General features: G+C 44.2%; 1 protein-coding gene and 1 pseudogene across 1 annotated transcript; both read right to left on the reverse strand.

Annotated features, from left to right (window-relative positions):
- Nucleotides 1-30,806: 30,806 nt before the first annotated feature.
- On the reverse strand, nt 30,807-38,291 carry LOC125535528 (annotated as a pseudogene).
- A 3,854-nt stretch (nt 38,292-42,145) lies between these two features.
- Nucleotides 42,146-44,557, reverse strand: LOC125536540 (L-type lectin-domain containing receptor kinase SIT2-like). The gene has a single exon (XM_048699772.1). The coding sequence runs from the start codon at nt 44,322-44,324 to the stop codon at nt 42,291-42,293; it is 2,034 nt and encodes a 677-aa protein (XP_048555729.1). The 5' UTR covers nt 44,325-44,557; the 3' UTR covers nt 42,146-42,290.
- Between the last annotated feature and the right edge of the window lie 27,532 nt (nt 44,558-72,089).

Consider the following 72,089-nt stretch of genomic DNA (forward strand, 5'->3'; position numbering starts at 1 on the left):
AGCACCGCTTGTTGGGTTTCGTAGTAATTTCAAAAAATTTCCTACGCACATGCAAGATCATGGTGATGCATAGCAACGAGAGGGGGAGAGTGTGATCTACGTACCCTTGTAGATCGACAACGGAAGCTGTAGGATCTAGAAGTAGATGTGTCTAGAGGGGGGGGGGATTAGACACTTAGTGCTAAAGTTGCAATTTTTAGGCCTTTTTGGTTTGAGTGGAGTTTAGGCACAATTTCAACATACACAATACATATCAAGCAAGCATGCAAAGAGTATATGAGCAGCGGAATGTAAAGCATGCAACTTGCAAGAATGTAAGGGAAGAATTCAAACGCAATTGGAGACACGGATGTTTTTCCCGTGGTTCGGATAGGTGGTGCTATCCTACATCCACGTTGATGGAGACTTCAACCCACGAAGGGTAACGGTTGCGCGAGTCCACAGAGGGCTCCACCCACACAAGGGTAACGGTTGCGCGAGTCCACGAGGGCTCCACCACGAAGGGTCCACGAAGAAGCAACCCACCCACAAGGGTCCACGAAGAAGCAACCTTGTCTATCCCACCATGGCCATCGCCCACGAAGGACTTGCCTCACTAGCGGTAGATCTTCACGAAGTAGGCGATCTCCTTGCCCTTACAAACTCCTTGGTTCAACTCCACAATCTTGTCGGAGGCTCCCAAGTGACACCTAGCCAATCTAGGAGACACCACTCTCCAAGAAGTAACAAATGGTGTGTAGGTAATGAACTCCTTGCTCTTGTGCTTCAAATGATAGTCTCCCCAACACTCAACTCTCTCTCATAGGATTTGGATTTGGTGGAAAGAAGATTTGAGTGGAAAGCAACTTGGGGAAGGCTAGAGATCAAGATTCATATGGTAAGAATGGAATATCTTGGTCTCAACACATGAGTAGGTGGTTCTCTCTCAGAACATATGAGTTGGAATTGTGTATGTGTTCTGATGGCTCTCTCCATGAATGAAGAGGAGGTGGAGGGGTATATATAGCCTCCACACAAAATCCAACCGTTACACACAGTTTTCCAATCTCGGTGGGACCGAATCAACAAACTCGGTCGGACCGAAAAAGGTAAACCTAGTGACCGTTAGAGATTTTCGGTGGGACTGACATGCAACTCGGTAGGACCGATATGGTTAGGGTTTGGGCATAACGTAATCTCGGTGAGACCGATTACACAAACTCGGTGAGACCGAGTTTGGTAATAAGCTAACCAGAGAGTTGGTCAGGTAAACTCGGTGGGACCGATTTGCTCTTTCGGTGAGACCGAAAAGTTACAAAAAGGAAACAAGAGTTTACACTGCAATCTCGGTGGGACCGATTCGCTCTTTCGGTGAGACCGAAAAGTTACGAAAGGGAAACAGAGAGTTTGCAATCCCATCTCGGTGAGACCGAGATCCCTATCGGTAGAACCGAATTGCTAGGGTTTGGCAGTGGCTTATGACAAGTGAAACTCGGTGGCGCCGGATAGAAAGAATCGGTAGGACCGAGTTTGGCTTAGGGTTTAGGTCATATGTGGAAGTGGGAAAGTAGCTGAGGATTTTGGAGCATATCATTAAGCACATGAAGCAAGAGGCTCATTAAGCAACACCTCATCCCTCCTTGATAGTATTGGCTTTTCCTATGGACTCAATGTGATCTTAAAATGTAAAATGAAGAGTCTTGAGCTTTAAGCTTTAGCCAATCCTTTGTCCTTAGCATCTTGGAGAATTCCCACAACCTTTAGTCCATGCCACTCCATTGTTGAACTTATCTGAAACATACTAGATAGAAACGTTAGTCCAACAAGAGATATGTTGTCATCAATTACCAAAACCACCTAGGGAGCACTTGTGCTTTCAATCTCCCCCTTTTTGGTAATTGATGGCAACATACATCAAAGCTTTAGATAAAGATATAAAGAACAGCAAGTAAAGCTTTGGAAGGACATGTAACAAGCATAGGCTCCCCCTACATGTATGCACTCATGTAAATATGAAATATAGAGGCATGTGAGAGCATAACCATGACAGAGTAGGCAATGTGTTACATGTATCTTGGCCATATGCATCAGAGCAAAAGATTATCAAGGAAAATACCTTCATGCTCATGAGTCCTTCTTGCAAACAGTATGTACATAAGCAAGAACTCCTCATACTCATGATTTTGATGCATATACTTACCTTGTGGTCTTGAGTTGGCTTAGGATGGAATGAACCTGCACAAACAAAGTTAGATAACACAGGTACATCCACTAGCCAGAGCAAACAAAATAAATCACAAGAATACCAAGACTGGGATGACATGTAGAGAGTGTGTACAAGGTACCACATTGGATTCAACATGTCCCCAAGAATAAAGATATGCAATGAATTTGACTGATTTCTTTCCCTTAGGTGTCTTGCTCCCCCAGAATCTTACATGGGATATTGGGAGAAGATAAGGAACAGCAAATCAGAGCTGAAAGATACAAATGAACATGTCTTTCCCCCTAAAAAGACATGTGACATCTCTCCTCTTGAACATCAAGCATCAAACATCTGGGACATCTGGGATCCTTGAGTATTCTCTCCCCCTGGAATCTCTCTCTCCCCCTTAATACTTTCTCTCTTGTAGGTTTGGTCCTTGAGACTTTTTCTCTCCCTTGATGTGATCTCTCTCTCCCCCTTTGACATCAATTTCCAAGAAGGGCTTTCTGGAATCCGTCGTATAGGTTTGGTCCTTGAGACTCAGCACAAAGCAATGGATAAAACTGTGATGCTTGTAGAGGACAAGATTCATTGAGTAGAGCTGGATCAGAAGAAATATAGAACAAGTGGCAAACTGTTTTTCCTGTTGCGAAGTCGGTGGCACCGAGTGGTATGTTTCGGTGGCACCGAAAAGATTCGGTTGGACCGAAAATTACAAGTCGGTGAAACCGAGTTCACACAGAGAAAAACACTTGTCACCTCAGCTCACTAGACATGTAGGATCTCACAAAGATTTGCAATGAATTTCCTGAAGGATTTGTAAGGAATTAAGTCCAGAAAATGCAGAACAAAAAACAAAGAGAAAAGAGAAGAAATTGAAGGATCTAGATGAAGTTTTTTTTTGTTTTTGAAAAAGGAGAGAGAAAATAAACATGCATGAGACAAATGCAAAAACACAAAGAAAGAACACAAGAGAGCTTCATCTAGAGTTGGGCGGTGACATAGTTACCTATGTTAGAGTATATTGACTTAGGAGTCAAGTGAGAACACTTGATCATAGGTCATACTCATCGTTTAAGCTCAAAATGGGGTTACCATTTTTCGTTTAAGCATCTTGATGTATTCACATCTTGTTGAGTTGCTTTGACTCATGTCTTGGAGTAAAGCTTCTCTAAGATGGAATAACATACCTTGGGTGGTGGTGTGGTTCTTGCTCATGTAGTTGAACTTGTGTGGGTGCTCAAGGTTGATGTAGCTCATCAAGAGTTGGGAGCACCACTTGGAGTTTGAGTTCATCTACCTACATGGGTTAGTTCTTGCAAGGAAGAGCACTTGTGTATCCAAAAATGACAATCATGAAGCTCAACATAGAATTTGTCAAAGGATATGTTTGAATGGTTTTGTGCTTCCTTGTCTTCAACCACCATTGTGTAGAGTCTTGGTGATGTAGAGATTGCTCAAGATGTGAGTGAGTCGCAATCTCATGGAATTAGATTCAACCAAGCACCTACATGGGTTAGACAACATGCAAGGTACAAATATATCCAAGACATAAGATAGTCATCATAAGAGATATATCATGGATTAGTCATAAGCTCATGTCTTGCATGTATCCAATGGAGTTTCTACTCCAAGTTCGAAGCATCAATGATGTTCAATTCACCTCTCAACCTGCAAAATACTTTCTCATCAAGAGGTTTAGTAAATATATCCGCTAATTGCTTATCGGTGCGAACGTGCTTAAGATTAATGTCACCCTTAGCAACATGATCTCGAATGAAATGATGACGAACTTCAATATGCTTAGTTCGAGAATGTTGTACAGGATTATGACCAATTTTGATAGCACTTTCATTGTCACAAAGCAGTGGAACATGTTTCACATAAATCCCATAATCTTTAAGAGTTTGGGTCATCCAAAGTAATTGAGCACAACATGAACCAGCGGCAATGTATTCCGCTTCGGCGGTGGATAAGGATACCGAGTTTTGTTTCTTGGAAGACCAAGACACAAGAGATCTACCAAGAAATTGACAAGTACCCGAAGTGGACTTTCTATCAACCTTGTCTCCGGCATAATCCGAGTCGGAATAGCCAACAAGATCAAAAGAAGACCTCTTAGGATACCAAATGCCAAAATTTGGTGTATGGATTAAATATCTCACTATCCTTTTCACAGCCTTAAGATGACATTCTTTAGGAGCAGCTTGATATCGTGCACACATGCACACACTTAGCATAATATCGGGACGTGAAGCACATAGGTATAACAATGAACCAATCATAGAGCGATAAACCTTTTGATCAACCGGTTCACCATCTTTGGTCAAATCATTATGTCCACTAGTAGGCATGGGTGTAGACATACCTTTGCATTCTTGCATATTGAACTTCTTGAATAAGTCCTTGATGTACTTCATTTGAGAGACAAATGTACCTTCCTTAGTTTGCTTGATTTGCAAACCGAGAAAGAATTTGAGTTCACTCATCATAGACATCTCAAACTTCTCTGAAATTAGCTTTCCAAACTTTTCACTAAAGAGAGGGTTAGTTGAACCAAATATGATATCATCAACATAAATTTGGCATACAAATAGTTCTCCATTAACCCTTTTAGTAAAAAGAGTAGAATCAATTTTACCAATTTCAAAACCACTTGTAGTAAGGAACTTGGTCAAGCATTTATACCATGCTCTAGGAGCTTGTTTAAGACCATAAAGAGCTTTGTGAAGTTTGTAAACATGATTTGGTTTCTTAGGATTGATAAAGCCGGGAGGTTGTTTGACATAAACTTCCTCCTCTATTTCACCATTTAGAAAAGCACTTTTAATGTCCATTTGGTACAAGGTGATATTATGGTGATTAGCATAGGCAAGTAAGATGCGAATGGACTCAAGTCTAGCAACGGGAGCATACGTCTCACCATAGTCCATACCTTCGACTTGTGTGTACCTTGGGCGACGAGACGTGCTTTGTTGCGAACCACTTGTCCATCTTCATCTTGCTTGTTGCGAAACACCCATTTGGTACCAATGATGTTGTGGTTGTTGTCGGGCTTCTCAACCAATGTCCAAACTTGGTTTCTCTCAAAATTATGTAGCTCTTCATGCATAGCGTTTATCCAATCCGGATCTTCCAATGCTTCTTCAACCTTCATAGGTTCAATGCTAGAGATGAATGAATAGTTTTCACAAAAGTTAGCTAAACGAGTTTTTGAGCGAGTGATTCTCCCGGTTTGTATATCATTGAGGATTTGCTCGACGGGATGATCTTTGGCAATTCTTGCTCGAACTCGTGAGAGCTTTTGCTTGGGTCTTCGTTGAACATCTTCTTCATCTTGTTCTTCTTCTTGGCCTTCTTCATTGTTGACGTCGTCGTTCTCTTGTCGTGGTGGAGAAAGAGGTTGTTGATGTTCGTCTTGATGCATTTCCTTGTCTTCTTCATCTTGGTGTGTCCCACTTGTGGATGCTTCCGTGTCGATTCTTGGTTCACCTTGTCGTGAAGTAGAAGCTTCCACTTGGACGGATGAAGTACTCTCCTTCACCTCCGTTGGACGAATTTTGCCAATGGACAAGTCTTGGATTGCTTCTGAAGGGTCTTTGTCTCCTACATCAATTGGAAATTGCTCTACTTGCGAGCCATTAGATTCATCAAACTTACATCTACCGTCTCTTCAACCTTTCGGGTGAAATTGTTGTAGACACGGTAAGTGTGAGAGTTTGAGCCATAACCAAGTAGAAAACCTTCATGAGATTTAGGAGCAAACTTTGAACGACGATGCTTATCAAGAATGTAGCACTTTGAGCCGAATACTCGAAAGTATCCAACTTGGGGTTTGTTACCGGTGAGAAGCTCGTATGCCGTCTTGCCGAGTAGCTTGTGAAGATATAAGCGATTTGTTGCGTGACAAGCTGTCTCAACCGCTTCTGCCCAAAAGTGCTTCGGCGTCTTGTATTCATCAAGCATCATTCTTGCCATTTCGATGAGCGTCCGGTTCTTCCTCTCAACAACTCCATTTTGTTGAGGTGTGTACGTAGCCGAGAACTCGTGTGAAATCCCTTCTTCGTCAAGAAAGGTGTCCACATTTGCGTTCTTGAACTCCGTTCCGTTGTCACTCCGAACCTTCTTGATCTTCACGTCAAACTGATTTTGGGCCTTCCTAGCGAAGTTTCTGAAGATCTTCTGGACCTGCGACTTGTCATTAAGAAAGAACACCCACGTAAATCTTGAAAAATCATCAACTATAACTAGACCAAAAGAATTTCCACCGAGACTCTTGTAGGCGTTGGGACCAAAAAGATCCATATGAAGTAGCTCGAGTGGCCTCTTGTGGTCATGATGTTCTTCACGGGATGCCTTCCTCCAACCTGTTTACCTGCTTGACAAGCACTGCAAAGTCTATCCTTATCAAATATGACATCGTTAACTCCAAGGATATGATTTCCTTTAATAAGCTTGTCAAGGTTTCTCATGCCAACGTGACCTAGTCGTCTATGCCACAACCAACCTTTTGAGGATAAAGCAAGTTTTAGGTTGTGCCTTTTTAGAGAAATCGACAATGTAAAGATCACCTCTACGCATACCCGTAAAGACCATTTTATGATTGTCTCGACGAAATACTTGGCAATCTACCTCAGTAAATAGGACATTCAAACCGAAATCAGCAAGTCTAGATACTGAAAGTAAGTTGTAGCCGAGAGATTCAACGAGCATGACATTTTGAATGGAACTATCATGTGAGATGGCCACCTTACCAAGGCCAACCACTTTACCCTTTGAATTATCACCAAAGGTGACATATTTTCGAGGGCCGTCATTTTCAGCAAGCTCACGAAACATCTCTTCATCTCCGGTCATATGATCAGTACATCCACTATCAAGAACCCATTCCTTTCCTCCTGATTCATATCCCCGAAGATTTGCCATAAGACCAAAATGTCTCATTGCATCATCAAGATCGAAGTCACTATCATCATCATATCATCATCATCATAGTATCCATGTTCATCATGATCTTGTGACTCATCATTTCCTAGAGAGGGTAATTCATTAGATAAATGATCATCAAAGTGGTCACTTTTATGAATTCTTATAGCTTCGAATATGATATCACTAATGATTCCAACATCTCCTTTAGCATGCTTAAGATTGGTAAGTTCAAATAGACAATTACCAAAACTAGGATCACTAGAGTTCATCACTCAAGGCAATAGATTTATGGAGAATTTCATCCAAAGTTTTCAAGGAATGATCGAAATCGTTCCTCAAGAAATTTCCATATAGTATAGGCACAATTAAGAGTAGGCAAACTAGCAATCAAATTTTTGGGCAATCCTCTAATGATGAGCTCAATAGTTCTAAGATTGCGAATCATGTCAATATCTTCATCTAGGGTAGGATGCAAAGGATCAATATGAGGTGCACAAGGGCTAGCAATATACTTGTTCAAATGATATTGATTGAAAATTACAAGCATCTCATTTTTCCACTCATGAAAATACTCTCCATCAAGAATAGGCACTCTATGTCTAAGACTCCCTAAGGTAGACACATCCATCTTCCTCCAATGGTGATTAAACCAAGGCAATGGAGACCAAAGCTCTGATACCACTTGTAGGATCTAGAAGTAGATGTGTCTAGAGGGGGGGGGTGATTAGACACTTAGTGCTAAAGTTGCAATTTTTAGGCCTTTTTGGTTTGAGTGGAGTTTTAGGCACAATTTCAACATACACAAATACATATCAAGCAAGCATGCAAAGAGTATATGAGCAGCGGAATGTAAAGCATGCAACTTGCAAGAATAGGGAAGGGTTTGGAGAATTCAAACGCAATTGGAGACACGGATGTTTTTCCCGTGGTTCGGATAGGTGGTGCTATCCTACATCCACGTTGATGGAGACTTCAACCCACGAAGGGTAACGGTTGCGCGAGTCCACACAGGGCTCCACCCAAGGGTAACGGTTGCGCGAGTCCACACAGGGCTCCACCCACGAAGGGTCCACGAAGAAGCAACCACCCACAAAGGGTCCACGAAGAAGCAACCTTGTCTATCCCACCATGGCCATCGCCCACGAAGGACTTGCCTCACTAGCCGTAGATCTTCACGAAGTAGCGATCTCCTTGCCCTTACAAACTCCTTGGTTCAACTCCACAACTCGGAGGCTCCCAAGTGACACCTAGCCAATCTAGGAGACACCACTCTCCAAGAAGTAACAAATGGTGTGTATGAAACTCCTTGCTCTTGTGCTTCAAATGATAGTCTCCCCAACACTCAACTCTCTCTCATAGGATTTGGATTATGTGGAAAGAAGATTTGAGTGGAAAGCAACTTGGGAAGGCTAGAGATCAAGATTCATATGGTAGGAATGGAATGTCTTGATCTCAACACATGAGTAGGTGGTTCTCTCTCAGAACATATGAGTTGGAATTGTGTATGTGTTCTGATGGCTCTCTCCACGAATGAAGAGGAGGTGGAGGGGTATATATAGCCTCCACACAAAATCCAACCGTTACACACAGTTTTCCAATCTCGGTGGGACCGAATCAACAAACTCGGTCGGACCGAAAAGGTAAACCTAGTGACCGTTAGAGATTTTCGGTGGGACTGACATGCAACTCGGTAGGACCGATATGGTTAGGGTTTGGGCATAACGTAATCTCGGTGAGACCGATTACACAAACTCGGTGAGACCGAGTTTGGTAATAAGCTAACCAGAGAGTTGGTCAGGTAAACTCGGTGGGACCGATTTGCTCTTTCGGTGAGACCGAAAAGTTACAAAAAGGAAACAAAGAGTTTACACTGCCAATCTCGGTGGGACCGATTCGCTCTTTCGGTGAGACCGAAAAGTTACGAAAGGGAAACAGAGAGTTTGCAATCCCATCTCGGTGAGACCGAGATCCCTATCGATAGAACCGAATTGCTAGGGTTTGGCAGTGGCTTATGACAAGTGAAACTCGGTGGCGCCGGATAGAAAGAATCGGTAGGACCGAGTTTGGCTTAGGGTTTAGGTCATATGTGGATATGGGAAAGTAGTTGAGGGTTTTGGAGCATATCACTAAGCACATGAAGCAAGAGGCTCATTAAGCAACACCTCATCCCTCCTTAATAGTATTGGCTTTTCCTATGGACTCAATGTGATCTTGGATCACTAAAAATAAAATGAAGAGTCTTGAGCTTTGAAGCTTTAGCCAATCCTTTGTCCTTAGCATCTTGAAGGAGTTCCCACAACCTTTAGTCCATGCCACTCCATTGTTGAACTTATCTGAAACATACTAGATAGAAACATTAGTCCAACAAGAGATATGTTGTCATCAATTACCAAAACCACCTAGGGAGCACTTGTGCTTTCAGAAGCGTAACTTGGTTGATGTAGTCGTACGTCTTCACGGCCCGACCGATCAAGCACCGAAACTACGACCTCCGAGTTCTAGCACACGTTCAGCTCGACGACGATCCCCGGACTCCGATCCAGCAAAGTGTCGGGGAAGAGTTCCGTCAGCACGACGGCGTGGTGACGATCTTGATGTATCTACCGTCGCAGGGCTTCGCCTAAGCACCGCTACAATATTATCGAGGACTATGGTGGAAGGGGGCACCGCACACGGCTAAGAATATGATCACGTGGATCAACTTGTGTGTCTAGGGGTGCCCCTGCCTCCGTATATAAAGGCTCAAAGGGGGGTGGGCCGGCCAAGAGGAGGCGCCAGGAGGAGTCCTACTCCCTGGGAGTAGGACTCCCCCCTTTCCTAGTTGGAATAGGATTCGGAGAGGGGGAAAAGGAGAGAGGAGGAAGGGGGGCCGGCCCCCTCTCCTTGTCCTAATTCGGACCAGGGGAGGGGGGAGGCGCGGCCCACTTGGGCTGCCACCTTCCTTCTCTTCCACTAAGCCCACTAAGGCCCATATAGCTCCCGGGGGGTTCCGGTAACCTCCCGGTACTCCGGTAAAATCCCGATTTCACCCGGAACACTTCCGATATCCAAACATAGGCTTCCAATATATCAATCTTTATGTCTCGACCATTTCGAGACTCCTCGTCATGTCCGTGATCACATCCGGGACTCCGAACAACCTTCGGTACATCAAAACGCATAAACTCATAATATAACTGTCATCGAAACCTTAAGCGTGCGGACCCTACGGGTTCGAGAACAATGTAGACATGACCGAGACACGTCTCCGGTCAATAACCAATAGCGGGACCTGGATGCCCATATTGGTTCCTACATATTCTACGAAGATCTTTTATCGGTCAGACCGCATAACAACATACGTTGTTCCCTTTGTCATCGGTATGTTACTTGCCCGAGATTCGATCGTCGGTATCCTATACCTAGTTCAATCTCGTTACCGACAAGTCTCTTTACTCGTTCTGTAATACATCATCCCGCAACTAACTCATTAGTTGCAATGCTTGCAAGGCTTAAGTGATGTGCATTACCGAGAGGGCCCAGAGATACCTCTCCGACAATCGGAGTGACAAATCCTAATCTCGAAATATGCCAACCCAACATGTACCTTTGGAGACACCTGTAGAGCTCCTTTATAATCACCCAGTTACGTTGTGACGTTTGGTAGCACACAAAGTGTTCCTCCGGCAAACGGGAGTTGCATAATCTCATAGTCATAGGAACATGTATAAGTCATGAAGAAAGCAATAGCAACATACTAAACGATCGGGTGCTAAGCTAATGGAAATGGGTCATGTCAATCAGATCATTCATCTAATGATGTGATCCCATTAATCAAATAACAACTCTTTGTCCATGGTTAGGAAACATAACCATCTTTGATTAATGAGCTAGTCAAGTAGAGGCATACTAGTGACACTCTGTTTGTCTATGTATTCACACATGTATTATGTTTCCGGTTAATACAATTCTAGCATGAATAATAAACATTTATCATGAAATAAGGAAATAAATAATAACTTTATTATTGCCTCTAGGGCATATTTCCTTCAGTCTCCCACTTGCACTAGAGTCAATAATCTAGGTCACATCACCATGTGATTAACATCGATAGTTCACATCATCATGTGACTAACATCCATAGTTCACATCGCCATGTGACCAACACCCAAAGGGTTTACTAGATTCAGTAATCTAGTTCACATCGCTATGTGATTAACACCCAAAGAATGATCATGTTTTGCTTGTGAGAGAAATTTAGTCAACGGGTCTGCCACATTCAGATCCGTATGTATTTTGCAAATTTCTATGTCAACAATGCTCTGCACAGAGCTACTATAGCTAATTGCTCCCACTTTCAATATGTATCCAGATTGAGACTTAGAGTCATCTGGATCAGTGTCAAAACTTGCATTGACGTAACCCTTTACGATGAACCCTTTTTGTCATGTCCATAATCGAGAAACATACCCTTATTCCACTAAGGATAATTTTGACCGCTGTCCAGTGATCTACTCCTAGATCACTATTGTACTCCCTTGCCAAAATCAGTGTAGGGTATACAATAGATCTGGTACACAGCATGGCATACTTTATAGAACCTATGGCCAAGGCATAGGGAATGACTTTCATTCTCTTTCTATCTTCTGCCGTGGTCGGGCTTTGAGTCTTACTCAACTTCACACCTTGTAACACAGGCAAGAACTCTTTCTTTGACTGCTCCATTTTGAACTACTTCAAAATCTTGTCAAGGTTTGTACTTATTGAAAAAACTTATCAAGCGTCTTGATCTATCTCTATAGATCTTGATGCTCAATATGCAAGCAGCTTCACCGAGGTCTTTCTTTGAAAAACTCCTTTCAAACACTCCTTTATGCTTTGCAGAATAATTCTACATTATCTCTGATCAACAATATGTCATTCACATATACTTATCAGAAATGCTGTAGTGCTCCCACTCACTTTCTAGTAAATACAGGCTTCACCACAAGTCTGCATAAAACTATATGCTTTGATCAACTTATCAAAGCGTATATTCCAACTCCGAGATGCTTGCACCAGTCCATAGATGGATCGCTGGAGCTTGCATATTTTGTTTAGCACCTTTAGGATTGAAAAAACCTTCTGGTTGCATCATATACAACTCTTCTTTAAATCCATTAAGGAATGTAGTTTTTGTTTATCCATTTGCCAGATTTCATAAAAATGCAGCAATTGCTAACATGATTTGGACAGACTTAAGCATAGATACGAGTGAGAAACTCTCATCGTAGTCAACACCTTGAACTTGTCGAAAACTTTTGCGACAATTCTAGCTTTGTAGATAGTAACACTATTATCAGCGTCCGTCTTCCTCTTGAAGATCCATTTATTTTCTATGGCTTGCCGATCATCGGGCAAATCCATCAAAGTCCATACCTTGTTCTCATACATGGATCATATCTCAGATTTCATGGCCTCAAACCATTTCGCGGAATCTGGGCTCATCATCGCTTCCTCATAGTTCGGAAGTTCGTCATGGTCTAGTAACATGACTTCCAGAACAGGATTATCGTACCACTCTGGTGTGGATCTCACTCTGGTTTACCTACGAGATTCAGAGTGACTTGATCTGAAGTTACATGATCATCATCATTAGCTTCCTCACTAATTGGTGTAGTAGTCACAAGAACAGATTTCTGTGATGTACTACTTTCCAATAAGGGAGCAGGTACAGTTACCTCATCAAGTTCTACTTTCCTCCCACTCACTTCTTTCAAGAGAAACTCCTTCTCTAGAAAGGATCCATTCTTAGCAACGAATGTCTTGCCTTCGGATCTGTGATAGAAGGTGTACCCAACAGTCTCCTTTGGGTATCCTATGAAGACATATTTCTCCGATTTGGGTTTGAGCTTATCAGGATGAAACTTTTTCATATAAGCATCACAATCCAAACTTTAAGAAACGACAACTTTGGTTTCTTGCCAAACCACAGTTCAGATTGTGTCGTCTCAACAGACTTAGATGGTGCCCTTTTAAACGTGAATGCAGCTGTCTTTAATGCATAACCCCAAAACGATAGTGGTAAATCAGTAAGAGACATCATAGATCGCACCATATCTAGTAAAGTACGATTACGACGTTCGGACACACCATTACGCTGTGGTGTTCTGGGTGGCGTGAGTTGCGAAACTATTCCGCATTGTTTCAAATGTACACCAAACTCGTAACTCAAATATTCTTCTCCACGATCAGATCGTAGAAACTTTATTTTCTTGTTACGATGATTTTCAACTTCACTCTTAAATTCTTTGAACTTTTCAAACATTTCAGACTTATGTTTCATCAAGTAGATATACCCATATCTGCTCAAATCATCTGTGAAGGTCAGAAAATAACGATACCCGCCGTGAGCCTCAACACTCATCGGATCACATACATCAGTATGTATTATTTCCAATAAGTCAGTTGCTCGCTCCATTGTTCCGGAGAACGGAGTTTTAGTCATCTTGCCCATAAGGCATGGTTCGCAAGCATCAAGTGATTCATAATCAAGTGATTCCAAAATCCCATCAGCATAGAGTTTCTTCATGCGCTTTACACCAATATGACCTAAACGGCAGTGCCACAAATAAGTTGCACTATCATTATTAACTTTGCATCTTTTGGTTTCAATATTATGATTATGTGCACTACGATCGAGATCCAACGAACTATTTTCATTGGGTGTGTAACCATATAAGGTTTTATTCATGTAAACAGAACAACAATTATTCTCTACTTAAATGAATAACCGTATTGCAATAAACATGATCAAATCATATTCATGCTCAACGCAAACACCAAATAACACTTATTTAGGTTCAACACTAACCCCGAAAGTATAGGGAGTGTGCGATGATGATCATATCAATCTTGGAACTACTTCCAACACACATCGTCACTTCACCCTTAACTAGTTTCTGTTCATTCCGCAACTCCCGTTTCGAGTTACTACTCTTAGCAACTGTACCAGTATCAAATACCGAGGGGTTGCTACAAACACTAGTAAAATACCCATTAATAATCTGTATATCAAATATACCTTTGTTCACTTTGCCATCCTTCTTATCCGCCAAATACTTGGGGCAGTTTCGCTTCCAGTGACCAGTCCCTTTGCAGTAGAAGCACTTAGTCTCAGGCTTAGGACCAGACTTGGGCTTCTTCACTTGAGCAGCAACTTTCTTGCCGTTCTTCTTGAAGTCCCCCTTCTTCCCTTTGCCCTTCTATTGAAACTAGTGGTCTTGTCTATCATCAACACTTGATGCTCTTTCTTGATTTCTACCTTCATCTATTTCATCATCATGAAAAGCTCGGGAGTCGTTTTCGTCATCCCTTGCATACTATAGTTCATCACGAAGTTCTACTAACTTGGTGATGGTGACTAGAGAATTCTGTCAATCACTATCTTATCTGGAAGATTAACTCCCACTTGATTCAAGCGATTGTAGTACCCAGACAATCTGAGCACATGCTCACTAGTTGAGCGATTCTCCTCCATCTTTTAGCTATAGAACTTGTTGGAGACTTCATATCTCTCAACTCGGGTATTTGCTTGAAATATTAACTTCAACTCCTGGAACATCTCATATGGTCCATGACGTTCAAAACGTCTTTTGAGGTCCCGATTCTAAGCCGTTAAGCATGGTGCACTAAACTATTAAGTAGTCATCATATTGAGCTAGCCAAACGTTCATAACGTCTGCATCTGCTCCTGCAATAGGTCTGTCACCTAACGGTGCATCAAGGACATAATTCTTCTGTGCAACAATGAGGATAAACCTCAGATCACGGATCCAATCCGCATCATTGCTACTAACATCTTTCAACACAATTTTCTCTAGGAACATATCAAAATAAACATAGGGAAGCAACAATGCGAGCTATTGATCTACAACATTATTTGCAAAATACTACCAGGACTAAGTTCATGATAAATTTAAGTTCAATTAATCATATTACTTAAGAACTCCCACTTAGATAGACATCCCTCTAATCCTCTAAGTGATCACGTGATCCAAATCAACTAAACCATGTCCGATCATCACGTGAGATGGAGTAGTTTCATTGGTGAACATCACTATGTTGATCATATCTACTATATGATTCACACTCGACCTTTCGGTCTCCGTGTTCTGAGGCCATATCTGCACATGCTTGGCTCGTCAAGTATAACCTGAGTATTCTGCGTGTGCAACTGTTTTGCACCTGTATTTGAACGTAGAGCCTATCACACCCGATCATCACGTGGTGTCTCAGCACGAAGAACTTTCGCAACGGTGCATACTCAGGGAGAGCACTTCTTGATAATTAGTGAGAGATCATCTTATAATGCTACCGTCAATCAAGGCAAGATAAGATGCATAAAAGATAAACATCACATGCAATCAATATAAGTGATATGATATGGTCATCATCATCTTGTGCTTGTGATCTCCATCTTCGAAGCACCGTCGTGATCACCATCGTCACCGGCATGACACCTTGATCTCCATCGTAGCATCGTTGTCGTCTCGCCAATCTTATGCTTCCACGACTATCGCTACCGCTTAGTGATAAAGTAAAGCATTACAACGCGATTGCATTGTATACAATAAAGCGACAACCATATGGCTCCTGCCAGTTGCCGATAACTCGGTTACAAAACATGATCATCTCATACAATAAAATTTAGCATCATGTCTTGACCATATCACATCACAACATGCCCTGCAAAAACAAGTTAGACGTCCTCTACTTTGTTGTTGCATGTTTTACGTGGCTGCTACGGGCTTAAGCAAGAACCAATCTTACCTACGCATCAAAACCACAACGATAGTTTGTCAAGTTGGTGCTGTTTTAACCTTCGCAAGGACCAGGCGTAGCCACACTCGGTTCAACTAAAGTTGGAGAAACCGTCACCCGCTAGCCACCTTTGTGCAAAGCACGTCGGGAGAACCGGTCTCGCGTAAGCGTACGCGTAATGTCGGTCCGGGCCGCTTCGTCCAACAATACCGCCGAACCAAAGTATGACATGCTGGTAAGCAGTATGACTTATATCGCCCACAACTCACTTGTGTTCTACTCGTGCATATAACATCAACACATAAATCCTAGGCTCGGATGCCACTGTTGGGTTTCGTAGTAATTTCAAAAAATTTCCTACGCACACGCAAGATCATGGTGATGCATAGCAACGAGAGGGGGAGAGTGTGATCTACGTACCCTTGTAGATCGACAACGGAAGCGTTAACTTGGTTGATGTAGTCGTACGTCTCCACGGTCCGACCGATCAAGCACCGAAACTACGGCACCTCCGAGTTCTAGCACACGTTCAGCTCGACGATGATCCCCGGACTCCGATCCAGCAAAGTGTCGGGGAAGAGTTCCGTCAGCACGACGGCGTGGTGACGATCTTGATGTTCTACCGTCGCAGGGCTTCGCCTAAGCACTGCTACAATATTATCGAGGACTATGGTGGAAGGGGGCACCGCACACGGCTAAGAATATGATCACGTGGATCAACTTGTGTCTGTAGGGGTGCCCCTTGCCTCCGTATATAAAGGCTCAAAGGGGGGGGGCTGGCCGGCCAAGAGGAGGCGCGCCAGGAGGAGTCCTACTCCCTCCGGGAGTAGGACTCCCCCCTTTCCTAGTTGGAATAGGATTCGCGGAGGGGGGAAAAGAGGAGAGAGAGGAGGAAGGGGGGCCGGCCCCCTCTCCTTGTCCTATTCGGACCAAGGGGGGGGGAGGGGCGCGCGGCCCATCTATGGTCACCTCTCCTCTCTTCCACTAAGGCCCACTAAGGCCCATATACCTCCCGGGGGGTTCCGGTAACCTCCCGGTACTCCGGTAAAATCCCGATTTCACCCGGAACACTTCCGATATCCAAACATAGGCTTCCAATATATCAATCTTTATGTCTCAACCATTTCGAGACTCCTCGTCATGTACGTGATCACATCCGGGACTCCAAACAACCTTCGGTACATCAAAACGCATAAACTCATAATATAACTGTCATCGAAACCTTAAGCGTGCGGACCCTACGGGTTCGAGAACAATGTAGACATGACCGAGACACATCTCCGGTCAATAACCAATAGCGGGACCTGGATGCCCATATTGGTTCCTACATATTCTACGAAGATGTTTTATCGGTCAGACCGCATAACAACATAGGTTGTTCCCTTTGTCATCGGTATGTTACTTGCCCGAGATTCGATCGTCGGTATCCTATACCTAGTTCAATCTCGTTACCGGCAAGTCTCTTTACTCGTTCTGTAATACATCATTCCGCAACTAAATCATTAGTTGCAATGCTTGCAAGGCTTAAGTGATGTGCATTACCGAGAGGGCCCAGAGATACCTCTCCGACAATCGGAGTGACAAATCCTAATCTCGAAATACGCCAACCCAACATGTACCTTTGGAGACACTTGTAGAGCTCCTTTATAATCACCCAGTTACGTTGTGATATTTGGTAGCACACAAAGTGTTCCTCCGGCAAACGGGAGTTGCATAATCTCATAGTCATAGGAACATGTATAAGTCATGAAGAAAGCAATAGCAACATACTAAACGATCGGGTGCTAAGCTAATGGAATGGGTCATGTCAATCAGATCATTCATCTAATGATGTGATCCCATTAATCAAATAACAACTCTTTGTCTATGGTTAGGAAACATAACCATCTTGGATTAATGAGCTAGTCAAGTAGAGGCATACTAGTGACACTCTGTTTGTCTATGTATTCACACATGTATTATGTTTCCGGTTAATACAATTCTAGCATGAATAATAAACATTTATCATGAAATAAGGAAATAAATAATAACTTTATTATTGCCTCGAGGGCATATTTCCTTCACCGCTGGGTGCCAGGCCTGCTGCTGGAGCAATACCAGATGTTATGAACGTATGGCAGAGCAAAGCTGATGACTACCCGATAGTTCAGTGTGCCATGCTTTACGGCTTAGAATCGGGACTTCAACAACGTTTTGAACGTCATGGAGCATATGAGATGTTCCAGGAGTTGAAGTTAATATTCCAAGCAAATGCCCGGATTGAGAGATATGAAGTCTCCAATAAGTTCTATAGCTGCAAGATGGAGGAGAACAGTTCTGTCAGTGAGCATATACTCAAAATGTCTGGGTATAATAATCACTTGATTCAATTGGGAGTTAATCTTCCAGATGATTGCGTCATTGACCGAATTCTCCAAACACTGCCACCAAGCTACAAGAGCTTTGTGATGAACTATAATATGCAAGGGATGAATAAGACTATTCCCGAGCTCTTCGCAATGCTGAAAGCTGCGGAGGTAGAAATCAAGAAGGAGCATCAAGTGTTGATGGTCAATAAGACCACTAGTTTCAAGAAAAAGGGCAAAGGAAAGAAAAAGGGGAACTTCAAAAAGAACAGCAAGCAAGTTGCTACTCAAGAGAAGAAACCCAAACCTGGACCTAAGCCTTAAACTGAGTGCTTCTACTGCAAGCAGACTGGTCACTGGAAGCGGAACTGCCCCAAGTATTTGGCGGATAAGAAGGATGGCAAGGTGAACAAAGGTATATGTGATATACATGTTATTGATGTGTTCCTTACTAATGCTCGCAGTAGCACCTGGGTATTTGATACTGGTTCTGTTGCTAACATTTGCAACTCGAAACAGGGACTACGGATTAAGCGAAGATTGGTTAAGGACGAGGTGATGATGCGCGTGGGAAATGGTTCCAAAGTCGATGTGATCGCGGTCGGCACGCTACCTCTACATCTACCTTCGGGATTAGTATTAGACCTAAATAATTGTTATTTGGTGGCAGCGTTAAGCATGAACATTATATCTGGATCTTGTTTGATGCGAGACGGTTATTCATTTAAATCAGAGAATAATGGTTGTTCTATTTATATGAGTAATATCTTTTATGGTCATGCACCCTTAAAGAGTGGTCTATTCTTATTAAATCTCGATAGTAGTGACACACATATTCATAATGTTGAAGCCAAAAGATGCAGAGTTGATAATGATAGTGTAACTTATTTGTGGCACTGCCGTTTGGGTCATATCGGTGTAAAGCGCATGAAGAAACTCCATACTGATGGACTTTTGGAACCACTTGATTATGAATCACTTGGTACTTGCGAACCGTGCCTTATGGGTAAGATGACGAAAACACCGTTCTCCGGTACTATGGAGAGAGCAACAGATTTGTTGGAAATCATACATACAGATGTATGTGGCCTGATGAATGTTGAGGCTCGTGGCGGATATCGTTATTTTCTCACCTTCACAGATGACTTAAGCAGATATGGGTATATCTACTTCATGAAACATAAGTCTGAAATGTTTGAAAAGTTCAAAGAATTTCAGAGTGAAGTTGAAAATCATCGTAACAAGAAAATAAAATACCTACGATCTGATCATGGAGGAGAATATTTGAGTTACGAGTTACATTTGAAACAATGCGGAATAGTTTCGCAACTCACGCCACCCGGAACACCACAGCGTAATCGTGTGTCCGAACGTCGTAATCGTACTTTACTAGATATGGTGCAATCTATGATGTCTCTTACTGATTTACCGCTATCGTTTTGGGGATATGCTCTAGAGACGGCCGCATTCATGTTAATAGGGCACCATCAAAATCTGTTGAGACGATGCCTTATGAACTATGGTTTGGCAAGAAACCAAAGTTGTCGTTTCTGAAAGTTTGGGGCTGCGATGCTTATGTGAAAAATCTTCAACCTGATAAGCTCGAACACAAATCGGAGAAATGTGTCTTCATAGGATATCCAAAGGAAACTATTGGATACACCTTCTATCACAGATCCGAAGGCAAGACTTTTGTTGCTAAATTCGGAAACTTTCTAGAGAAGGAGTTTCTCTCGAAAGAAGTGAGCGGGAGGAAAGTAGAACTTGATGAGGTAACTGTACCTGCTCCCTTATTGGAAAGTAGTACATCACAGAAACCAGTTTCTGTGACACCTACACCAATTAGTGAGGAAGCTAATGATGATGATCATGAAACTTGAGAACAAGATACTACTGAACCTCGTAGGTCAACCAGAGTAAGATCCGCACTAGAGTGGTACGGTAACCCTGTTCTGGAAGTCATGCTACTAGTTCATGATGAACCTACGAACTATGAAGAAGCGATGGTGAGCCCAGATTCCGCAAAATGGCTTGAAGCCATGAAATCTAAGATGGGATCCATGTATGAGAACAAAGTATGGACTTTGGTTGACTTGCCCAATGATCGGCAAGCAATTGAGAATAAATGGATCTTCAAGAAGAAGACTGACACTGACGGTAATATTACTGTCTACAAAGCTCGACTTGTCACAAAAGGTTTTCGACAAGTTCAAGGGATTGACTACGATGAGACCTTCTCACCCATAGCGATGCTTAAGTCTGTCTGAATCATGTTAGCAATTGCCGCATTTTATAATTATGAAATTTGGCAGATGGATGTCAAAACTGCATTCCTGAATGGATTTCTGGAAGAAGAGTTGTATATGATGCAACCGGAAGGTTTTGTCGATCCAAAGGGAGCTAACAAAGTATGCAAGCTCCAGCGATCCATTTATGGACTGGTGCAAGCTTCTCGAAGTTGGAATAAACGCTTTGATAGTGTGATCAAAGCATTTGGTTTTTTACAGACTTTTGGAGAAGCCTGTATTTACAAGAAAGTGAGTGGGAGCTCTGTAGCATTTCTGATATTATATGTAGATGACATATTACTAATCGAAAATGATATAGAATTTCTGAATAGCATAAAGGGATAATTGAATAAGAGTTTTTCAATGAAAGACCTCGGTGAAGCTGCTTACATATTGGGCATTAAGATCTATAGAGATAGATCAAGACGCTTAACTGGACTTTCACAAAGCACATACCTTGACAAAATTTTGAAGAAGTTCAAAATGGATCAAGCAAAGAAAGGATTCTTGCCTGTGTTACAAGGTGTGAAATTGAGTAAGACTCAATGCCCGACCAATGCAGAAGATAGAGAGAAAATGAAAGATGTTCCCTATGCTTCAGCCATAGGCTCTATCATGTATGCAATGCTGTGTACCAGACCTGATGTGTGTCTTTCTATAAGTCTAGCAGGGAGGTACCAAAGTAATCCAGGAGTGGATCACTGGACAGTGGTCAAGAACATCCTGAAATACCTGAAAAGGACTAAGGATATGTTTCTCATATATGGAGGTGACAAAGAGCTCATAGTAAATGGTTACGTTGATGCAAGCTTTGACACTGATCCGGGCGATTCTAAATCGCAAACCGGATACGTGTTTACATTAAACAGTGGAGCTGTTAGTTGGTGCAGTTCTAAACAAAGCGTTGTGGCAGGATCTACATGTGAAGCAGAGTACATAGCTGCTTCGGAAGCAGCAAACGAAGGAGTCTGGATGAAGGAGTTCATATCCGATCTAGGTGTCATACCTAGTGCATCGGGTCCAATGAAAATCTTTTGTGACAATACGGGTGCAATTGCCCTCGCAAAGGAATCCAGATTTCACAAGAGAACCAATCACATCAAGAGACGCTTCAATTCCATCCGGGATCTAGTCCAGGTGGGAGACTTAGAGATTTGCAAGATACATATGGATCTGAATGTTGCAGACCCGTTGACTAAGCCTCTTCCACGAGCAAAACATGATCAACACCAAAGCTCCATGGGTGTTAGAATCATTACCGTGTAATCTAGATTATTGACTCTAGTGCAAGTGGGATACTGAAGGAAATATGCCCTAGCGGCAATAATAATGTTATTATTTTATTTCCTTATATCATGATAAATGTTTATTATTCATGCTAGAATTGTATTATCCGGAAACGTAATACTTGTGTGAATACATAGACAAACCAAACGTCACTAGTATGCCTCTACTTGACTAGCTCATTAATCAAAGATGGTTATGTTTCCTAACCATAGACATGTGTTGTCATTTGATTAACGGGATCACATTATTAGGAGAATGATGTGATTGACATGACCCATTTCCATTAGCTTAGCACCCGATTGTTTAGTATCTTGCTATTGCTTTCTTCATGACTTATACATGTTCCTATGACTATGAGATTATGCAACTCCCGTTTGCCGGAGGAACACTTTGTGTGCTACCAAACGTCACAACGTAACTAGGTGATTATAAAGGAGCTCTACAGGTGTCTCCAAAGGTAAATGTTGGGTTGGCGTATTTCGAGATTAGGATTTGTCACTCCGATTGTCGGAGAGGTATCTCTGGGCCCTCTTGGTAATGCACATCACATAAGCCTTGCAAGCATTGCAAATAATGAGTTAGTTGCGAGATGATGTATTACGAAACGAGTAAAGAGACTTGCCGGTAATGAGATTGAACTAGGTATTGAGATACCGACGATCGAATCTCAGGCAAGTAACATATCGATGACAAAGTGAACAATGTATGTTGTTATGCGGCCTGACCGATAAAGATCTTCGTAGAATATGTAGGAGCCAATATGAGCATCCAGGTTCCGCTATTGGTTATTGACTGGAGACATGTCTCGGTCATGTCTACATTGTTCTCGAACCCGTAGGGTCCGCACGCTTAAGGTTTCGATGACAGTTATATTATGAGTTTATGAGTTTTGATGTACCGAAGTTCGTTAGGAGTCCCGAATGTGATCATGGACATAACGAGGAGTCTCGAAATGGTCGAGACATAAAGATTGATATATTGGACAGCTATATTCGGACACCGGAAGTGTTCCGGGTGATTTTGGAGAAAACCGGAGTACCGGAGGGTTACCGGAACCCCCCGGGAGAAGTAATGGGCCATATGGGCCTTAGTGGAGAAAGAGAAGGGCAACCAGGGTGGGCCGCGCGCCTCCTCCCCCCTGGTCCGAATTGGACTAGGAGAGGGGGGGCGGCGCCCCCCTTTCCTTCTCCTTCCCCACTTCCTTCCCCCTCCTAGTAGGAGTCCTACTCCTACTACTCCTACTAGGAGGAGGACTCCTCCTTGGCGCGCCTATAGGGCCGGCCGGCCTCCTCCCCTTGCTCCTTTATATACGGGGGCAGGGGGCACCCCTAGACACACAAGTTGATCCACGTGATCGTTTTCTTAGCCGTGTGCGGTGCTCCCTTCCACCATAATCCTCGATAATATTGTAGCGGTGCTTAGGCGAAGCCCTGCGACGGTAGAACATCAAGATCGTCACCACGCCGTCGTGCTGATGGAACTCTTCCCCGACACTTTGCTGGATCGGAGTCCAGGGATCTTCATCGAGCTGAACGTGTGCTAAAACTCAGAGGTGCCGTAGTTTCGGTGCTTGATCGGTCGGGCCGTGAAGACGTACAACTACATCAACCGCGTTGTGCTAACGCTTCCGCTGTCGGTCTACAAGGGTACGTAGATCACACTCTCCCCTCTCGTTGCTATGCATCACCATGATCTTGCGTGTGCGTAGGATTTTTTTTGAAATTACTACGTTCCCCAACACTATCGTCCTCGGGAATATCAAGAATAACAAAGTCCGTTAAAATAGTAACATTTGCAACCACAACAGGCACATCCTCACAAATACCGACAGGTATAGCAGTTGATTTATCAACCATTTGCAAAGATATTTCAGTAGGTGTCAACTTATTCAAATCAAGTCTACGATATAAAGAGAGAGGCATAACACTAACACCAGCTCCAAGATCACATAAAGCAGTTTTAACATAGTTTCTTTTAATGGAACATGGTATAGTGGGTACTCCTGGATCTCCAAGTTTCTTTGGTATTCCACCCTTAAAAGTATAATTAGCAGGCACGGTGAAAATTTCAGCTTCCGGTATCTTTCTTTTATTTGTAACAATATCTTTCATATACTTAGCATAAGGATTCATTTTGAGCATATCAGTTAATCTCATACGCAAAAAGATAGGTCTAATCATTTCAGCAAAGCGCTCAAAATCCTCATCATCCTTTTTCTTGGATGGTCTGGGAGGAAAAGGCATGGGTTTCTGAACCCATGGCTCTCTTTCCTTACCGTGTTTCCTAGCAACAAAGTATTTCTTATCATAACGTTGATTCTTTGATTGTGGGTTATCAATATCAACAGCAGGTTCAATTTCTATATCATTATCATTACTAGGTTGAGCATCATCATGAACATTATCATTAACATTATCACTAGTTTCAGGTTCATTACCAGATTGTGTTTCAGCATTAGAGATAGAAATATCATTTGGATTCTCATGTGTTTCAGTAATAGGTTCACTAGAAGCATGCAAAGTCCTATCGTTTTTCTTTTTCTTCCTTCTAGAAGGACTAGGTGCATCTATATTATTTCTCTGAGAATCTTGCTCAATTCTCTTAGGATGGCCTTCAGGATACAAAGGTTCCCGAGTCATTCTATCAGTTCTAGTAGCTACTCTAACAACATAATTATTATTCTTACTATTCAATTCATTGAGCAAATCATTTTGAGCCTTAAGCACTTGTTCTACTTGAGTGGTAACCATAGAAGCATGTTTACTAATAAGTTCAAGTTCACCGTTGACATTAGCCATATAATCAGCCAAGTGTTCAAGCATATTTGAATTGTATTTTGATTGTCTACCAAAAAAACATTAAAATCTTCTTGCTTAACCATAAATTTATCAAACTCAGCTAAGCATGGGCTAGCAAACTTAGTAAATGGGATTTCAGCTTTATCATATCTATAGAGAGAATTTACCTTTACTACCTGTGTCGGGTTATCAAGACCACGAGTTTCTTCAATAGGTAATGGATTAATATCATATGTTTCTTCAACAGGCGGTAAATTAAGACCATGTATTTCTTCAATAGGAGGTAAATTCTTAACATCTTCAGCTTTAATACCTTTTTCTTTCATAGATTTGTTTGCCTCTTGCATATCTTCAGGACTGAGAAATAGAATACCCCTCTTCTTCAGAGTTGGTTTGGGAATAGGCTCAGGAATTGGCTCCGGAGGTATCCAATTATTTTCATTTGTCAACATATTATTCAATAGAATTTCAGCTTCATCCGGTGTTCTTTCCCTGAAAACAGAACCAACACAACTATCCACGTAATCTCTGGAGGCATCGGTTAGTCCATTATAAAAGATATCAAGTATTTCATTTTTCTTAAGAGGATGATCAGGCAAAGCATTAAGTAATTGGAGAAGCCCCCCAAGCTTGTGGGAGACTCTCTTCTTCAATTTGCGCAAAATTATATATATCCCTTAAAGCAGCTTGTTTCTTATGAGCAGGGAAATATTTAGCAGAGAAGTAATAAATCATATCCTGGGGACTACGCACACAACCAGGATCAAGAGAATTAAACCATATCTTAGCATCACCCTTTAATGAGAACAGAAATATTTTAAGGATAGAAAAGTAGCGAGTTATCTCATCATTAGTGAACAGGGTGGCAATATCATTTAATTTAGTAAGATGTGCCACAACAGTTTCAGATTCATAGCCATGAAAAGGATCAGATTCAACCAAAGTAATTATATCAGGATCAACAGAGAATTCATAATCCTTATCGGTAACACAGATAGGTGAAGTAGCAAAAGCAGGGCCAGGTTTCATTCTAGCATTTAGAGATTGCTGATTCCATTTAGCTAATAACCTCTTGAGTTCGTATCTATCTTTGCAAGCTAAGATAGCTAAAGAAGCTTTTTTATCAAAAACATAACCCTTAGGAATAACAGGCAAGTCTTCATCGTCACTTTCATCAGTATTATCAGATTCAATATTTGCAATCTCTCTAGCCCTAGCAAGTTGTTCATCAATAAATTCACCAAGTGGCACAGTAGTACCAAGCATAGAAGTAGTTTCATCATAAGTATCATGCATAGCAGATGTGGAATCATCAATATTATGCGACATATCAGAACGAATAGCAGAAGCAGGTTTAGGTGTCGCAAGCTTACTCATAACAGAAGGTGAATCAAGTGTAGAGCTAGATGGCAGTTCCTTACTTCCCCTCGTAGTTGAGGGATAGATCTTGGTTTTTGGATCTCTCAAGTTCTTCATAATGATAAGAAGATATAAATCCCAAGTGACTCAAAGAATAGAGCTATGCTCCCTGGCAATGGCGCCAGAAAATAGTCTTGATAACCCACAAGTATAGGGGATCGCAACAGTTTTCGAGGGTAGAGTATTCAACCCAAATTTATTGATTCGACACAAGGGGAGCCAAAGAATATTCTCAAGTATTAGCAACTGAGTTGTCTATTCAACCACACCTGGAAACTTAGTATCTGTAGCGAAGTGTTTAGTAGCAAAATAATATGTCAGTAGTGGTAACGGTAGCAAAAGGTAACAGTAGCAAAAGTAATGTTTTTGGTATTTTGTAGTGATGATAGCAATAGCAACGGAAAAGTAAATAAGCGAAGAACAATATATGGAAAGCTCGTAGGCAATGGATCGGTGATGGAGAATTATGCCGGATGTGGTTTATCATGTAACAGTCATAACCTTGGGTGACAAAGAACTAGCTCCAATTCATCAATGTAATGTAGTCATGTATTCCGAATATAGTCATACATGCTTATGGAAAAGAACTTGCATGACATCTTTTGTCCTACCCTCCCGTGGCAGCGGGGTCCTATTGGAAACTAAGGGATATTAAGGCCTCCTTTTAATAGAGTACCGGACCAACGCATTAACACATAGTGAATACACGAACTCCTTAAACTACGATCATCACCGGTAAGTATCCCGATTATTTTCACTTCGGGGTTAACGGATCATAACACATAATAGGTGACTATAGACTTGCAAGATAGGATTAAGAACTCTCATATATTGATGAAAACATAATAAGTTCAGATCTCAAATCATGGCACTCGGGCCCTAGTGACAAGCATTAAGCATAGCAAAGTCATAGCAACATCAATCTCAGAACATAGTGGATACTAGGGATCAAACCATAACAAAACTAACTCGATTACATGATAAATCTCATCCAACTCATCACCGTCCAGCAAGCCTACGATGGAATTACTCACGCACGGCGGAGAGCATCATGAAATTGGTGATGGAGGATGGTTGATGATGACGATGGCGACGGATTCCCCTCTCAGGAGCCCCGAACGGACTCGAGATCAGCCCTCTCAAGAGGTTTTAGGGCTTGGCGGCGGCTCCGTATCGTAAAACGCGATGAATTCTTCTATCTGATTTTTTTCTCCCCGAAACACAATATATAGAGTTGGAGTTGGAGTCGGAGGAGCTCTAGGGGGCCCACGAGGTAGGGGGCGCGCCCCCACCCTCGTGGACAGGTGGTGGGCCCCCTGGCCTTCATCTTTTGCAGGTATTTTTTATATTTTCCAAAAACCGTGAAGTTTCAGGTCATTCCGAGAACTTTTGTTTCTGCACATAAATAACACCATGGTAATTCTGCTGAAAACAGCGTCAGTCCTGGTTAGTTCCATTCAAATCATGCAAGTTAGAGTCCAAAACAAGGGCAAACGTGTTTGGAAAAGTAGATACGACAGAGACGTATCATCCCTCCACCGTCGCAAAACGCCGGGCCTGCTAGTAAAGTTAGACATACCAAAGGCGTTCGACACCGTCTCCTGGGAATACCTATTGGAGCTGCTCCAACAGCTAGGGTTTAGTGCGCGCTGGCGGGACTGGGTGGCTCGTCTACTCGTCTCGTCTTCTTCTGCGGTCTCCCTCAACGGTTCGGTCGGCCCTAGCATCCTCCACCGCCGTGGGTTGCGTCAAGGAGACCCGCTCTCCCCCTTCCTATTCATTTTGGCCATCGACCCACTGCACCACCTCATCGCGGAGGCAGTCGATCAGCAGATGCTACATCACCTCCCAGGCAGCGACCTGGCGCTTCGTGTAAGCCTCTACGCCGACGACGCAGTTATCTTCATAAACCTTAGACATGAAGAGGTAGACTCTCTGCTGCACATCCTTAGTGACTTTGGCAAGGCAACCGGGCTCTGTATCAACCCAGCCAAATCCACGGTCTCGCTGATCCGTTGCGAGAACATCAACGTCGAGGAGGTGCTCCATGGTTTTGTAGGCTCCATCGCCCCTTCCCCATAAATATCTTGGGCTGCCGGTCTCTACGGACCGCCTTGGCTTGGTCCACCTCCAGTTTATCATCGACAGAATCAAGGCAAGGCTTGCGGGCTGGAAGGGCAAACTGCTTCCGATGGCCGACCGCCGCGTCCTCGTCCGATGTGTGCTGAGTGCCATGCCAACCTTCGCCCTCACCGCCCTCCGTGTCCCAAGGAAAATTCTCAAGGAGATCGATAAGTGCAGGCGACGTTTCCTCTGGTGCCAGGACGACGAGATTTCGGGGCCAGCTGCAAGGTTAACTGGCGTGTGGTCTGCGCCCCGACGGAGCAAGGAGGCTTGGGCATCCCTGACTTGCAGTGTTTTGGTAGAGTGCCACGGCTGCGCTGGCTCTGGATGGCCTGGCACCACCCGGAGCGGCCTTGGGTGGGCACTGAGCTTCCCTGCGACGATGCGGACAAGGCCCTCTTCGCGGCCTCCACCAGTGTTGCGATCGGCGACGGGGCTCGGGCCTCCTTCTGGCTCTCTTCATGGATCGGCCAAGGCTGCCTCTCGCAGCAATTCCCAAGGCTATTCAGCTACTCGTGGCGCAAGAACAGATCAGTGCGGGAAGCCCTCAGAGACGACACGTGGATCAGCGACCTTGACCACGACAACAACCGCCATCTTCTGCCGAACGTCCTCACCCTTCATCGCTTGCTTCAGGACACGGACGCGCAGCTGCAGCCAGGAATGCCGGATGACCTGACGTGGAGCAGAGCGAGCTCAGGAAAGTACACAGCGAAGTCAGCCTACCTGGCGCAGTTCCATGGAAGAATGGCGACCCACTTCGACTGCCTGGTTTGGAAGGCCTGGGCGCCGGGCAAAATCAAAATCTTTGCCTGGTTGCTACTCCAGGATCGGCTCTGGTGCAATGAGAGACTCTGGCGGCGGGGCTGGACCAACGCTTACTTCTGCCAGCTCTGCGTCAGAAACCTCGAGTCCTCGCGCCACCTCTTCTCGGGATGCCAGGAAGCCGGACGGATTTGGGCCGAGCTGGGGCTGTGGCACGGCTTCTCGGCTCTCACCCCGGCCGAGAGCTGGCACCAGGGCTATTGGGGAACGTAGTAATTTCAAAATTTTTCCTATGCACACGCAAGATCATGGTGATGCATAGCAACAAGAGGGGAGAGTGTTGTCCACATACCCTCGTAGACCGAAAGCGGAAGCGTTAGCACAACGCGGTTGATGTAGTCGTACGTCTTCACGATCCGACCGATCCAAGTACCGAACGCACGACACCTCCGAGTTCAGCACACGTTCAGCTCGACGACGTCCCGTGAACTCCGATCCAGCAGAGCTTCACGGGAGAGTTCCGTCAGCACGACGGTGTGGTGACGGTGATGATGTTGCTACCGACGCAGGGCTTCGCCTAAGCACCGCTACGATATGACCAAGGTGGAATATGGTGGAGGGGGGCATCGCACACGGCTGGGAGAGATCAACTGATCAACTTGTGAGTCTAGAGGTGCCCCCGACCCCTGTATATAAAGGAGCAAGGGGGGAGGCCGGCCGGCCCTCTATGGGCGCGCCAGGAGGAGGAGTCCTCCTCCTAGTAGGAGTAGGACTCCCCTTTCCTACTCCTACTAGGAGGAGGAAAGGAAGGAGGAGAAGGAGAAGGAAGGAGAAGGAGGAAGAAGAGGAAAGGGGGCCGGCCCCCTAGTCCAATTCGGTTTGGGCTAGGGGGGCCACGCGCCCTGCCTCCTCTCTTCCACCACTTGGCCCATGAAGCCCATTACTTCTTCCTCGTATTCCCGTAACTCCCCGGTACTCCCGAAAATACCCGAATCACTCGAAACCTTTCTGATGTCCGAATATAGTCGTCCAATATATCGATCTTTATGTCTTGACCATTTCAAGACTCCTCGTCATGTCCCCGATCTCATCTGGGACTCCGAACTACCTTCGGTACATCAAATCACATAAACTCATAATACAATCGTCACCGAAACTTTAAGCGTGCGGACCCTACGGGTTCGAGAACTATGTAGACATGACCGAGACATGTCTCCGATCAATAACCAATAGCGGAACCTGGATGCTCATATTGGCTCCCACATATTCTACGAAGATCTTTATCGGTCAGACCACATAACAACATACGTTGTTCCCTTTGTCATCGGTATGTTACTTGCCCGAGATTCGATCGTCGGTATCTCAATACCTAGTTCAATCTCGTTACCGGCAAGTCTCTTTACTCGTTCCGTAATACATCATCCCACAACTAACTTATTAGTTGCAATGCTTGCAAGGCTTAAGTGATGTGCATTACCGAGAGGGCCCAGAGATACCTCTCCGACAATCGGAGTGACAAATCCTAATCTCGAAATACGCCAACCCAACAAGTACCTTTGGAGACACCTGTAGAGCACCTTTATAATCACCCAATTACGTTGTGACGTTTGGTAGCACACAAAGTGTTCCTCCGGTAAACGGGAGTTGCATAATCTCATAGTCATGGGAACATGTATAAGTTATGAAGAAAGCAATAGCAACAAACTAAACGATCAAGTGCTAAGCTAATGGAATGGGTCAAGTCAATTACATCATTCTCCTAATGATGTGATCCCGTTAATCAAATGACAACTCATGTCTATGGCTAGGAAACATAACCATCTTTGATCAACGAGCTAGTCAAGTAGAGGCATACTAGTGACACTCTGTTTGTCTATGTATTCACACATGTATCATGTTTCCGGTTAATACAATTCTAGCATGAAGAATAAACATTTATCATGATATAAGGAAATAAATAATAACTTTATTATTGCCTCTAGGGCATATTTCCTTCAAGGGCAGCTCCACCGCGATCATACTAGGCATCCTGGAGCAGACCCAACACCAATGGCGAAAGGGCATACGGATGCTGTGCTGGCTTGCTTGCTGGGAGATATGGCAGGAGAGAAACAACTGCACCTTCAGGCAGCACCTGCCGTGCGCGGCAAGAATCATCAAGCGCATAATAGACAACATCGAGCTATGGAGAACCACATGAGCTGCATGCTTAGAGAGCCCCTTCGGGGACCCCCCTTGAGAGATAAACCCCCCTTGCTCCTAGGGTTTTGGCCGTCTGTGGCATTCCCTGAAACTTTGATCCTAGGATCCTCACCACCATTGTTGTTTTTCCACTGCTTTCTGCTATGATCAATGAAAACGCCAGCAATTGCTGGATCTTTCAAAAAAAACATTTCACTATAATAACTTGGATTCATGGATTACAAAAAAGAGCTCCTCCGACTGAGGTACCTTTCAGACGACAAGCGGTGCAAAGAAAAAGAGAGATATGAGAGCACAAGATAATTAAATCCCTCGAAAAGAGAGCGAGAGGAAATATAAATAGCTGTAATTGTGAGCAACGCTTCATCTCCCATCGAATAGAACTGTCACCAAGGACTCACCAGATCGGCTGCAAATGCCCGCCGCCGATGGAAGGCACGGCGTGATGTATGAATCGAACCCTTCGCTCTGCATCAAGGCCATCTCGTTGTAGCTCATGTAGGTTGGAGTCAAATGAGGGACGGCTTGATCACCGTCTAGATATTGCATGACCTTTCGCATGCTAGGCCTTGTGTTGGGCGATGGGTGCGCGCACAACAAACCTAGTTTGAGTATGATACTGACCTCTTCCATGTTGAATTTCCCCTCGAGCCGAGAATCCACCGTATCGATGATTGAGCCATTGCGGTGGTGCTCAAGCACCCAGTCGACCAACACCATCGGGTTGTTATGCTCGTCACTCCCGATTGGCCTGCGTCCACAGACGACCTCTAGGAGAAACACACCAAATGCAAATACATCGGTTGAGGGTGTTGCCTTCCCCGTGCGCATAAGTTCTGGCGCTAGGTATCCCATGGTACCAACGACATGTGTTGTTTGAGCATTTGTACCATGGTCGTATAGCCTTGCCAGACCAAAGTCACCGAGCCGCCCGTTCATCTCCCTATCCAGTAGCACATTGCTTGCTTTTATATCTCGGTGGATGACGACTTGCTCCCAATCCTCGTGTAAATACAATAAACTTGATGCGATACCTTTGACAATCAAGTACCTTTGAGGCCAACATAGAGCTGGCCCATTCTTATTGTGCAAATACTTGTCAAGGCTGCCATTTGCCATGTAGTCATACACCAAAAGAAGTTCACCGTTGCGCCGGCAATAGCCTAACAGCTGCGTGAGATTTCGATGCCGGAGACGACCAACGCTCACCGCTTCGGCAATGAACTCCCGTATTCCTTGCCTTGAGTCATGTGACACTCTTGACGGCGATCTCCAAATTAGATACAGGAAGTACCCCTTTGTATACTTTCCCAAACCCTCCAACGCCGAGTACATTTCTGTTCTTGAACCCATCGGTGGCATGGAACAAGTCCTTGTATGCGAATCGGTGTGGGCCGAAATCTTCCTCCCAATCTTCGCGCACCTCTGCAAACCGATGCCGCCGGCGCCACACGATGAACGTGACGGCCAACACCGCGGCGATGAGCAACATGATGGCTAATGGTAGAGTGATGTACAAGATCTTGGACCGAGGTCTGGGACCCACATGCGGCAGGCTGGGCAGCTTAGAGAAGTCGAGCGGCGGAGCAGGTCCGTCGAAGCTGAAGCTCCATCCAAGGACGTAGTGGTGCGTGGACACCACGCCCGACGATGATGAGAAGCCAGCATACATCGTGTCCGCCATGATAGTGGAGAGGTCAATGGCTTCAGAGAGCAAGGGATTCTTGGGCTTGGGAGCTTGTACGGGAGCTAATGTCACATTGAGCCGCCGGCCCTCGCCGTCGTAGTCCACCCACACCTGCATTGGCCTGCGGCTATTCAGCATCAGGGCTCGGAAGGCCATGTCGCGGGGTAGTAGCCGGCGGGCTTGGCCTGCTGCGAGATGAGGCTGTTGACGTTGATGCCGACGTGGTTGCTGTTGATGTCGCTCAGCCCGGGGTTCCGGATGGTGTCGAGCTCGACGGCCAAGATGTGGCCGCTCGCGGTGCCGTTGGTCGCGTTGAGGAGGCCTAGGTACTGTCCGCCGTTGGCCGATGAGAGGTCCGAGGTCGGCGCGACCACGAAGGCGAGGCCCTGATCGCTCAGGCCATCGACGACGGACACGATGGCGAACACGAAGGACGCGGAGAAGGAGCGCGCCACGGCCGTGGAGCTCGCCGTCGTGTTGAGGAAGCGGAGCGGGGCTGGGTGGAAGGCGTGGCCTTTTTCCTGGGAAGTGAAGTTGGTGAGGGCGAGGAGGCCGTTGGGAATGACGACGGCGAGACCGTCCAGGGTAAGGTTCGCCGCCGCGAAGCCCTGGTAGGCGAACTGGCCGGCGTCGGCCGACGAGGCCAACAACAGTCCGTTCAGGCTCAACAACAAGATCAGAGGAAGAGTTGGCATGGTTTCTCGCCTCTGGTTTTCTTTTGAGCAAACTGAGGTCTACGTACTCAATTGGTAAAGTTTTTAACCACGATCGGTACATTTTCTGACGGCGTGGAGAATTTTGTTGTGGGTGAGATCGCAGGATTGAGGCGCACCGCACACTAGGCTAGGATAAGTCAGAGAGAGAAGGACGTGTCTGGTAGTCGTAGAGGAGGACTGAGGCGCGCCGCACACTGGGCTGGAAGTCAGTGAGAAGGACGTTGGAAGTCGGCGTCCTAGTTGCAGCGAGTACTACTACTACCAGCAGTCTGGTTTCCATCTAACAGAAGGTAATACAAGTGGAACACAAGTCTGCTACTTTTATGGATAGAATGGACCGGAGACAATTCTCACCCTACCACTGACAACTCTCACCTTCTAGTATTAAGTATGAGTAAACCTTGAGCTTTTTTACGGTGCATCATACTACTGCCAGAAGTGGGTAGTATTGGGTCTAATCCAACCATTAATTTAGGCGGTATTTAAACGTTTCAGGCCGGTTAAGTAAGGGTACTTTTGACCCTAATTTTTCACGGGCAAGCGATGGGTAACTGGGTTCATGGCCTGATAAGCGCCCGTACTGGACATCAGCGTCGCCGCATTGGAGCAGTCAGACCAAAGGACGAGTTGAGCAATGCAGGGTGGCCGCAGCCCCTCCTCGCACGCCACCATCTCCGCCTCAAGGTGGGCCGTGCAGTGCTGCATGCCTGCAGCCATCGGGACGCAACGAAGAGGGCCTTTCTTCATGGTGCCGGAGAATCATGTCCGTGCCGGTCGATTTGTCGGCGGAGTGGCTACCAAAGCTCATGGAGGCCACCGAGATACGTATTACAGTGCGGTGTGTCCAACAACTCGGCTTTTCATTCGCATCTACTTCTTGACTCGTTTACCACGAGGCTGTGCCTTGGCCTTGGCACCATGGATTACAAGTTGGGCACACCGGGATGGGCTCCGGCGAGCCGGTGCAGCCGAGGTCTGGAGGTGGACGTCGCCAGCACGGCAGCTCGAACGTGCTGAGAATACTGCCATCGCAGCAGCATGAAGGATAATGTCAACGTCCGAGGCGTTAGTACATGGTGACGATTGTGTCTAGGAGTGAAGCATCTGCGTCGATGCAGAGACTAGAAAGTTGAAGTGGAGCTAGCATCTGCGTTGAATGCACATACACTGGATCTGTTTTTGCCCCTAACTGCCAAATTGGTATGTCACTGTTCCGATTTTGCCCCTTTAACAGAAAATACTACACGGTTTTAGCAGAAAGTACTATACAGTTTGAGAAGTAGTATGTGTTAATCTGGTCCGTTGGATGGATAAAATGGTTGGCTTATATTAATTTGATGTACTGTAAAAGGTCTCTAAATCTTCTGAAAACTCCAAGTGGTAGCGTGAGAGTTGCCACTCCAATGATAGAAGACAAGAACTCTCACCGCAAAGGACCATGATCTGCGGCGCCACGACGGTGGAGTTCGTCACCGTGGATGGGCCGGAGTGGTTTGGGGAGAAAGACATTGCCTTAGCGGAGTAGTATCCTCTGAAACTGCAAGCGGTCGTAGGTGTGAGCTGGGCAAGACGCAAGAGCGTGTCACGCGGGGTGATAGCGTTTGTCACTGCACATGGTACAAAACTACTCCGTAGAAAAAAAGTATGGCTGAGTGAGACCTCTTTTACTTTTCTATGGAAAAATATGGACTTCCCGGGCTCTTTTCACTATGATTTGAGAAGAAGATTCGCAGCTGTGACTTCTAACAGTCATACGGAGTACACATTTCTGCTCCTTGAAGCCATTTTACGACGACTAGTAGTTGTCTCATGTGTCTGATTCCTGGTTCCGATTTTCTCTGATCTTCACTCATTATCTAAGATTTACTTTCTGGGTATTCTAGTTCTGCACCAATTCGTCCACCGTGAGCTTGGTCAAAGCCCTATTTCAGCAAAACCATCAACGTCCTATGACCCAGATATCTTGTTTTATACTGGAGGGTTTAGCTCGGGCCCGGTGACAAATTTAGGGGACTGAAACTGACTATTTTCTTGGTTCAAAAGTCCAGGGATTATAATTTTTTATGGGACGAAAAGGCCATGGATTTCCATTAAAGAAACTGCCACAGTTTACAAACCAAGAGCAGCAGAAACTCAAAAGGATACCTAACGGATAGGAGGAAGAAAACTAGAGCCTGCAACAATCAGGCAAAGCTTTTTCTGAACCAACTGCACGCAGACAGCTCAAACCAGCGTGACACTTGCACAAGATCACCGCAAAATCCAAACCATCAACAAAAGCAAGTTTCCTAAACAAAACAACACCACTTTAGATCAGCATTGGTGTGTTTATATAATCCTGAAATTCAGTCATAAGAAAGATAAATCACAAGAGCAGACATTTCTAGTAAAATGAGTACAACATAGATACATCGGAACTTCCATAGTCAATTACACAATTCCACTTTTTTTTACTCAGTGCAAGAACCTCATCACCTTCCTCCCGAGAGATCAGAAATGGCACCTACGCTCGTCGAGAACTGTATGGCATCACGTTCTGGTTGAACTCCCCATTGTACATCCGCTCCAGCATGCTGAAGCTTAGGTACGACGGTGACAGGTCCGGGAGGAGCTTGTCACCGTCAAGGTACTGCATGACTTGCCGCATGGTTGGCCTCGCAGTGGGCAACGGGTGTGAGCAGAGCAGTGCTAGTTTCAGCACCAGTGAGACCTTGTCCGGATTAAACCCATCCAGAATTCTTGTATCTGCCACATCAACAATCAGACCATTGCGCCATTGCTCGATTACCCAATCTACGAGCACGATGCGGCTGTTTCGCTCGTTTTGCTGAATTGGCCTCCGTGCACAGATGATTTCCAGAAGGAATGCACCGAAAGCGAACACATCGGTAGACGGGGTTGCCTTACCAGTATGTCCTAACTCGGGGGCTAGGTAGCCCATGGTGCCAACCACATGTGTTGTATGGGCGTCCGCTCCATGATCGTACAACCTTGCAAGGCCGAAATCCCCTAACCGCCCATTCATCTCGCTGTCTAGGAGAACATTGCTCGCTTTCACATCTCGGTGGATGACAACTTGCTCCCAATCCTCATGGAGATACAGTAACCCAGAAGCCACACCTCTGATTATGTGAAACCTTTGACGCCAATCCAGTGTACCTGAAGATCCATCATACAAGTATTTATCAAGGCTTCCGTTTGGCATGTAATCGTAAACCAGGAGAAGCTCCGCCTTGCGCCGGCAGTAACCAAGCAGCGGCACGAGGTTGCGGTGCCGTAGTCGCCCGATGCTTGCAACCTCGGCGACGAACTCCTTCATCCCCTGCCTTGACTCATGGGAGACCCTCTTTACGGCGATCTCCTTGTCAGGCTTGCGGAGTCTACCCCTGTACACACTTCCGAAGCCTCCTACTCCGAGCAGGTTCTTAATGCTGAACCCCTTGGTCGCATGAAACAATTCTTTGTAAGAGAATCGTTGGGGGCCGAACGCGTCCTCCCAGTCCTCACGCAGTTCGGAATACTTGAGACGCCGTCGTACCAAGATGCACACTCCGATGCCTACAGCAAAAACCAGCGTCACCGACGCTATAGGCAGCACAATCTGCAGGATCCTCGAGCGTGGCTTGGTCCAGGCGCGTGGCAAGGCCGGCAGCGCCGAGATGTCCAGCGCCGGGGCTGGCACGTCCAGCGCGAAGCTCCAGCCGAGGACGAAGTGGCGTGTGGACATGACGCCCGTCGCCGACGAGAATCCAACATACGCCGTGCTCTGCACCACACCCGAGAGGTCGACGGTGGTCCGCAGGAGCGGCCTCTTGGGCCTGGCCACGCCCAGGGGAGCCATGGTCACCGTGATCTCCGTGGCCACGCCATCGTAGTCCACCCACACTTGCATTGCCTTCCGGCTGATCAGGCTTAGGTTCTGGAACCGACCTGTGCTATCATCGTAGTATCCGGCGTCGGCGGAATCGATGGATATCAGACTATTGATGTCGACACCGACATGGTTGCTGTTAATGTCACGGAAATCGGCGTTGAGGAGCGTGTCGAGCTCCACGGCGAAGATGCGGGCGCTCCGGTTGCCATTGGTGCCGTTGAGGAGGCCCAAGAACTGGCCTGGAAGCGCAGTGGAGAGCACCTCCCTGGACGCTGAGGCGAAGAAGGTCAGTCCATGGCTGCTCAGGTAGGCGTACGGGCCAAAGATGGCGAAGACGAAAGTGGTCGAGAAGGACCGCACGACGCCGGTGCCGTTCGCCTCGGTGTGGAACGACAGCGGGGACGGGTGGAAGGCCTGGCCTTTCGTCTGAAGGGTGCCATCGGTCAGCATGAGGAGGCCGTTCGGCATGACGGTGGCCCCGCCATTGAGCGTCAGGTTCGCACCCACGAAGCCGTTGTAGGTGAACTGCCGACCGTCATCGCCGCTGCTGCTTCCACCACCGGTGGCGGGGTGGCAGCGATCGGCGGCCACCAGGAGCAGGAGCAGAGTGACCAAGTGGTGAAGCTGGACAAACATAGCTCTCCTACCACTTTGCAGGACGAGCCAGTGGGCTGTGGTGCAGGAAACAGTGAAACACACTCTCTTTGGTTATAGGTTCCCAAAATTTCTACTACTATCCGTATAATATACGACAAGTAATACGGATCGGAGGAAGTACTTGCATACAGCGAATTCTCAGCTTTTGTGTAAGATTGACGAGGTAAAGAGAACTTTTTTTTCAGCGTTTTGCGGTGTGGAAAATTATGAGAGCCTTGTGGCTCGTGGCGCGCGTTTGACCAAACTACCTACTGGAAATGAAATGCATTAATGGGGTCTACAAGTGTGATGTCTACAAATCTACAATGATGGTCTGGCAACACATTTCGACTATACTAGTCATCAACCCGTTACCCGTGCATTTGCACGGGCTAGAAATTTCCCAAGGAAAATCCAAGATTGGACTACACATTCATGACAAATTGTGATCTCCAAACACAAAGTACTAAATCAAATCACCAAATAACCTTATGTAGTTTCATAATTTTCACTTTTATAGGCAAGACGCGAGTCTCTGTATTTGCCCTTATTTATTTAAAAAGATAAAATTATACTTCAGATACTTACTTGTTTCACATAAGGCATTAGTGATATTTTAAGTAAAGAAAACTGGAGTACAAACAACTGAATTCTGTAGAGATGTAAAACCGTAACAAATGTTTGCGTTTTTTTAGCTCCAACATCTATTCATGAAATGATAGTTTTATTTGTACATGGACAACATATACCACCGTGTCAATGTTTAGTTGAACATGTAATTTTGTGTAGTAGATGCGGAATACATATTTGTAAGTCAGATGTGCAGTAAGGAAATGGTACTTAAGTGAAACTGTAACTACAGTCAGATGTGCAGTATTTTTGTGTTTGTTTAGTTAACATTCTTTCCTCGTCTTTATGACTGTTTTGGTTTTGAAGTCCAGCACTTCTTTCCTTCCTATATCTTTGCATACAGTAAAGCTAATTTTTTATAATCATGTAGGAAATATTTGTGGATGCTAATAATCCAGATAGATACATTTTGACCATAAAAAGGACAGTTTACCTTTGGCGGAAAGAGGTCTGCAAATAATGGAAATAGCGGTGATGCGAATAAGGACGTAAAGAGCATGGCTTCATGACTGCAGAGAGGGTGGAGCATCTGAAAATAGTGAAAAGTGCATCACTAATAAAAATAAATTTAGGTGCCAGAATAGCAAAACATGTGCATATTTCTAGTTCATATGCATTATTCTCCTAGTAAAGGAAGATAAACATCCTCACACTCTGTACTTGATTATTATTTTCGCACCTTAGACAGCAAAGGTTATATTTCCTTAGCTAAGGCTTCATATGTTCCTCACTAACATTGAACTTGATGCTTGCAAACTTTAGAGATCGATAGAGTTCAGGAAAATTTCCTCATTCACAAAAAAAGAAAGATATAAAGAAGTTACATATACAGTTTCTGAATCAACAGCCATTACGTATTTGAAAAGTATGCAATGTAAAGGAAGTCTGTCACCATACATCTGCACTAAGTGGAGATCTTTAGATACCTTGCACATCTGTCATTATTCACTTATTGTAGCTATAAAAGGCACATGGAAGGAAGCTAGTAATATATAGTAAACTCCAGAAGATTGCCTTGCATAATTCCATTTTTAGGTCAATACCGTAATCCTAGAAACACATGATCGGTGGCTTTTATATGTAGGCCTTTTCCCCTTGTTTCTAAGAAGAGATCACAACAACAAAATCTCAGGTATACCAAAAATGTAATAATTAGCATGACATGAAGATCACAATTAATTTTGTTAATTAGTATGGTCAAGATAAACTGCAATGTTTGTTAGAACTGGACATAATTTAGAGAGGCTTACAGGTGCATTGGCACATACTTGTAGTTAAAACCTCTGCCCAGCCTGAAGTAAGAGAGGACATGACCATGGAGGCTGCAGAACATACAAACTGCAAGAGATAAGACCATTGTCCAACCTGAAGAAAGGGAGGACTTGACTGAGGAGGCTGCAGAACATATCAATTGCAGCATATAAGTATATAACTCATTAGAAAGATCATTACAATAGTTCTACGGTATATTTTCATTTATAAAAAGATAAATATGTACAGACAAAGGTAAAAAAAGTACAGGCCATCTAGCCAACTCCAGTTTTTTCCAACATAGTTAACATTATCTATGAGTTCTTATGAGAAAAGGGAATTCATCCATTGCTCAAGAGCGGCGATGTTCTTTTCTTTTGTTCGATTTGACCAGAGAAAGATCTTGATATAAACCTTGCTTCCAGGCATGAATTCCTGAGGGAACAGCCTTGAAGATTTTCCCATTCCTTTGCATCCAAATGTTCCAACATCCCATAATCACAATGTCCATGGCAATCGGGGCTGGGAAGCATTGCTTGAGAGAAATGATATTATCAAAAGTAGAAACACCTCTGCATCTGCGTGGAGCAATAGAATCCCAGCAAGAGAGGGCAAAATGGCAATCCCAGAGGAGGTGTAGGGATGTTTCTTCAACATGATCTTGACAGATGGCACATTCATAACTCTGAAGCAAGAAATTTTTCCTTTTAAGCAGACTCCTGGAGCTAACTCTGTCATGAAGCAGCAACCAAAAGAAGATTTTGTGTCTGATCCTGCTGGCAGCTTTCCAAAGATCTTTAAACAGGAGATGAGTATCATGAGGTCCCAACAGATGTTTGTACATCTTGCTAACAGAGAAATTATTAGACTTCCACTCATATGCCCAGGAATCATTAGAATTTTCCAACTGGAGCAAAACTGGATTAATATCCTGTAGTTGCTGGAAGGCAATAACCAAGAGAGGAGTATGAAAGTGCTGCATAAGGTCTAAGGACTGCTTCATGGTGGCCACTGAGCTTTGGTCATCTATTGCAAAAGAATGCAGTTCTGGATATTTCTAAGCCAGGGGAACTTGGAGCCAGGTGTCCGTCCAAAACAGAGTAGAATCACCCTTTCCCACAGAAGAACTTGCCACTTCCTTGAAGAGAGGGACTAATTTCAAATGTGCTTTCCACCAAAAAGATCCTTCCATTTTCCCTTGTGGTGGGTTGGTGGCGTAATAAGATTCCCAGATCAAATTAACCCAAGGTAAATTATGCTTGTTGAAGAACTTGTGTAGATTTTTATGCTTGGACGGACACCTGGCTCTAGAGTTTTCACATGGTTATTATGCTTGGAATCAGAAGTTACCTGGCCACATTGGGCAAAATTTCGTGTTTTGACCCTTTTTTGAAACCTATTCGAGATCTGATCCTAAGTTGATTTTTTTTCGAGATTTGACCCTTTTGCTACCGCCAGAGTCCATGGCGGTAGGGTCTAACAGCCTACCGCCAGGGACTTTGGCGGTAGGAAACATCTCTACCGCCAAACAGGCTGACGGTAGCCTGCACAACCCTACCGCCAAGGTGCTTGGCGGTAGGCACGAGCACACACTGTGTTCAATACTTAGGCGGGTTTTGACGGTAGGGCATGCAACCCTACCGCCAGGGTCCTTGGCGCTAGGCTGTTATACCCTACCGCCATGGTCCCTGGCGGTAGCAAAAGGGTCAGATCTCGAAATTTTTTCAAACAAGAGTCAGATCTCGAATAGGTTTGAAGAAAGGGTCAAAACACGAAATTTAGCCGCCACGGTGTGAGTGTGACAATGGGAGGCATGAAGAGGGGCACAATGGCAGTAATTTTAGATTGGCTTAAAATGCACTCGTGTTACTTAAATTTGTAGCCTAATCTCACTTTGATCATTGTTCTAAAAAATGATGATTTACAATTAAAAAAATAATAATAAAATGATGATTTATGGTCAACGGAGACGATTTCGGGGCCCATGTATTTGGCTTGCGTGGCATGTCTTGACCGGTCCATGCGCCTGCTCGCAAAGTGCACATCCAATTTATCATGTATCCTTTTCTATTTTTATTTTTCATCCTTTTTGTCTACATTTCATGACTCTTTAACATTTTATAAGTTTTTTATTTATTTTCACTTACTTTTATATTGTTTTGTACTTACCATTTCCTTTTCTTTTTGACAAATACATGAACATTTTTGAAGAGATACATGAACAAATATTTTTCTTGTGGGGAAAACTTCTGATCTATTCATCTTCAATAATGGTAATACAATGAACACTAAAAATAATAAAAATTACACCCAAATCAGTAGACCACCTATCAATGACTACAAGCAAAAAATAGTTGATTACAAGCAAAAAATTCATCTCCCATCTAGAAGAACGGTTGCCGACGACACGTCAGATACACCGCAGATGGTCATCCCTGGCTTAGGGCATGACATGATGTATGAATCAAACCCTTCATTCTCCATGAGAACCAACATGCTGTAGCTCATGTATGTCGATGGTAAATCAGGAACTAATTGGACACCATCGAGGTATTGCATGACCTTTTGCACAGGAGGCCTCACATTGGGCGATGGGTGCGTGCACAACAAACCTAGTTTGAGCACAAGAGTGACCTCATGTGTGTTGAATTTACTCATGAGGCATGGATCCACCGTGTCAATGATTGAGCCATTGTGGTGGTGCTCAAGCACCCAGTCGACTAACATCACCCTATTGTTATGCTGACCACTCTCAATGGGCCTGCGTCCACATACAACCTCTAGGAGAAACACGCCAAATGCAAATACATCGGTTGAAGGTGTTGCCTTTCCAGTGCGCACAAGTTCTGGTGCGAGGTATCCCATAGTGCCAACCACATGTGTTGTTTGAGCATCAGTGCCATGATCGTACAACCTTGCTAGGCCAAAATCGCCGAGCCTTCCATTCATCTGCTTATCCAAGAGCACATTGCTTGCTTTTATATCTCGGTGGATGACGACTTGTTCCCAATCCTCATGTAGATACAATAAACTTGATGCAACACCTTTGATGATCCAATATCTTTGAGGCCAATCCAAAGTTGCTCCGTTGTTATTGTACAAGTATTTGTCAAGGCTACCATTTTCCATGTAGTCATACACCAAGAGAAGTTCACCGTTGCGCCGGCAATAGCCTAGTAACTGTGCTAGATTCCTGTGGCGGAGACGACCAATGGTCACCACTTCAGCAATGAACTCTCTTATACCTTGTCTTGAGTCATGTGATACTCTCTTCACCGCGATTTCCAAATTGGATCCAGAAAGTATCCCTTTGTATACTTTGCCAAACCCTCCGGCACCGAGTAAATTTCCATTCTTGAATCCATCAGTGGCACGAAATAGATCTTTGTATGCGAACCGGTGTGGGCCGAACTCATCCTCCCAATCTTCGCGCACCTCAGCAAATCGACGCCGGCGCCACACAAAGAAGGAGGCGGCAGCTAGGACCGCGGCGATGATCAATACGGTGGCTAGTGGAAGCACGAGAGCCAAGATCATGGACCGATGCTTCGAACCCACACGCGGCAGTGCTGGAAGCTTAGAGAAATCAAGAGGCGGGGCAGGCCCGTCCAAGCTGAAGCTCCATCCAAGCACATAGTGGTGCGTCGACACCACGCCGGACGACGACGAGAAGCCAACATACATTGTGTCCGTGAGGACAGTGGAGAGATCAATGGCTTCAGAGAGGAGAGGATACCTCGGTCTGGGCTCCTGCGCAGGAGCCAATGTCACATTGAGTTGCCTGGCCTGGCCATCGTAGTCCACCCACACCTGCATCGGCTCGCGGCTGTTCAACATCAGGTCTCGAAAGGTGGCACCGTCATCGCCATAGTAGCCGGCCGGCTTGGCCTTCCGCGAAATGAGGCTGTTGACGTTGATGCCCACGTGGTTGCTGTTGATGTCACGGAACTCTGGGTTCATGATGGTGTCGAGCTCGACTGCCAACATGTGGTCGCTCGCGGCGCCGTTCGTCGCGTTGAGGAGGCCCAGATACTGCCCGGCGATCGCCGTTGAGAGGTTCGTGGTCGGGGCGACCACGAAGGCGAGCCCTTGGTCGCTCAGGCCATCGTAGTTGGAGACGATGGCGAACACGAAGGACGTGGAGAAGGACCGCGCCACGGCAGTGGAGTTGGTCGCCCCGTTGACGTCGAGGAAGCGGAGAGGGGTGGGGTTGAAGGCATGGCCTTTCGTCTGGAGGGTGAAGTTGGTGAGTGCGAGCAGGCCGTTGGGCATGACGGCGGCGAGACCATCCAGCGTAAGGTTCGCCGCCGCGAAGCCCTGGAAGGCGAACTGGCCCTCGTCGGCGGACGAGCACGAGACCAACTCTCCGCCCATGCTCAACAGCAAGAGCAGAAGAAGAGCCGGCATGGTTTCTTGCCAGATTTAGTGCCGCTGGCCTGCTGCGCTTCCTTCAAGAGAAAGCAGCTCAATCGGTACAGTTTTTGGCGGGGTGGAGATTGGCCGTAGGGCTGAGCCGCACCGCACACCTTGGCTGAAAGTCATGGAGATAATGGCATGCCTGGCAGTATCAGAAGGAGCCGAGGTCGTAGTTGCCGTGAGTACTAGTCTACTACTCATTGATTTGTTCTCTTTGAATGAAAAAGGCTGCTACACATTTGTCTTGGTGTGTATGTAATACCTAGCTGACACGGCGCCTGTGTAGACCGGAGAAAAATCTGCGAGGGTTCTTGTCAAAGATGGCTGCTTATGAAATTGCAAATGGTTGATATTGCGAGCTGGGGAAGCGCAGTGCCGTGCAGCGTGGTAGCGTCACCTGGTTGAAAAGGAGGATTGCTGACTATTCACCTTCAGCCGTTCACATGAAGAAACGAATATCTAAATTGTGGATGTCACCTAGACGGCTAAACCAGTTCAGTTTATTTTTTCAACAATCATAGCACATCAACCTTAAGTCCGTTTTCTGCAGTTTAATTTTATAGAAAAAACACACACGTCTAACTTTATAAACAAAGCCATAACAGCAACATCATCCAACAAACAAGTAGGTAGAAACCGATACAACAAGTTTCAGCCATAAGAGGCCACCACTAATACGGTTAAGTCAAGCAAACGGTTTAAACCGACGCATTTTCAAACCGCCGCCTTACAAAGGTGTGCAATATGGGGGGTTCATCTCACACGATACACGATAACCGTGTGTGATAGGGCTTAAGAATGCAACCGTTTTGCAAAAAAACAATCATATGATATGCTCGAACCTGTCCAACACGCGGCTACTCTAATTTGTATGATTTGAACGGAACTAACTTGGGCTGACGATGTTTTCAGCAGAATTGACATGGTGTTGTTTTTGTGCAGAAATAAAAATTCTCGAATTGAGCTAAAAATTTACGAAGATTATTTTAGAATACATAAAAAATATTGGCGAAGGAAATTACCAGAGGAGGGCCACCAGGGCGCCACAAGCCCAGGGGCGCGCTTGGCAGGCTTGTGGGCCCCTGGCATCTCCCACAACCCTAACTCCAACTCCATAAGTACCTATTCGCCAAGAAAACAAATCAAAAAGAAGGAATTATCGCGTTTTAAGATACGGAGCCACCGCCACCTTCTGTTCTTCATCGGGAGGGCTGATCTGAAATCCGTTTTGGGCTCCAGAGAGAGGGATTCGACTCCTTCGTCATCATCAACCTTCCTCCATCACTAATTTCATGATGCTCACCATCGGAAGTGGGTAATTCCTTCGCAGGCTTGCTGGACGGTGATGGGTTGGATGAGATTTATCATGTAATTGAGTTAGATTTGTTAGGGTTTGATCCCTAGTATCTACTATGTTCTGAGATTGATGTTGCTGTAATTTTGCTATGCTTAGTGCTTGTCACTAGGGCCCGAGTGCCATGATTTCAGATCTGAACCCTTTATGTTACCACAAATACATTTGTGTTCTTGATTCTATCTTGCAAGTTATACACACCTATTACGTGTTATGATCCGCATACCCCAAGGTGACAATAACAGGGATTCTTTCTGGTGATTACCATAACTTGAGGAGTTCATGCATTCACTATGTGTTAATGCTTTGTTCTGGTTGAGGCCTTAATATCCCTTAGTTTTCTTATGGACCCCGCTGCCACAGGAGGGTAGGACAAAAGATGTCATGTAAGTTCTTATCGCAAGCACATATGACTATATACGGAATACATGCCTACATTACATTGATGAATTGGAGCTAGTTATATGTCGCCCTAGGTTATAATTGTTACATGATGAATGTTATCCAACATAATTATCCATCACCGATCCAATGCCTACAATCTTTCACATATTGATCTTTGCTAAGTCACTACTATTGTTGGTACTGTCACAATTTGTTGAGTAACTTAGAATTTATATCTGTTGTTCACTATGAAGAATCTGAATGATGATAGAACAACGATCGTTCCCTCTAGGACGAGGGGCGGTAAGGAATTGTTATCTAGCTCTGCACTTGATTCGTCTCCTGTTTTGAGTAAGCTTGCACCACCACCACCTGCTATTAAGTTAATTACTTTGGTTTAATTTGATAATTTCCATGGTTATGAAACCAAAACCGTTGTAGCACATCTTACTAAACTAGATGATATAGCCACCTTATTTGCTCACGAGGAAAAACACACTACTACTATATTCTTATGTTGTTTCCTTTCTCGTTAAAGGGTGATGCTAAGATATGGTTTAATACTCTTGCTCCTGATTGTGTGTGTAGTCCACATGATATGATATATTACTTATCTGAAAAATATTTTCTTGCTCATAAGAAACAAGTTGCCTTACAGGAAATATTTAACTTTGTGCAATTTGAAGAAGAGAATCTCCCTTAAGCTTTGGGGAGGCTTCTCCAGTTAGTTAATGCTTTCACGATCATCCTCTCAAGAAAAATGTAATTCTTGATATCTTTTATAATGAACAAATCGATGCTTCTAGGGATTACCTAGATAGTTGTGCTGGTTGTGTTTTCAGGGAACTGTTGAACAAGCTGAAGGTCTATTGAATAATAAATTGCGGAATGATAATGATTGGACACTTCCTAAACCACCACCTAAACCAACTCCGAAGAAGAGGGGTATTCTATTTCTCAGTCCTAAAGATATGCAAGAGGCAAAGAAATCTATGAAAGAAAAAGGTATTAGAGCCGAAGATGTTAAGAATTTACCACCAATTTAAAAAATACATGGACTTGACACCCCGACACACGTAGTAGAGGTAATTTTTTTATATAAAATTGGATGAAGGTGATATTCCTTACAATAAATCTCCTAGTCAATGCTTGTATGAATTTGATAACTACATTATCAAGCAAGATCACTTTAATGCTTATGTTAAGAAACAATTGAAACGTAATGCCTATACAATTGATCGCTTGAGTGACTTGTTGTTTAGAATTGCAATGATGTTAAAGGTGTAGGAAAACATGCTTCTATGGTCCAGACTCAGTTAGAACAAGTAGCTAAGTCATAAAAGGATTTGCTTAATGAAATGAATAGTAATATGAATGATCATGCTGTTAGATCAATGACTAGAGGAGGTAGAATGACTTAGGAGCCACTATATCCTGAAGGTCACCCTAAAAGAATTGAACAAAACTCTCAAATAATTAATAATGATGCACCTAGTTCTTCTAAGAAGAAAAAGAAAAAGAAAAATGATAGGACTTTGCATGCTCCTAGTGAACCTGAGGTAGAAAAACCTTCTGAGAACAGTAATGATGTTTTTATTTGTGATGCTGAAACACAATCTGGTAATGAACATTCACTTAGTGATAATGATAATGATAATGATGATATTCATGTAGATGCTCTGTGACACCCTGATAGTTAAGCTACAATAAACCCCTGTTAATGATGCTAGGTCATCGTAATTAAAATTTTGCTAAACCTCACCCATTTCAAAATTAGTTCAAATACAAATTCAAATAACAAGTCAAAGTATAGTTTCATAAAATAGTGAATTAAAAATGTTTATTAGGTTGCAAATATTCACTAAGGAATTACCATGTAGAAACCAACATCATTTGAATCACAGATAAAACCCTAGGAAATTAATAAGTGCTCCAACAGTAAATAAAATGGCCTTTGCAAAATTATTAGTTATTTATTTAACTCCAATTGCCTCCAAACTTTATGTGCCACTCCAAAATATTGTGCTTGAATTATGTGCCAAATTTCATGTTTAACTAAATTCATTTGCCTTGGCTAATAAAAATAAAAAATAGTTAAAATAAAACAAAAATAAAAAAGGAAAAGAAGAAAGAAGCTACGTGCTGCTGGGCCTCTAGTGCACAGTGTGCAGGCCCAGCCCAGAACGAGGTCGTCGTCCTCCCTGTTCATCCCCTGCGCGGTGGACACCGCGCGCGCGTCCATGCCGCGGATGAGCCACGCAGAGCTCATCCGGTGCTTCTTCGACATCTACAAGGCCCCCTAGATGCCGATGAAAACCCTAGCTTGAACCCTCACTCTCTCCCTCGCCCGCTCCCTCTCAAATCTCGCTTGCCCAAACGCACCAGTCGTCGCGCCTCGTCGTTGGCGTGGCCACCGGCCACCTTCCGCCATTCCAAGCTGTCCATGGGACCGCCGTTGCCGACCACGACGCCTGGTCTTGCTGGATGGCACCGGGACGCCACATCGACGCCGCCCTCGCTGATCCCCTTCGCCGAGCTCCGCCTCTACATCGCCGTAGATCCGCGCCACCGTGAACTCCCCGCCCTCCTCGAGCTGCTCCTCGACCCCCATTGTGAGCCGCCGCGCCTTTGCGCTCCTCTCCTCCCCTCCTAACCGCCCCTAGATGCCCAAGCCACCATAGCCAAACCTCACCGCCGTCGCTTGCCTCGCCGTTGTGGCCACTGGACTCTGAGCTCGCGCCTGAGCAGTGCCTCGAGCTTCCGGGCCTCACCGGAGCTCAATGCGACCCCCAGCTCCCCTCCTAGTGCCCCTAGCCCCGAGTCTAAGTTCGCCCGACTCCGGTCGCCGCTGACGTCGAAGCCCCGCTCAACTCTGGCCACCGCGGCCTGCGAAACCACCACCAACCGACGCGTCATAGTCTTGTCATTCTAACGCGCCCAACCACGATCAAAATAATGCCCTGTGGGCGTTTTCCGACGATGCCCAAGGACGCGCCGCCGCGAACGAGCTTGCCGGCGTGATTCCGACAAGTCGCAGGCCGTCGCTGAGCTGGCCTGACGCGTGGGTCCCCCTGCGTCACTAACGGGTGGGCCCAGTTGACACATTGACCCAGTCAGCCGCAGACGTGGCCAGCTGTTGGGTTTCGTAGTAATTTCAAAATTTTCCTACGCACACGCAAGATCATGTGATGCATAGCAACGAGAGGGGAGAGTGTTGTCTACGTACCCACGCAGACCGACTGCGGAAGCGTTGACACAACGTAGAGGAAGTAGTCGTACGTCTTCACGATCCAACCGATCAAACACCGAAACTACGGCACCTCCGAGTTCGAGCACACGTTCATCTCGATGACGATCCCCGGACTCCGATCCAGCAAAGTGTCGGGGAAGAATTCCGTCAGCACGACGGCGTGGTGACGATCTTGATGCACTACAGCAGCAGGGCTTCGCCTAAACTCCGCTACAGTATTATCGAGGAATATGGTGGCTGGGGGCACCGCACACGGCTAAGGAATAGATCACGTGGATCAACTTGTGTGTCCTTCGGGGTGCCCTGCCTCTGTATATAAAGGACTAGAGGGGGGAGGCTGGCCGGCCAAGGTGTGGCGCGCCAGGAGAGTCCTACTCCCTCTGGGAGTAGGATTCCCCCCCAATCCTAGTTGGAATAGGATTCACGGAGGGGGAAAAGAGAGAGAGGGGGCCGGCCACCTCTCCTAGTCCTAATAGGACTAGGGGAAGGGGGAGGCGCGCAGCCCATGTAGGGCTGCCTCTTCTCTTTTCCACTAAGGCCCATCATGGCCCATTTAGCTCCCGGGGGGTTCCGGTAACCTTCCCGGTACTCCGGTAAAATCCTGATTTCACCCGGAACACTTCCGATATCCAAACATAGGCTTCCAATATATCAATCTTTACGTCTCGACCATTTCGAGACTCCTCGTCATGTCCGTGATCACATCCGGGACTCCGAACAATCTTCGGCACATCAAAATGCATAAACTCATAATATAACTGTCATCGTAACCTTAAGCGTGCGGACCCTACGGGTTCGAGAACAATGTAGACATGACCGAGGCACGTCTCCGGTTAATAACCAATAGCGGGACCTGGATGCCCATATTGGCTCCTACATATTCTACGAAGATCTTTATCGGTTAGACCGCATAACAACATACGTTGTTCCCTTTGTCATCGGTATGTTACTTGCCCGAGATTCGATCGTCGGTATCCAATACCTAGTTCAATTTAGTTACCGGCAAGTCTCTTTACTCGCTCTGTAATACATCATCCCGCAACTAACTCATTAGTTGCAATGCTTGCAAGGCTTAAGTGATGTGCATTACCGAGAGGGCCCAGAGATACCTCTCCAACAATCGGAGTGACAAATCCTAATCTCGAAATACGCCAACCCAACATGTATCTTTGGAGACACCTGTAGAGCTCCTTTATAATCATCCAGTTATGTTGTGACGTTTGGTAGCACACAAAGTGTTCCTCCGGCAAACGGGAGTTGCATAATCTCATAGTCATAGGAACATGTATAAGTCATGAAGAAAGCAATAGCAACATACTAAACGATCGGGTGCTAAGCTAATGGAATGGGTCATGTCAATCAGATCATTCACTTAATAATGTGATCCCGTTAATCAAATAACAACTCATTGTTCATGGTTAGGAAACATAACCATCTTTGACTAACGAGCTAGTCAAGTAGAGGCATACTAGTGACACTCTGTTTGTCTATGTATTCACACATGTATTATGTTTCCGGTTAATACAATTCTAGCATGAATAATAAACATTTATCATGATATAAGGAAATAAATAATAACTTTATTATTGCCTCTAGGGCATATTTCCTTCAGTCTCCCACTTGCACTAGAGTCAATAATCTAGATCACATCATCATGTGATTAACATCAATAGTTCACATCATCATGTGATTAACACCCATAGTTCACATCGCCATGTGACCAACACCCAAAGGGTTTACTAGATTCAGTAATCTAGTTCACATCGCTATGTGATTAACACCCAAGGAGTACTAAGGTGTGATCATGTTTTGCTTGTGAGAGAATCTTAGTCAACGGGTCTGCCACATTCAGATCCGCATGTATTTTGCAAATTTCTATGCCAACAATGCTCTGCATGGAGCTACTCTAGCTAATTGCTCCCACTTTCAATATGTATCTAGACCGAGACTTAGAGTCATCTAGATTAGTGTCAAAACTTGCATCGGCGTAACCCTTTACGACGAACCTTTTTTTTGACTTCCATAATCGAGAAGCATATCCTTATTCCACTAAGGATAATTTTGACCGCTGTCCAGTGATCTACTCCTAGATCACTATCGTACTCCCTTGCCAAACTCAGTGGTAGGGCATACAATAGATCTGGTATACAGCATGGCATACTTTATAGAACCTATGACTGAGGCATAGGGAATGACTTTCATTCTCTTTCTATCTTCTGCCGTGGTCGGGCTTTGAGTCTTACTCAACTTCACACCTTGTAACACAGGCAAGAAACCTTTTCTTTGACTGTTCCATTTTGAACTACTTCAAAATCTTGTCAAGGTATGTACTCATTGAAAAAACTTATCAAGTGTCTTGATCTATCTCTATAGATCTTGATACTCAATATGTAAGCAGCTTCACCGAGGTCTTTCTTTGAAAAACTCCTTTCAAACACTCCTTTATGCTTTGCAGAATAATTCTACATTATTTCCGATCAACAATATGTCATTCACATATACTTATCAGAAATGTTGTAGTGCTCCCACTCACTTTCTTGTAAATACAGGCTTCACCGCAAGTCTGTATAAAACTATATGCTTTGATCAACTCATCAAAGCGTATATTCCAACTCCGAGATTCTTGCACCAGTCCATAGATGGATCGCTGGAGCTTGCATATTTAGTTAACACCTTTAGGATCGACAAAACCTTCTAGTTGCATCGTCTACAACTCTTCTTTAGTAAATCCATTAAGGAATGCAGTTTTGTTTATCCATTTGCCAGATTTCATAAAATGCGGCAATTGCTAACATGATTCGGACAGACTTAAGCATAGATACGAGTGAGAAAATCTCATCGTAGTCAACACCTTGAACTTGTCGAAAACCTTTTGCGACAATTCTAGCTTTGTAGATAGTAACACTACTATCAGCGTCCGTCTTCCTCTTGAAGATCCATTTATTTTCTATGGCTTGCCGATCATTGGGCAAGTCAACCAAAGTCCATACTTTGTTCTCATACATGGATCATATCTCAGATTTCATGGCTTCAAGCCACTTTGCGGAATCTGGGCTCACCATCGCTTCTTCATAGTTCGTAGGTTCATCATGATCTAGTAGCATGACTTCCAGAACAGGATTACCGTACCACTCTGGCGCGGATCTTACTCTGGTTGATCTACGAGGTTCAGTAGTATCTTGTTCTGAAGTTTCATGATCATCATCATTAGCTTCCTCACTAACTGGTGTAGGTGTCACAGAAACAGTTTTCTGTGATGTACTACTTTCCAATAAGGGAGCAGGTACAGTTACCTCGTCAAGTTCTACTTTCCTCCTACTCACTTCTTTCGAGAGAAACTCCTTCTCCAGAAAGTTTCCGAATTTAGCAACAAAAGTCTTGCCTTCGGATCTGTGATAGAAGGTGTATCCAATAGTTTCCTTTGGATATCCTATGAAGACGCACTTCTCCGATTTGAGTTTGAGCTTATCACGATGAAACTTTTTCATATAAGCATCGCAACCCCAAACTTTAAGAAACGACAGCTTAGGTTTCTTGCCAAACCATAGTTCACATGGTGTCGTCTCAACGGATTTAGATGGTGCCCTATTTAACGTGAATGCAGCTGTCTCTAATGCATAACCCCAAAACGATAGTGGTAGATCGTTAAGAGACATCATAGATTGCACTATATCCAATAAAGTACGGTTATGACGTTCGGACACACCATTATGCTGTGGTGTTCCATGTGGCATGAGTTTGCGAAACTATTCCACATTGTTTTAATTGAAGACCAAACTCGTAACTCAAATATTTGTCTCCGCGATCAGATCGTAGAAACTTTATTTTCTTATCACGATGATTTTCCACTTCACTATGAAATTCTTTGAACTTTTCAAATGTTTCAGACTTCTGTTTCATCAAGTAGATATACCCATATCTGCTCAAATCATCTGTGAAGTTCAGAAAATAACGATACTTGCCGTGAGCCTTAACACTCATCGGACCGCATACATCAGTATGTATTATTTCCAATAAGTCAGTTGCTCGCTCCGGAGAACGGAGTCTTAGTCATCTTGCCCATGAGGCATGGTTCGCAAGCATCAAGTGATTCATAATCAAGTGATTCCAAAATTCCATCAGCATGGAGTTTCTTCATGCGCTTTACACCAATATGACCTAAACGGCAGTGCTACAAATAAGTTGCACTATCATTATTAACTTCGCATCTTTTGGTTTCAATATTATGAATATGTGTATCACTACGATCGAGATCCAATGAACTTGTTTCATTGGGTGTATGACCATCGAAGGTTTTATTCATGTAAACAGAACAACAATTATTCTCTTACTTTAATGAATAACCGAATTGCAATAAACATGATCAAATCATATTCATGCTCAATGCAAAAACCAAATAACACTTATTTAGGTTCAACACTAATCCCGAAAGTATAGGGGAGTGTGCGATGATGATCATATCAATCTTGGAACCACTTCCAACACACATCGTCACTTCTCCCTTAACTAGTCTCTGTTTATTCTGCAACTCCCGTTTCGAGTTACTAGTCTTAGCAACTGAACTAGTATCAAATACTGAGGGGTTGCTATAAACACTAGTAAAGTACACATCAATAACATGTATATCAAATATACTTATGTTCACTTTGCCATCCTTCTTATCTGCCAATCACTTGGGGTAGTTCCGCTTCCAGTGACCAGTCCCTTTGCAGTAGAAACACTTAGTCTCAGGCTTAGGACCATACTTGGGCTTCTTCACTTGAGCAACAACTTGCTTGCCGTTCTTCTTGAAGTTCCCCTTCTTCCCTTTGCCCTTTTATTGAAACTAGTGGTCTTGTCTACCATCAACACTTGATGCTCTTTCTTGATTTCTACCTTCGTCGATTTCAACATCACGAAGAGCTTGGGAATCACTTTAGTCATCCCTTGCATATTATAGTTCATCACGAAGTTCTACTAACTTGGTGATGGTGACTAGAGAATTCTGTCAATCACTATTTTATCTGGAAGATTAACTCCCACTTGATTCAAGCGATTGTAGTACCCAGACAATCTGAGCACATGCTCACTAGTTGAGCGATTCTCCTCCATCTTTTAGCTATAGAACTTGTTGGAGACTTCATATCTCTCAACTCGGGTATTTGCTTGAAATATTAACTTCAATTCCTGGAACATCTCATATGGTCCATGACGTTCAAAACGTCTTTGAAGTCCCGATTCTAAGCCGTTAAGCATGGTGCACTAAACTATCAAGTAGTCATCATATTGAGCTAGCCAAACGTTCATAATGTCTGCATCTGCTCCTGCAATAGGTCTGTCACCTAGCGGTGCATCAAGGACATAATTCTTCTGTGCAGCAATGAGGATAAACCTCAGATCACGGATCCAATCCGCATCATTGCTACTAACATCTTTCAACACAATTTTTCTCTAGGAACATATCAAAATAAACATATGAAAGCAACAACGCAAGCTATTGATCTACAACATAATTTGCAAAATACTACCAGGACTAAGTTCATGATAAATTTAAGTTCAATTAATCATATTACTTAAGAACTCCCACTTAGATAGACATCCCTCTAATCTTCTAAGTGATCACGTGATCCAAATCAACTAAACCATAACCGATCATCACGTGAGATGGAGTAGTTTTCAATGGTGAACATCGTTATGTTGATCATATCTACTATATGATTCACGCTCGACCTTTCGGTCTCCGTGTTCCGAGGCCATATCTGCATATGCTAGGCTCGTCAAGTTTAACCTGAGTATTCTGCGTGTGCAAAAACTGGCTTGCACCCGTTGTAGATGGACGTAGAGCTTATCACACCCGATCATCACGTGGTGTCTGGGCACGACGAACTTTGGCAACGGTGCATACTCAGGGAGAACACTTCTTGATAATTTAGTGAGAGATCATCTTATAATGCTACCGTCAATCAAAGCAAGATAAGATGCATAAAAGATAAACATCACATGCAATCAATATAAGTGATATGATATGGCCATCATCATCTTTTGCTTGTGATCTCCATCTTCAAAGCACCGTCGTGATCACCATCGTCACCGGCGCGACACCTTGATCTCCATCGTAGCATCGTTGTCGTCTCGCCAATCTTATGCTTCCACGACTATCACTACCGCTTAGTAATAAAGTAAAGCATTACATCACGATTGCATTGCATACAATAAAACGACAACCATAAGGCTCCTGCCAGTTGCCGATAACTCGGTTACAAAACATGATCATCTCATACAATAAAATTCAGCATCATGTCTTGACCATATCACATCACAACATGCCCTGCAAAAACAAGTTAGACGTCCTCTACTTTGTTGTTGCAAGTTTTACGTGGCTGCTACGGGCTTAAGCAAGAACCAATCTCACCTACGCATCAAAACCACAACGATAGTTTGTCAAATAGACTCCGTTTTAACCTTCGCAAGGACCGGGCGTAGCCATACTTGGTTCAACTAAAGTTGGAGAGACAGTTGCCCGCAAGCCACCTGTGTGCAAAGCACGTCGGGGGAACCGGTCTCGCGTAAGCGTACGCGTAATGTTGGTCCGGGTCGTCTCGTCCAACAACGCCGCCGAACCAAAGTATGACATGCTGGTAGGCAGTATGACTTATATCGCCCACAACTCACTTGTGTTCTACTCGTGCATATAACATCAACATAAATAACCTAGGCTCTGATACCACTGTTGGGTTTCGTAGTAATTTCAAAATTTTCCTACGCACACGCAAGATCATGTGATGCATAGCAACGAGAGGGGAGAGTGTTGTCTACGTACCCACGCAGACCGACTGCGGAAGCGTTGACACAACGTAGAGGAAGTGGTCGAACGTCTTCACGATCCAACCGATCAAACACCGAAACTACGGCACCTCCGAGTTCGAGCACACGTTCAGCTCGATGACGATCCCCGGACTCCGATCCAGCAAAGTGTCGGGGAAGAGTTCCGTCAGCACGACGGCATGGTGACGATCTTGATGCACTACAGCAGCAGGGCTTCGCCTAAACTCCGCTACAGTATTATCGAGGAATATGGTGGCTGGGGGCACCGCACACGGCTAAGGAATAGATCACGTGGATCAACTTGTGTGTCCTTTGGGGTGCCCTGCCTCTGTATATAAAGGACTAGAGGGGGAGGCTGGCCGGCCAAGGTGTGGCGCGCCAGGAGAGTCCTACTCCTTCTGGGAGTAGGATTCCCCCCCCACTCCTCGTTTGGAATGGATTCTACGAGGGGAAAAGAGAAGAGAGAGGTGGGCCGCACCTCTCCTAGTCCTATAGACGAGGGGATAGGGAGTCGCGAGGTTGGAATCTCCATGTAGGTGCCTTTCTCTTCCACTAAGCATCATTGGCGCCCAGTTTATAGACCAGGGTATTTCTCCTGGTAATTCGTACTCGGTACGGAGAGCTCCCGAAAATATCCTGACTTTCGACCGAAACGCACTTACCGTATCCACTAATCATAAGGTTTCCAATATATCATTAATCTTTCGTCTCGACCATCTTCGAGACTCTTCTCCTTCTCACTTCCAGTTATGATCAGATGCGGACCACTCATGTCTCCATCTGCATATGTATCGCCGACGCGTGCGACCAACGGGACTCACCGCACATACTTCCAATGACATGCATAAAATCTCATACTATAAGTCATAAGTTCAGTGCGTAACCGCCGATAACGCGTAGGGACGCGTATCTCTCGGGTTAGGAGAAAGCAAGTACAGACATCACTGGCGTCAGCTGCGCTTAATAGAACATAGCTGGGATCCTGACGCGCGCATATTGGCTCCTACATATTCTACGAAGATCTTTATCGGTCAGACCGCATAACAACATACGTTGTTCCCTTTGTCATCGGTATGTTACTTGCCCGAGATTCGATCGTCGGTATCTCAATACCTAGTTCAATCTCGTTACCGGCAAGTCTCTTTACTCGCTCGTAATACATCATTCCGCAACTAACTCATTAGTTGCAATGCTTGCAAGGCTTAAGTGATGTGCATTACCGAGAGGGCCCAGAGATACCTCTCCAACAATCGGAGTGACAAATCCTAATCTCGAAATACGCCAACCCAACATGTATCTTTGGAGACACCTGTAGAGCTCCTTTATAATCATCCAGTTATGTTGTGACGTTTGGTAGCACACAAAGTGTTCCTCCGGCAAACGGGAGTTGCATAATCTCATAGTCATAGGAACATGTATAAGTCATGAAGAAAGCAATAGCAACATACTAAACGATCGGGTGCTAAGCTAATGGAATGGGTCATGTCAATCAGATCATTCACTTAATAATGTGATCCCGTTAATCAAATAACAACTCATTGTTCATGGTTAGGAAACATAACCATCTTTGACTAACGAGCTAGTCAAGTAGAGGCATACTAGTGACACTCTGTTTGTCTATGTATTCACACATGTATTATGTTTCCGGTTAATACAATTCTAGCATGAATAATAAACATTTTTCATGATATAAGGAAATAAATAATAACTTTATTATTGCCTCTAGGGCATATTTCCTTCACCAGCCCCATGTCACTGACATGTGGGCCCTGCCTGATTAAATGATTTTAGTTAAATAGATAATATGTTAATCAATTAATCAATTAATTAATTAAGTTACATGCTAATCACTCACTCACAGTTGGTCCCACCCACTAACTAACCTGTTTTGTTAATCAACACTCTGTTAAAGCCACAATCACTGACCAGTGGGTCCCACTGGACCCATAGGTCAGGTTTGACTCTAGTTGACCGCATTGTTGACTATTGACGTCACACATACGTCATGCTGACATCATCCCAAACTATTCTGGATAATCTTGATTTAAATTAATTAAATAAATTCTAGAAAATGATTAAAACTTTACAAAGTCATAGAAAATAAACCGTAGCTCGGATGAAAATACTTTGTACATGAAAGTTGCTCGGAACGACGAGATGATTCAGGATACGTAGCCCGTTTGTCCGCCACACATCCGTAGCATAGCGAACACACAACTTTCCCCCTCCGGTTCATCTATTCGAAAACACGAAACACCGAGGATACTATCTCGGATGTTTCCCCCCTTCGTTGGTATCACCTCATACTGTGTTAGGGCACACCTGGCACTGTAACTTGTCATGTCATGCTGTGATATGCATCTGTTTGCATTTTATTCATTGTTTCTTCCCCCTCTTCTCTCCGGTAGGCTACGAGGCTAACGCCGCTGTTGGTGCCCCGATCGACTACGCTGTTGACGATCCCTCCTTGCCAGAGCAACCAGGCAAGCCCCCCCTTGATCACCAGATATCGCCTATTCTTCTCTCTACTGCTTGCATTAGAGTAATGTAGCATGTTAGTGCTTTCCGTTTATCCTATCCTGATGCATAGCCTGTCTTTGCTACTAATGTTGTTACCTTTATCTACAATCCCAAATGCTTAGTATAGGATGCTAGTATTGCATCAGTGACCCTACATTCTTGTCCGTCTGCCATACTATACTATCGGGCCGTGATCACTCGGGAGGTGATCACGGGTATATCCTTAGATGCATAATATGTGATACATGTGGTGACTAAAGTCTGGTCGGCTCGTAGAGTACCCGCGAGTGATTCACGGAATGGGACCGAAAGGACGTTTGTCGCGACGGCCCTCTGAGTGCACCTTTGTGGTGGAGCGACAAGGCAGGTTGAGACCACCTAGGAGAGAGGTGGGCCTGGCCCTGGTCGGCATCCACGATTACATCAATTAATATGCTTAACGAGATCTTGGTATTTCATCTGAGTATGGCCACTGGCCTATACGCACTAACCAACTATGCGGGAACAATTATGGGCACTCGACGTCGTGGTATCAGCTGAAGCCTTCTTGATGTCAGCAACTGAGTGGCGCGCCCCGGATTGGACCGTAAGCCTGCGCTTGTATTAAGGGGGCTAGGACTGCTTCCGACTGCGTACGCAACATGCAGGTGTGCAATGGGTGATAGGGCCAGACCATTGCGCGCATAGGGTTTAGACCGGCGTGCTGACCTCTTTGTTGTGCCTAGGTAGGGCTGCGGCGTGTTGATCTTCTGAGGCCGGGCATGACCCAGGAAAGTGTGTCCGGCCAGAGGGATCGAGCGTGTTGGGAAATGTGGTGCGCCCCTGCAGGGAAGTTTATGTATTCGAATAGCCGTGTCCCTCGGTAAAAGGACGACCCGGAGTTGTACCTTGACCTTATGACAACTGGAACTGGATACTTAATAAAACTCACCCTTCCAAGTGCCAGATAGAACCCGGTGATCGCTCTCTCACAGGGCGACGAGGAGAGGATCGCGAGGTAGGATTATGTTATACGATGATACTTGGTGAACTTACCATCTACTCTCTTCTATATGCTTCAAGATGGAGGCTTCCATAAGCGTAGTCTTCTATAGGACTAGCTATCCCTCTCTTATTCTAGCATTCTGCAGTTCAATCCACAGATACTACCCTTTTCATTGATACCAATGCATATGTAGTGTAGATCCTTGCTTGCGAGTACTTTGGATGAGTACTCACGGTTGCTTTCCTACTTCTTTTTTTCCCTTTTCCCGGTTACTGCAATCATTGCTAATTTTGTGCTAGCCTTCTTAAGGAAAACTTGTTTAACCTTATGTCTGTACTCAGATATTATTGCTTCCGCTGACTTGTGTATTCGAGCCCTCGAGGCCCCTGGCTTGTAATATAAAGCTTGTATTATTTTAATTTGTGTCTAGAGTTGTGTTGTGATATCTTCCCCTGAGTCCTTGATCCTGATCGTACACATTTGCGTATGATTAGTGTACGGCCAAATCGAGGGTGTCACAAGTTGGTATTAGAGCCGACTGCCTGTAGGAATTCCCCTTCCACACTCCTTGGCCGAAGTTGAGTTTAGTCGATGAAAACCGTTTTAGTAACATGGCTGTGCGGCCCATGGGCCCACGTCGCCATCGGGTGGTATTAGGATCTTTTATTCCTCGTCTATACTATGGGACTCTGATTTCTCTTCTATTCATGGTAAATGAATTTTGCTAAGTCTAACATTAGGATCTCGCGATCGCTCACCCGGAGAGCACCTTATTACCGATGATCGCCTACTGCACCAGAAGATTCTAAGGATACTCTATGATGTTCTCTCGAGACTTTATGCCATCGCTTTTGCAATTCCCATCCATCGATAAACCTCTATGGATAACCACGTACACTTGCCATTCATACAATCATTCCCCGTTGATCTTGTTATTATAAGATATCTTGAAATTCTCTCTATTGTTCCGAGAATACTTTGTGCGTACTGCCTTGCAGATCTTTACCACATGAATACCCCTACGAATAATTCCTCGCACTCACTGAGTATCCGCTCATCCCCAGTTGTTTGTGTTTCACAAAAATCTTCGAAATACTATTTGATCCTCCGAAAATCCTTAGCAGCTTATTGCTCTGCAAATACTTGTCTGCTTGCATTATGGATGCTTCCCATATGTCTGGCAATATTCGTTAGTCTCCTTTGACACCGTCATTTTTATCCTATTGATTCAACATGAGTGCGAATGCACGCAATCATCGGTTGATCCTTTTAAATTATATTTCCGGCTCAAATGTCATTTTGGACATGAGCTGGTTATCGACCAATCAAATTGCCGTTGATTGTACCCCTAAGTCTATTAAACTTATCCATTCTTAATCAGACCGTCGGCTTCTGATCCCTTGATTTGGAAATGATAGTTCCTTTGCATTTGGTCTTTGAATTAGTCAGTTGTTTATATAATCCGATGCCCTTAAATTCCTTCTTCCTCTGATTGAGTATCGATACTCGCATCAGCTCCGTTGTAGACTACAAGGCCCCTTGTTGGACAATTATCTGACGGTGTCCTTCATATTCAATAACCTTGTGAGCCTTTCCATGGGTATATAATGCCTTTGGTAATTTGTATCCTCTGCTATGATAATCATACTCTACCTTAGAGCTTGTATTGTTTACTCCAAAGTTTGTGGTATATGTTCCTAAGATGCCCCGATGGGTTGAACCAACGCCTTCCCTAATCGATGTGACCCCGAAAGATTTCACGGGTCATACTTATCTGGTATTGCACCAGGTAAAACTTTCAACAACTAATGTCATTTTCGAAATACGAGAGGTGAATGGAAGATTATGCATTGAGCAAGTGGGAGTTGACCTTGAACCTTTGTGTTCATGCCCATGGACACGATGTAGATCCTATCATGGAACGTTCTTGTAATAATAACTATTTCCTTGATATAATATCCTTTGGCATCGGTGAATTGATCCTTTGCAATCGTGGTTTCGACCATATGTTCTCCTTTGATCCCATTTCTCGGGCAAGTTTAAGCACTTGTCTTCTGTGGATTAATACACCAGTCCAACTGTTACTTTGAACTTTCATCAAGTATTACACCCTGGTATCTCGAGATTATCACAGAACTGCATAACTTCTTATGAGTTCTCCATCAAGTACTACATTCTCACCGATTCCAATTTTTTCACAGGCTCTGAGTCATTAAACACTCAAGGACACCGATAACTGAATCAAGTCCGCATCACGATTAAACAACTGTTAGTAATCTTCTTTACTTATGAGTTTGTACTTGATCACGTCATTTCTAGCCTGATCGGCTATATTAGTATTGTGCTGATTTTAACTGTGCTACCTGGTCCTTATTTCCGGAGCACCACTTTCGGCAATGAGCTAAGCTTATGTCGATCTTCCTTGTCTTATCGTTTCACCTCGACCAACAAGCTTGATTCAGAGTTGGTGTCGTATCCGTGGTTCCAATAATCTTTCGCTGCATTAGTCCCGTTCCTTGATGTAGCCGCTATTCAATTGCTTCTTCATGGAGCCTCTCGAAAAAATTCTTCATGATCATCATCACCATTCTGAGCTCTTCCGGGATATCAATTTAATTCATGATGAGAAATAACATCCTTGCCCTCGATGATTTGTGTTATCATCGACCATTTTATTGCCTTTCGTTCAACACAAACTTCTTCGTGTTTTGTGTTATACTTTGAGATCCTTACTATCCAGCATTTGTTCTTCTTTACCTTGGAGTATTACCATCTTTTATGTCAAGAATGTCATGAGAATTTCACCACCTCTTAAGAATTCTTGATACACGTGATACTTCTTGCCATATCCGGTCATTCCTTGGTCTACGTGTTGTTTCTAACCGGAAAACCGACAATTGAACTATGATGTGCGACTTCAAAACTTCTAGAAACCCTATTGCTTTGAAGTTAATGGTCGATATTTCATTGTTATACCATTGGTTATCGAATCACCATTCTAACATTGATCATGCTACATAAGCCCATATTTCGGGTGCGCCTTTCAACTAATGTTTAAATGTGTATGTTTTCCTCAAGCATACCTCATTATATCATTTGATCTGACAAATGCTATCTCCTTGTTCAATTAAGTGTGGAAATTCATCTTTTGAAAATGTCAATGAATTGTCGCCGAGTTCATCAGCCACCTCCTCGTCCTCTCCTTGGTTAAATGATGAACTCATGATTCGGAACTTGCTTCCATAGTTCATTTCCTGAGAATCTTGCAACTCCATCTCATCAAATTGTGTTGCACCCCTTCCTTCTCAGGCATCCTAAGTCTGAGGTATCCTGACACCAATCGGATCTGAACCTCGGTCAGATATGATGGTTGGAACATATTTCCAAGAGTTATAACACTGGTCTTTATATGACTCAGTATGGTGATGTCATGCCTGGGACACCTGACCGGAGGACCTATTGTTATAGTTTCATTTTTAGCAAGGATATCCATTCTTCCATGAGGAAATTGTAAGACTTATTCTACAAGTTGTTCTTGATGGATCCTTCGAGTATCCGAAGTCTGACCTTTGCTTGAAGACCATGTCAATGCTATCTCAAAGCATATCTATGGTACTCCGATCTTCAACAAGAACATTTGAAGCACAATGCTAGATTTTCTTTATCAATTATCCTAACATCGTTGTATGGGTAATGTCATGAAATTTCTCCCCATTTCCTAAAGGGTTTTCTACTTTCTATCCTGTCATGGATATCATGCTCTCCTTGTCCTTGGGAAGGATATACCCCTGGAATATGTGTTTAAACACATTTTCCTTTCCATTCGTCTGTTTAATCTGATAATCACATTTTCCTTTCCATTGTTTTGTTTAACCTTTCTTGAGATCTATATGATCTAAGCAGTAGTATTCTCCTGCTTATGTAAACACCTCGGTGTACAATTATATCAGCAAGACCTTGTTACTATTGTTGGTGAAATTTCGGTAACCACCGACGGACGAGAACTTTGCCTATTGGTCCACCTTGTTCAACGAGCAGGAAAATGGTTCTCTTCGTCCCTCGCCCGTGGTACCAATGTTGTTGCCAACATAACTGGCAGGCTACCCTCTAACATACCTTGCTATCGTGACCATGCAAGATGTCAGCACCCTTTCTACTTTTAACCCACATGGTGGGCCCATAACCCACAGTTCCACAGGATCGAAACCTGACTCTCATGTACACCCTTGTTGCCAAAGTTAATCCTCTTGCTTGATTTAGTATATAATTCATGGGCCACCTTCCTAGTGATCTATTCTGGTATCAGACGCAATACTTATTCTTGTTGCTTTGAACCCCTTTCACACTTTGTTTCAGACATCGAATGATTGTCTACCCATTTGAAACTTCTTATTGTATGTTATTACTTCCTCTCGATGTGTTTTATTGGTTCAACTCGAGAGATAATCATGGGCTCGTTCCTGGGATAACCCCCAGATGATTAACCCTTATAGCATCCTATCGTTGTCAAGCCGCCCCTTACCTATTCGTAAGTACGATGAAGACCCCAAAGAAAGGATGACGACTTCATCATGATGACCTGAAGCAGAGGAATGAAGACATCAATGTGATGGATGGACTTCTTCGAGAAGCGCAACCTAGAACAAAAGATCCATTAGAATTTCATAACCAGAACTTTCCCCCTTACTCCACCTCTTAAATCTTGGGACGAGATTTCTTGTAGTGGAGGAGATTTGTGACACCCCGATAGTTAAGCTGCAGTAAACCCCTGTTAATGATGCTGGGTCATCATAATTAAAATTTTGCTAAACCTCACTCGTTTGAAAATTAGTTCAAATACAAATTCAAATAACAAGTCAAAGTATAGTTTCATAAAATAATGAATTAATTTTTTTATTAGGTTGCAAAAATTCACTAAGGAATTACCATGTAGAAACCAACATCATTTGAATAATAGATAAAACCCTAGGAAATTAATAAGTGCTCCAATAGTAAATAAAATGGCCTCTGCAAAATTATTAGTTATTTATTTAACTCCAATTGCCTCCAAACTTTATGTGCCACTACAAAATATTGTCCTTGAATTATGTGCCAAATTTCATGTTTAACTAAATTCATTTGCCTTGGGTAATAAAAAGAAAACAATAGTTAAAATAAAACAGAAATAAAAAAAGGAAAAGAAGAAAGAAGCCACATGCTGCTGGGCCTCTAGTGCACAGTGTGCAGGCCCAGCCCACAGCGAGGTCGTCGTCCCCCCTGTTCATCCCTGGCGCGGTGGACACCGCGCGCGCGTCCATGCCGCGGATGAGTCACGCGACGCTCATCCGGTGCTTCTCCGACGTCTACAAGGCCCACTAGATGCTGATGCAAACCCTAGCTCGAACCCTCACTCTCTCCCTCGCCCTCTCCTTCTCAAATCTCACTCGCCCGAATGCACCAGTCGCCTTGCTTCGTCGTTGGCGTGGCCACCGGCCACCTTCCACCGTTCCAAGCTATCCACGGGACCGTCGCTGCCGAGCATGACGCCTGCTCCTGCTGGATGGCACCGGGACGCCACATCGCCGCCACCCTCGCTGATCCCCTTCGTCGAGCTCTGCCTCTGCGTCGCCGTCGATCCGTGCCACCGCGACCTCCCCGGCCTCCCCGAGCTGCTCCTCGACCCCCACTGTGAGCCGCCGCACCTGTTGCGCTTCTCTCCTCCCCTCCTAATTGCCCCTAGACGCCCAAGCCACCGTAGCCGAACCTCACCGCTGTCGCTTGCCTCGCCGTCACGACCACTGGCCTCCGAGCTCGCGCCCGAGCAGTGCCTCGAGCTTCCGGGCCTCACCAGAGCTCAACGCGACACCCAGCTCCCCTCCTAGTGACCCTAGCCCCGGGTCCGAGTTCGCTCGACTCCGGTCTCCGCCGACGTGGAAGCCTCGCTCAACTCCAGCCACTATGGCCCGCGAAACCACCACCAACCGACGTGTCATCGTCTTGCCGTTCTAACTCGCCCGACCACGGTCAAAATAATGCCCTGCGGGCATTTTCCGACGATGCCCGAGGACACGCCGCCACAAATGAGCTCGCCGGCGTGATTCCGACAAGTCGCAGGCCATCGCTGAGCTGGCTTGACGCGTGGGTCCCCATGCTTCACTGATGGGTGGGCCCAGTTGACCCATTGACCCGGTCAGCCGCTGACGTGGCCGGCCCCATGTCACTGACATGTGGGTCCCGCCTGATTAAATGATTTTAGTTAAATAGATAATCTGTTAATCAATCAATTAATTAAGTTAAATGCTAATCACTCACTGATAGTTGGTCCCACCCACTAACTAACCTGTTTTGTTAATCTAACACTCTGTTAAAGCCACAGTCACTAACCAGTGGGTCCCACTGGACCCACAGGTCAGGTTTGACTCTAGTTCACCGCACTGTTGACTGCTGACGTCACACATACGTCATACCGATGTCATCCCAAACTATTCTGGATAATGTTGATTTAAATTAATTAAAGAAATTCCAGAAAATGATTAAAACTTTACAAAGTCATAGAAAATAAACCGTAGCTCGGATGAAAATACTTTGTACACGAAAGTTGCTCGAAACGACGAGACGATTCCGGATACGTAGCCCGGTCGTCCGCCACACGTCCCTAGCATAGCAAATTTCCCCCTCCGGTTCATCTGTCCAAAAACATGAAACACCGGGATACTTTCCTGGATGTTTCCCCCTTCGCCGGTATCACCTCATACTGTGTTAGGGCACACCTAGCACCGTTACTTGTCATGTCATGCATCAATATGCATCTGTTTGCATTGTATTCATTGTTTCTTCCCCCTCTTCTCTCCGGTAGACTACGAGGCTGACGCCGTTGTTGGTGCCCCGATCGACTATGTTGTTGACGACCCCTCCTTGCCAGAGCAACCAGGCAAGCCCCCCCTTGATCACCAGATATCACCTATTCTTCTCTCTACTTCTTGCATTAGAGTAGTGTAGCATGTTAATGCTTTCCGTTTATCCTATCCTGATGCATAGCCTATCTTTGCTACTACTCTTGTTACATTTATTTACAATCCCAAATGCTTAGTATATGATGCTAGTATTCCATCAATGGACCTACATTCTTGTCCGTCTGCCATGCCATACTATCGGGCCGTGATCACTCGGGAGGTGATCACGGGTATATACTTATATGCATAATATGTGATACATGTGGTGACTAAAGTTAGGTCGGCTCGTAGAGTACCCACGAGTTATTCATGGATTGGGAACGAAAGGACGTTTGTCCCGACGGCCCTCTGAGTGGACCTTTGTGGCAGAGCGACAGGGCAGGTTGAGACCACCTAGGAGAGAGGTGGGCCTGGCCCTGGTCGGCGTTCGCGGTTACATCAATTAATACGCTTAACGAGATCTTGGTATTTTATCTGAGTCTGGTCACTGGCCTATATGCACTAACCAACTACGTGGGAACAATTATGGGCACTCGATGTCATGGTATTAGCCGAAACCTTCTTGACGTCAGCGACATAGCGGCGCGTGCCGGATTGGACTGTAAGCCTGCGCTTGTATTAATGGGGCTAGGCCTGCTTCCGGCCGCGTACACAACGTGTAGGTGTGCAATGGGCGATGGGCCCAGACCCCTGCGTGCATAGGTTTTAGACCGGCGTGCTGGCCTCTCTGTTGTGCCTAGGTAGGGCTGCGACGTGTTGATCTTCCAAGGCTGAGCATGACCCAAGAAAGTGTGTCCGGCCAGAGGGATCGAGCGTGTTGGGAAATGTGGTGCACCCGTGCAGGGAAGTTTATCTATTCGAATAGCCATGTCCCTCGGTAAAAGGACGACCCGGACTTGTACCTTGACCTTATGAAAACTAGAACCGGATACTTAATGGAACACACCCTTCGAGGTGCTAGATACAACTCGGTGATCGCTCTCTCAGGGCGACGAGGAGAGGATCATCAGGTAGGATTATGCTATACGATGATACTTGGTGAACTTACCATCTACTCTCTTCTATATGCTTCAAGATGGAGGCTGCCAGAAGCGTAGTCTTTGATAGGACTAGCTATCCCTCTCTTATTCTGGCATTCTGCTGCTCAGTCCATAGATACTACCCTTTTCATTGATATCAATGCATATGTAGTGTAGATCCTTGGTAGCGGGTACTTTGGATGAGTACTCATGGTTGCTTTCCTACTTCCTTTTCCCCTTTTCACGGTTACTGCGATCATATGATGGAGTCCAGGAGCCAGAGGATTCGGAGGGTGATTCTACGTGGAGTTCGACTTCGAGGAGTAGTTAGGAGGTCCCAGGCAGGGTGCGTCGCCTTTTCGATCATTGCTACTTCTGTGCTAGCCTTCTTAAGGCAAACTTGTTTAACCTTATGTCTGTACTCAGATATTATTGCTTCCGCTGACTTGTGTATTCAAGCTTATGTATTAGGGCCCTCGAGGCCCCTGGCTTGTAATATAAAGCTTTTATTATTTTAATTTGTGTCTAGAGTTGTGTTGTGATATCTTCCCGTGAGTCCTTGATCCTGCTCATACACATTTGCGTGTATGATTAGTGTACGGTCAAATCGAGGGCATCACATGCTCAACTAGACAATGATAAAGAACCTGATAATGATGCTGAAATAGAAACTGTTGTTAACCTTGATAACCCACCTCCTAAAAATAAACGTTATGATAAAAGAGATTTCATTGCTAGAAAACATGGTAATGAAAGAGAACCGTGGGTTCAGAAACCCATGCCTTTCCTAGATAAACCATCTCAGAATAAGGAAGAAGAAGAATTTGAACGCTTTGCTGAAATGCTTAGGCCAGTCTTTTTGCGCACTCGTTTGAATGATATTTTAAAGATGGCCCTATATGCTAAATATATGAAAGATATTGTCACTAATAAAAGAAAGATACCTGAAGCTGAAATTTCCACCATGATTGCAAACTATTCTTTTAAGGATGGTGTACCTAAGAAACTAGGAGATCGAGGAATACCCACTATACCATGCTCCATTAAAAGAAACTATGTTGAAACTTCTTTATGTGATTTAGGAGCCGGTGTTAATGTTATGCCTTTCTCTTCATATAGAAGCCTTGATTTGAATAAACTCAGACCTACTAAAATATTATTGCAAATGGATGATAAATCTACCGCTACACCTATCGGTATTTGTGAGGATGTGCCCCGTTGTAGTTGCAAATGTTACTATCTTGACAGACTTTGTTATACTTGATATGCCCGAGGACGACAACGTGTCCATCATCCTTGCTATACCCTTCTTGAATATTGCAGGGGCTGTTATTGATTGCAACAAAAGCAAGGTCACTTTTCATATCAATGGTAATGATCATACGGTACACTTTTCGAAGAAGCAATTTCAAGTGAATGACATTAATGTTATTGAAAAGGATCCAACAATTACTGTTGCAAGTTTTCAACTCCTTCTTCCTACTGTCAAAAAGAAATATGAAACTCTTATTATTTGGGAGATGCATATCCCCGTTGAGGCAACCTAGTGTTATATGAAGGTTCTTCAGTTTGTGTCATTTGAAAATAGTTTGTTAATAAGACTTGATCAACCTTATTAATGGATTCTTTTTATGGGCATGTGATCGATGAATTTAGTAAGCACAACCTACTGTATCCCTTATTTACTATCTGTTATTTAAAGTCAATGAAGTAGAAACTAGAAAGGCCATGATTTTCCTGTTTTCTGAATTTTTCATGCAATAAAAATGACCCGAAAATGGAAGTTCTCAGAATGCCCTAAAATTTTAGTATGATTTTTTGTAGAATATTTAAGAACTTTTGGCACTGAACACACCCCGGGGGGGGGGGGGTGCACCTGTGAGCGACAAGCTCACGGGGCGCGCCACCCCCAGGGCACTGATACGTCTCTATAAATTTTTATTGTTCCATGCTATTATATTATCAATCTTGTATGTTTTACATACATTTACAAGCAAATTTATATCATTTTTTGGGACTAACCTATTAACTTAGAGCCTAGTGCCAGTTGCTATTTCTGCTTGTTTTTTACTTTGCAGAATATTAGTACCAAACGAAGTCCAAATGCCACGAAACTGTTTGGAGATTTTTTCTGGTGATAAGAGACCCTGGAAGCTTCTAGAGGCCACGAGAAGATGAAAGTGGGGCCTACTAGGCACCAGGGCGTGCTAGAGGCCCTCTAGCGCGCCCTAGTGGGCAGTGGGGCCCACATGCATCGTTTTGACTTACCTCTGACTCTATAAATACTGTAAAATCACAAAACCCTCAAGGGAGTCCACACAATACTTTTTTCGCCATCGCAAGTTCCAGAACCATGAGATCCAATCTAGAGGCCTTTTCCGACACTCTGCCGGAGGGGGCAACGATCACGGAAGGGTTCTTCATCATCCTTGCTACCCCTCTGATGATGCATGAGTAGTTTACCACAGACCTACGGGTTCGTAGTTAGTAGCTAGATGGCTTCTTCTCTCTTTTTGATCTTCAATACAATGTTCTTGGAGATCTATTTGATGTAATGACTTTTTGCGGTGTGTTTGTTTGGATCCGATGAATTGAGAATTTATGATTAGATCTATCCATGAATATTATATGAGTTTTCTCTGAACTCTTTTATGGATGATTTTTATAGCCTCGTATTTCTTCTCCAAATTATTGGCTTGGTTTGGCCAACTAGATTGATTTATCTTGCCATGGGAAGAGGTGCTTTGTGATGGGTTTGACCTTGCGATGCTCAATCTCAGTGATAGAAAGAGAAATGACATGCATGTATCATTGCTATTAAGGGTAACAAGATGGGGTTTATTCACACGTGAGTTTATCTTGTCTACATCATGTCATCTTGCTTAAAGCATTACTCCATTTTTCCATGAACTTAATACATTGGATGCATGCTAGATAGCGATTGATGTGTGGAGTAATAGTAGTAGATGCAGGTAGGAGTCAGTCTACTACTCTTGGACGTGATGCCTATATACATGATCATTGCCTTGTCTATTGTCATAATTATTTGCTTTTCTGTCAATTGCCCAACAGTAATTTGTTTATCCACCATATGTTATTTTCTCGAGAGAAGCCTCTAGTGAAAACTATGGCCCCCGGGTCTATTTTCTATCATATATTAAAACCAAAAATACTTGCTGCAATTTTATTTTATTTTGTATTTTTGTTAGATCAATTTATCAAAGCCTATACAATTTAATCTTTCTCAATACTGTTCAGGGATTGACAACCCTTCTACACGTTGGGTTGCAAGTATTTGTTGTTTGTGTGCAGGTGCTGTTTACATAGTGTTGCTTGGTTATCCTACTGTATTGATAACCATGGTTTCAAAACTGAGGAAAATACTTATCTCTACTATCCTGCATCATCTTCTCCTCTTTGGGGAAATCCCAGAGCAGCTCACAAAGTAGCAGGAAGAATTTCTAGCACCGTTGTCGGGGAGACTCATCAACATCTATCAAGTACCTACGCACAATTTTTCATCTCCTTGCATTTACCTTATTTTTCCTTTTGCCTCTCGTTTTCATCTCCCCCACTTCTAAAAGTTTTTACAAAAAATACAAAAATATTTTTCATTTGCCCTTTTACATGTTTTGTGTTTGCTTGCTTGCCCACTTTATCATTATGGCTAGTTCTTCCCTTGCTACGTGTACCCCTGAGAATGAGGTTCTCAATTTTAAGCAAAGGGGAGGCGAGAATTTAAAAGATGCTTGGTATAGGATTTGCAATGCTCATAATAGATCAACTTGTAAGCAATCTACTACCATTCTTCTTCGTAATTTCTATGTGGCAATTACTACTTGGTATAGATTTGTGCTTGATACTATTACCGGGGGGAATTTCTTGATGTGTCCCTCTATGGATGCTTTCAATGCTATGGAAATTTAGTGGGATCACCACCTATTATTGTTAATGAAACATTTTTAACTTTGGAGCATGTTATGCAAAGGTTAGATGCTATTAAAAAGAAGATGCCTACCATAGAGCATATCGATAATTTGGATAAAAAAAATTTCATAACCATGTCACTCAATTTGGATCAAATGTAGGAATTACTCTAATGATGCTAAAAGAGAAAGAACCAATGATTAATGAAAGAGTAGAACAAAGTCCCGCTAGGATCGATAAGTTGGAAGAAATTATTAATAATTTGGGTGTTGCTTTTTCTTCCATTAAAACTATTGAAAAAACTCCTAGCAAGAAGTGCAAGTTTATTTATGTTCCTAAAGACAAGGGTGCCATGACTAGTAACAATAACGAAGATCTTAAAATGATTAGTGTTCAACCCAATTTCGTAGATCTGGTAAGGGAACCAATATATAAAAATAAGTCTCTTGTTTTTGTTCCTAGGAGTGTGATTATTAAAAAAATATGCTAGAACTCCTAGGAAATATGGTAGCATAATTGAGGAATTGGAAACCAAATATGACAACACTTGAAACTATGCATTATGCCTAGTTAGGGGCGTA

This window comes from Triticum urartu, chromosome 2 (genome assembly GCF_003073215.2).
Source record: "Triticum urartu cultivar G1812 chromosome 2, Tu2.1, whole genome shotgun sequence".
NCBI classification, from domain to species: Eukaryota; Viridiplantae; Streptophyta; class Magnoliopsida; order Poales; family Poaceae; genus Triticum; species Triticum urartu.

Excerpts from the sequence above, each read along its gene's own strand:
- LOC125536540 (XM_048699772.1), bottom strand. The coding sequence starts at position 44,324 with ATGCCGGCTCTTCTTCTGCTCTTGCTGTTGAGCATGGGCGGAGAGTTG.